General features: G+C 39.6%; 2 protein-coding genes across 4 annotated transcripts; one reads left to right on the top strand and one right to left on the bottom strand.

Annotated features, from left to right (window-relative positions):
* The first annotated feature begins 14441 nt into the window (after positions 1-14441).
* On the top strand, positions 14442-50086 carry ZC2HC1A (zinc finger C2HC-type containing 1A). Of its 2 annotated transcripts, XM_037379960.1 has the most exons (10): positions 14442-14563; positions 26255-26328; positions 27070-27186; positions 27397-27532; positions 30779-30927; positions 31941-32043; positions 32886-32994; positions 38904-39026; positions 43857-43964; positions 44629-50086. In XM_037379960.1, the coding sequence occupies exons 1-10, from the start codon at positions 14548-14550 to the stop codon at positions 44813-44815; spliced, it is 1122 nt and encodes a 373-aa protein (XP_037235857.1). In that variant the 5' UTR covers positions 14442-14547; the 3' UTR covers positions 44816-50086. The 2 variants fall into 2 exon arrangements, with proteins under 2 accessions (XP_037235857.1, XP_037235858.1); XM_037379961.1 differs by lacking the exon at positions 38904-39026.
* A 2728-nt stretch (positions 50087-52814) lies between these two features.
* On the bottom strand, positions 52815-63687 carry IL7 (interleukin 7). 2 transcript variants are annotated; one of them, XM_037381894.1, is made up of 5 exons: positions 63254-63687; positions 60054-60193; positions 56353-56439; positions 55422-55574; positions 52815-53962 (listed from the first exon to the last, which is right to left on the bottom strand). In XM_037381894.1, exons 1-5 carry the CDS (start codon positions 63261-63263, stop codon positions 53810-53812), a joined length of 543 nt encoding a protein of 180 aa, XP_037237791.1. In that variant the 5' UTR covers positions 63264-63687; the 3' UTR covers positions 52815-53809. The 2 variants fall into 2 exon arrangements, with proteins under 2 accessions (XP_037237791.1, XP_037237792.1); XM_037381895.1 differs by lacking the exon at positions 56353-56439.
* Positions 63688-72089: the final 8402 nt, after the last annotated feature.

Below are 72089 nucleotides of genomic sequence, written 5' to 3'. Positions count from 1 at the left end.
TACTGTATTCTAGGAGGATTCGTCCTATGCTTGCTAGACCCTACAGACCAGAGCCCTTCTGGTGTCTGGTACATTGTGGAACATCTTTTCTTCACTCAAAGTATGCAAGGAGGAAGGTAACTTTGTCAACACCATACACTGCCCAATTAAACATAGTTATAGTAATACATATGAGATCTGTTGGAGGAATTCTTCATGGATTGAAGACTTTCAGAGACATAGCAAAGGATGTTTGGAATTTAAAACATTTACAAGGCCAGAGAACACAGCAGACAGCCAGACAGTGCCCAGAGATTGCAAAAACCCGATGCAATCACACTTCTGGTTCAATTTCTGGTTTCTAGTAGTATTTTTAAGAATAGGGTAGGGCAGTTCGATTTCATCTGCAGGGGTGTGTCTTATTCAGCACTTCTGTGAATACTTTTCCTAGCCTTTCCCAGCCTGGTTCTTCTTTTTGAAGTGTATCATTAGCAACTCCAATTCCAGAAATGCTGAGCTTTATCTCCAGTCCTGATGGTCACAGAATGTGTTAGCTTTCTGCTCCAGCTGGGGCTGGACCTCCACAACAGCAACAGGCTTTAGGCTTTCTGTTGCAGCCTCTTGGTAAGCACAAAGCAGCCAGACATCCCAGACTGAAGCATCTTCCAAGAATTGTACAGTCAAGTCAGAATTTTGTTTCCATGAATAGTTGTAGATGGATTTTCCCTGTTTTACATTTCACCTCATCCCATGTTTTCATTTGCGTTCCACCCTCATTTCATGTTTTAAGTCCTGCAAAGCTGAGTTATGGAGTGAGGTACTTGTCTTTAAGAGTTTCAGAATGCCATTTGTAGTCATCTTTTATGTAGTCACACGGCAGATGGATGCAGCACAGCAAGCTATGAAGTCACATAGCAGATGGATGCCTATTAAGAAAGCCACAAATCATGACAGTCTCTTCCTCTTTTTGACAGAAAACATTTATTTTCAAGGTTTTCAAGCATTTTTCTGGACTGTATTTCACTAAGGAAAGAACACCTACAAAGCTTCTCCTGTAAGCCAGTGCTCTGGACCTAAAACAATCACAGCTTACACTTCTGGGGACCCGAGTAAGAAAGGAGAGGTAGCACTGCCAGTCAGGGCAAGCGTCCTCTCTGGGCAGAGGCTGTCAGACACCAGAGGACTCCACAGTCACTGTGGTGACACAGGCTTTAGTGTTATCCCTTCTGTAAACTCATTCGGAAAAGAGGCTACTGCAGAGAGATCTGTTCTTATGCTTCCTGACCCAGTCACAGGCTAACAAATTTGGAAGGAGTGACTAATGAGAAAGCTATAACAAATTATTACAGTTATGATGACTGTAATTGATATATGCTTTTCAGTGCCTTTTAGTGCTATTTTGCTAATGATAAATCTTAGTAAGTAATTACATCTTATTGGTTAATTAAACAACGTAGAAACAGGAGAGGACTAGCCATCCCTTCATGCATTAACTAAAAAGCTCTGGGAGTGAATGCAATGCCTTTGTTGTTTATTATGATACAGGGGTCCTCAAACTACAGCCTGCAGGCCAGATATGGCCCCCCAGGGTCCTCAATCCAGCCCCCACTATTTACAGAACCCCCCCCTGCCGGGGGTTGTGGGGGGGAAACCAAGCAGCCGCATATGACTGCCTGCCACTTCATCCACACTCCGGCCCCCCCTGGTTAAAAAGTTTGAGGACCCCTGTTATAATAGCTTGCATAAGAAGGAAAAGTACTGTATTCATGGCCTGCCTAGAATTTTAGGAGGATTGTTAGGTAAACATCATTACTATTTTTGAAATGGCATTTGATCACATCACTCTCTCACTCTATTCCTACTTAGAAGTTTCCTAACTGAAATTCCCAAAGCTGTGAAGGTTCAGTTATCTTTGAATAAAGGATAGGGCCATTTTTGCACAACTACTTCAGGCAAAATCCTCTTTGAAATGAAGGAGAGTTTTGTGCAGTAACTATAAGAAGAAAGAGTAACATAAGAAACTAAGAATGTGAGGTCAAATCTCAGGCTGATTATTTTGGAAGCACATACTGAACACATGAAGGGATAAAAAGAGAGGTTTAGCATCTACTCATAACAAATGTTCACATTTTTTCTACACCAATTATGTGGGCGTAAACTCCTTTAGTCAGCAAGTCAAGCACTGAGGTCAACACCTTTTAAAAACCAATACCATTCTTTCAGTTAAGGGAAAAAAAAAATCACATATTGCAAAACAAAAGGCAGAGCCAAATAGATCAATATTATCATTCACCTCTTTAGAAAGTGAAGTAAAAAAACCAAAACCTGTAAGAAACATTTACCAAACTCCACAGCATTTCTATATTAGTCATAGTGTGTATATAAACATATTTGGTTCTTTTGTACAGAACATAATGCCACTAAAAAATAGCTAACAGAAAAAAAAAGAAAAAAAGACTTCTCAGTCTGTTTTTCTGCCCTGTAGCAGATAGTTTTATGTTTTGATCATTCTGTTTATAACTATTCATCTGGTATTTCTTACCTACTCTCAAGCATGCAGAAAAATCTACACTCTCTTATTATTAATATTCCTGGAACTATGGAATTGCTGTGAGAAAAAGGCAATAAGCTTGTTTTATTGTTTTGGTATTTCATGACCATGCATACTCATATTGAGTCACCTAGTTTTGCTTCCTGGCTGAGCGGTACTTTTCAGTCTTTATTATTTAGCATCCAGCTGTACCAGGAAGTTTCTTACCCTTAAGGATGTCTTTCCATTCACAAAAAGGCTTTCTACTGGTCATTTAAAGGAGTTACAGCTAAAAATGAGAACTAGAAAAGAAAGAATCTGAAAATGAAGCCAAAATAGTTTCCTTGTAGAAAGCCTTGTTTCTACCAGTATCACTCCTCAAAGAATTACAGATAGCAGGATAAGCACATCAGTTAACTGTACCAGAGCAGCATGCAAATTCAGCCTCCCTGCTATTTTTGTCATGTTGTTTTCAACATGTTGACAAACACGTCAACAGATCCATAGGAGTAACAGGGATGTTTTATAACTAAATGTTTATTAAAATGGTGTTTCCACAATCTGGGAACAGCTGGAGTTTCAGAGCTGCAAACACAAACCTTGTGAAGGGACCTGGAAAGAAATTCTTTCTCTTAAGCAAATAAAAAAGGCAAGAATTTGCCTTGCAGGGTATGCATATGCTATTTTGCTAGCAAGTAGAGATGCCCGAATTGACAGTGCAAATAGGAACAACACAGGGCTCCTGTAAATTACTGTATCAAGCAAAATACTGCATGCTGGTCCTAATTTCCATAGATATGAAAAGGGACTTCAGCCTTTCTACTAGGACTGGGAAATCTGTTGTATACAAATAGCTACACAGGAATTGTGTATCATTGGCAAGAGAAAAAGTTACCTTAATTTCAGTGGCAGCATTTGCTTCTAATTTTTGTTTCTGTTTGTGGTAAAAATAATAACCATTTTGTTAGCAATTACCAGATGTTTACGCATCAAGCATATTAACTGAGCTGGCATACACACAACTATAGGATAAAACACAAAAGATGACTGATTAAGATAATGAAAGATTAACCACATCAGCTGATGGAAATTACATTTGAGATTTCTACAGAAGTCTTGTAGGGAAGCACAGAGCTGGGAAGAACTAAAATAGTAGTTCAAATCCAAGATCCAAAACATCTGGGGTCTGGATGTAGGAAAACTGAATAACCTAAAATAAATCTTCTCATCCATACTACATTGTAGTTTTAACACAGAAATAGTAGTGCTAGGGGATGCTCAGACTCTGCCAGGAACTCTGCTGAATTTGGTATGTTTGGAATTACAGTCACAGAGCAGCTGAAGTTAGAAGGGACCTCTGGAGGCCTCCTGGTCCAACCCCCCTGCTCAAGCAGCACCACCTGGAGCTGGCTGCCCAGGACTGTGTCCAGACAGTTTTCAAATATTTCCACAGAGAGACACTTAACCTCCCTGAGCAACCTGTGCCATTGCTCAGTCACCCTCACAGCAAGAAACTGTTTCTGGATATTCAGAGGGAACCTCCTGTGTTTCAGCATGTGCCCTCTGCCTCTGGTCCTGTCACTGGGCACCACTGAGAAGAGCCTGGTTCTGTCCTCTTTGCACTCTCCCTTCAGTTATTTACAGACATTGATAAGATCCCCCTGAACGTTCTCTTCTCCAGGCTGAATTGTTCCAGCTCTCAGCCTCTCCTCATAGGAGAGATGCTCCAATCCCTTCATCATATCTTCATGGCCCTTTGCTGGAAGGGCAGCAAGTCCACAGCTCTCCTGTACTTAGGATCCAAGAACTGGACCCAGCAGCAGGACTGTCACAGCACTCTCAAAAAAAGCTGCAACAAGGCTTTTACCCTCATATACCAGGTTAACATCAATAAGTAGTTAGCCCACCTCACCCCAGCACAGCCACCAATCCCCCACAAGGTTTCAAAAGTTAATCTACCATTTGTGCTGTTTCTTCATGCCCTACAGGCCAGTCCCTCTGCTTCTTGCATTTGCCACATCCTTCTTGTCTCTCCTCCATCCAGGGTGCACACACCCTTCCTCCAAATCTCTTTTCATCTACTCCTCTTATATATCCCTTAGAGCTATTTAAGTACTTAGCAGGAACCAGCCACACCTGCACCTTATCCACATCAGCCAACCCACCGCCCCTGAAGCCAGCCCACAGCTGTATATTATCAATGTTAATTAACCTGCCTTCATTCCTCTACAACTCCCCTACACAGGATCACCCCTCTTGACCTGCTGGCAATTCCTTGTGTAATGCAACCCAGGAAACCATTCACCACCTTTGCCACAAAGACCAATGCATCACACCTTGAGGTAACCTGGTGTTGTAGGATCAGTCAGTAGGGAGGGTATGTCTATGCTTGCGCATGGGCTAAAGGCTAAATTCAGCAGGTATGCAGAGTGCTGACTTGTCACACACCAGTGGGGCTGGCCTTACAGGGACTCTGCAGCAATACTCTCAGCAAAACTCTGCATTTGTCTGCATGTACTACATGCACTTTATAGACCATTTAGTTACACATTTATCTGAAGTGCAAATAGCCCGAGTTCCCAAAGCCTGGCTGAACAGTCTCTAGCTATCCCAGCTGCATGTGGTGATTTTGTATCTGACACTGGATGGACATGAGAACTTGGGGTACTTTGAGGTGCCCAAGGATCTCCCTTTACAAGGCTGAATCACATCCCTATGCAAATTTATCTTAAGTTAATTTGCAGGAAAAAGGAGGTACCAGTAGTCAAGTCTCTCCCGACTGCTCTCCCAAATCCTGTTTATGGTGTATAAACTGCATACAAGGCATAATGCAGACATAGTCATCTAAGCCAGATCAGAGATGCAAACGAGGAGCTGGCCTCATTTTATTCTGTTTACAATACAGAAATCAGTGAGGGGAATAATAACCAGAGGGAAGCGATAACCAGGAACAGAAACTGAGGTAGCAGAAGGAATTCTTGTGAGCAAAGCTTTGGAAAGAATAGCTTGAAAATTTGGACAGAGGACACAGGCAATAACACAACCTGAAAGATCCAGAGAAAATCAAGCCAAGAAAGAAACACAAGAGACTGATTTTGAGGTACTCAAAGGAGTAATAGAATTCATTGGGGTTTCTATCTGAACTGCCAATTGCAAGACATTGCTAAACAGTGTCTTTCTGTTCTATTGGTAATGGATTTTTGTCCACAAAAAGCAAGAATTTCACGCTGGTGGAAAATGAATGAAATGGTCCCTGGAACCAGAGGGAGGCAACTGGAGTTGTGGGAAAGAATTTATTGCAAATTTTTCAGGAGCTGTAACAAGTCAGTATCCTACAGCTGTAAAGGATTTGTGCTGACTTAGTGGCAGTTAGATGCATGCAAAAATCATAATAAAAAATGCAAACTTGGCCTTGAAAATCAGTTTGATTTCCTTGTTTCTCCCTTTCAGTTTTAACTAGACCTTCAAAAGATCAGTTCTCTAAAAATATTTAAAGAAAAATCAAAGGAAGGGATCAATAAGGAGTGGGAAAACCATCAGTGCCTGCCATCAAAACACCCCTTTTTTTCTCACATTATTGCCTATGGTTGATCTCTAAATAACTCCTTTGCATGTTAATCGATAATTCTTGCCACCATCTGATACCTTTTAGATCTAAATGGTCCTCCCAAATGGACATAAATATCTACTGAACAGAGCACTTAAAACATGTTCATGGGTTAAAGACTAAGAAAAGGCACATAAGAGATGTGGATGTACACACATACAAAATCAAAAAATATTTGAGGAATTCTGCTCTGCCCATTTTATCTTAACCTTATTTTATATATTATCTGTCGAGAAAAGAAAATTGAATCCTGTTTAAAATCAACAAACTCCTCAAGAATAACATGAAAATAGTATAATAAAAACAAAACAAAAAAAACCCACCATACTGCAATCAAAAAGAATGTTGTAATCAATGTGGCATACTGTCTTCTCAAAATCTCCTTTCAAAATCTCTATTAAATGAAAGCCAGACTCACAAATTTAAATTTTTACTTTGCAAGTATTTAGCTTTCTTCATGCAAAAGGAAGATGATTGTGAGTAAGAGTCAGGGGACACAATTTCAACTCTTAATTCTGATTATGATCTTTTGTGATTCTTCTTCCCTTTTCCATGTCTTACACTGCCAGTGTTTGAAAGCAAAAGATTTCTTTAGTTGCTGGCCATTATTTTCATAAGTAATATCTCTATATCCAAATAGGGTTTTTTAGACTGAGTATCTTAGAGCAAAGACCAGCTTAATTCAGGCTCTGAGTTCAAGTGTGCCTCATACTACCGGATAAGAACAGAAACCTTCATTCAGTTTTGAGACCAATATATGTAAATCTTTTAAATTAATATGAAATTTCACAGTTAACCAGAGATTGAAACATTAAGATATGTCTAATCAAATACTCTTTAGTGAATCAAATAATCAAAGAGCTTTGCACTTCTAAATTTTGAAGTTTGATCAAATAACACAAAGTATTTAAGAATTTATTGTGAAAATTATTCTGAGCTGGCATGTGTCCCCTCTTTTTTCTGATTTCTATGATTAAAAATGGAAGTATGCTACAGCCCAGTTGTTGAATTAGTTCAGTATGATGCCATCAGTATGAGGCCCATTCCTCAAAGTGAAAGCATTAATATTTCTGTGTTTCTTGTTGGAGCCCATGTATTGGTGACTTTTTATAAAGGTGATAAGGGATTACACGCATTGCATAATCTTTCCAGGTCTTTGTCCAAGAATAGAAGGATCACATTCTGGGACAGAAAATGGCAAGAAGCTGAGTATCTTGAGTAGAACAAAAAAGGAAACCAATATATCAGAACATTTTATTCTGAAACAAAATCTAAGTTCAGTTAATAAACTCTACTCCTACTATGATTTAATCTAACCTTTTCCTCTGCATAGTGAAGAAAAGCACTATAAATTACAATATAGATATAGATTAAATTCTAATGCCATTTTAATTTCTCAATTAAAAAACAAAAGAATCTCCTAAAAGAGTGAAACCATCTCATCGCACCCACAGGACCATGGTACATATGTATAATTTCAATTTTAATTGCCACACAACACATTTGGAGAGTTCCAGAAGAGTAGAATATTTCACCAGCTATGTGGTCAATTTGTTTGTACAATACATAGAAGCAACCAATTTTTATATGCCTACCCAGCAAAATCTGTCTTCTAAGCAAGCACTTAAGGGAAAGAAACACATAAAATGCTCTGTGAAATTCTCTCATATTAAAAAGGCTTTGCAAAATCAGCTTTGCAGCGTTGCTTTGTTTCTCAGTAATCTCTCAGCTCTGGCTTGTGCCATGCCTTAGAAAACAAGATTGTGTCCTAAACCAACAAGCTGAGAGGAGTGGAAGTGTGTTGGAAATAAAACACAAACAGTGCAAGGGATTTACTAAAAGTCAATCTGTTTCGTTTACATATTCTGTACTCTGATTTTCCCACTCATTTTTTAAGAACGAACCTGCTAGTAGAACTGTGAAAACCAACACCCCAACATCTGAAGACTGTTATATAGGTTGCAGATGCCAATATATGGAAATAAGTAAACAGCAGAGGTACTACATCCAGTGAAACTTTAACTATGTCTCTAATTAGGACTTGAAAGCAAATTATATAGAAAAACTGTGTGCATTGTGTAAATTGAAAGTTCAACATAAAAATGCAAAGTCATAAAAGACAAGAATTTTATTTATAATGCACAAATTTGGATTTACTGAAGTTTTGAGCCCTAGATCTTGCAACGCAAATAAATCTTCTTCAGACAGAAAAGTGCAGCTGGGGCAGTGAGGTGGTGGTACAAAAGCAAGCCTATTTTAAATGAGAAAATGTAAGCAAATATGTAAAATGTAAGGAATACATACGCAAAAAATTTAATAAACATCTTGTTTCTTCAGTCCTGAAATTTCAGTTTCTCAGTACCAGCTTTACAGATACCATACCTTAGTTTGCAGAAGAAAGCTGTTACTCTAACTAGAGGAGACTAACACCATACCCTGAACAAAAAGGATCTGATGTTGCGGTCTTCTGGAGTTCTGGTTTCTCCCCTCTGCTCTGGGTAGTATGAGGTGCTTTGAGGGGTGGAAAAGGGTGATGGGAGAACATGTCTGGCAGAAGCACAGTTTGGGATACCGACTTCTCCACAAGTGTCTGCTGTTCTAACAGTTTAGTATTTTGCATAGCTGCTGTTTTGGTCCAGTCTCTATAAACATTCAGCTGTCTGGGGGAGCAAAATTTTGGGATTTCTTGAAAATACAAGGGAGCAGAAAGGGTAACATGCAACAGTTCATATTTCAGCCCGACAGAAAAGCAACAAACAGGAATTCCTGCTTTCCTCATTTTGTCCTTTCTATTTTTGAAATGTCTGCTACAAAACCATGAAAGGATTGGAGCTCATTTAAATAATGAAAAAATTCACTCCTGTGAGACTTGTATAATGGACCCATTAGGGTTTTATATAGCACCTTAGAGACAGCACAACCCTACACATTGGGCTATATTTTAAGTGCTGAGGTTTTTGTGCTTCTGGAACAGAAAAAGAGGCATTTTAATGGGCAGGGGATATTTTAAAAAAAATCTAAACAAAAAAATCCTCATAACAAAATCAGAGATCAGGAAAGGTATTTGGGAAATTAGAAACTCACAGTCTTTTTGCAAATCATCAGGCTTATTGCTGCACAAAACCTCCATATTCTGTCACTGTGTCCAACAGGCTGAGCTGAAGTGACTTTCAATGTTATCTGCTCTTTAAATCAACATCATCTACCAATGGAAGTGTCAGTTCTGCCTTGTCCAAAGACTGGCCATCCATTCTGATTTTGGTGCAGACACCCTTCCCTGTCCTGACACAGCTGTTCATGTACCCAGAAAGATGCACAGATCGGATTGGGGGTGTCGGAGCTGGGTAAGTCCCCAGACCACCTGAGCAGATGAACATCTGGCCCAGCACAAGGAGGAAGAGAAGGATATCAGAGTGTAGAGCTGAGAAACCATGGTCATTGGACAAGGACAACTGGTTTCGGTGGTAATGATGGTTTACCGTTCATGGAGGAATGGCATTACTCCAGCAGTAGAGTGTTCGATGGAAAGAAACCCCTTTCTTTTATTGTTTGCTATCCAGCTGAAGAATTACAGCCTTGGATAAAGTCTCCTGTGAGACTCCTCCTATTATGGGCTAGTTGGCTTGAGAAAATATACCTAACAGCATGGCATCCTAGAATTTAAACTTTTATTGTGTTTTGAGCATTATTACACCTCATTTGCTCTAGTACTTCGGCTTAGATCCAGCTTTATAAATTGAGCAATTCATGTTTGGAGAGAGCAAAAACTGTTCACTCCAGCACTGCTTACCCATTTTCATTGTGGCCTCTGGCCTTCTATTGTCTAATTCAGGAGTTCCCCAGCAAACAAAACTATAAAAGCGTGCTGAAAAAACCCTGGGTTGCTAAACAGATTGATAGTAAAATCACAATACTCCAATCCTGAATATAAATTTGGATTATAACCCACAAAAGAACAAAAGGCATTCTTGTAGTAATTCAATTGAGGAATTATTTTAGTAGGAGAGTAGTCTGTAGTCCTCAATTAGTGTTAATTGTTAAAAAAAAGATTAGGACTATTTAAATTTTAAAGTCCTCCTGTGCAGGCATATCTGAATTCCCAGAAGCTAGTTATAGTGCAAAATGTATTAATTAAAATGCCACATTGGGAAATCCTTCTTTATCCAATGTTCATTATTAACATGAAAGATAGTGAACAGGTTTTGATTTTCTATAAAGATTTTAGTCATTATGACAAGTATTCAAATGGTGAAGAAGAACATTTGAAATGTTAATGAAATTCTGATCATTTTACAGGACTTAGTCCTTCTATGACACTTCTGCTCCAAACGAAGGATTTGCACAGCTTTGCAAAGATCCAGGGCAATGTATTGTCAAACTCTGTATGCCAGAGTCAGTTTCTAAACTGACTAAAGATTTGGAGTGCTTCAGTTTAGGGATTTTTCTACACTAATATATACAGTAAACCGTATTTATTCCACAGCTCCTAATGACCTATCTAAACTGTTTAGAAGACTCAGCCTGTTTCCCGCAGCAGCCCTCCCTACCTGGGGTGACGGTTGGCCATATGAATATTTCTAAATGCCAGAATCCTCTCCTCATTGCATTTTATTAAATATATGCTGTGATCACTCTGTGCCTTTCAGATGATCAAAAACCAGGTATCTCTACCACATGAGAAGCTTCATGACAAACAGCGCTTACACAGACAAGATGGTTCAAATTCATTGTAGGACCAGTTAGGCTCTGCCAGTCATAAGCATCACTTCCAGGGAAAGAGACAACCTTACATATCAGTAATACACCTGGGATCTGTGAGAACAGTCCTCCAGCTCTTCTGCAAGAGGCCTTGGCAGATTAAGTCAGAACGATGTGGTATCACTGCTTTCCTGCATTTTGAAATTCAGGACCTTTTCAAATCTTGGACCACAATTCCACATCTCTAGGCACTTTTGAAAATGCTGAGTTATGAAACAGAAGATCCAGAGTAAGCTGTAACTTTTATTTATGCCCACAAACCATAGGGAAAATTTGGTCTTCATAGTTTATCACAAACTCATAATTTATCACTCACACTTATCCCTGGGGGCAGACTCTGTTTTTTTACCAACTAAACAGAAACACACACACACATATCCCCTCTTTTCTGGCCAGCAGAAAGAGACCCCAGTCTTTTTGGAAACCATCTGAATCTTCAGTGGCATCTCTATGCTCCTGTTTAATGTCTGAGCTTACTGCAGATTACCTTTTACCGCTCTTCTTTGGAACTCCTCATGGAAATTTGTCACAGGTAGTCATGTCTATTTTAGTGTTTGTATTTCAATTCTTTTAAACAAGCGTGAGCAAGGAAGATGTGACTTCTACATTTAGGGCCATATTTTCTTGGTCCTTCTTAGAGATACTACTGAAGATTCTGAATAGAAGGTGTTCAGACTGTATTACTCTTTAGAGGCAAAAATTCCTACCATCATTGCTGCCTCTACAAAACAATTGATATGGAAAAGGAGCTAAATATATACTGGTGCCTACAAGCTTACCATAACAGAAAATGTAACCTAAGATGCATTAGTAGCAATATTCCCAGCAGAGGCAAAGAACTGTAAGTGATGCAGTAAGATCACCTCAGGGACAGATTCTGATCATGTATGAAATATGAACTGACATGGAATAGGTGCAAATAAAGGGTACCATGATGATTATGGAAATGGAAAGCATAGTTTCTGAGGACAATTCAGAAGAGCTCTATTTTGTTTAGGCTAACAAGCTAAATACTGAAACAGAAGGCATGCTAATTGCCTGTTAATACATCAAAGAGGTAAACAATAAGGAAAATGTTTAAGCCAGAAATCAATGTTGGCATAAGCATACATGGTACATACTAGCAATTAATAAAGTTAGCATAGAATTATTTGGGAAAAAATGTAATTGCAGAATAGATTTGCATTTGGAGTAGTAGGTCTACAGCAGAATAACAGTCTTGGGTTGGGTGGTTTTTTTCAGTGTGGAAGTAAATTTATGAAGGTATTCATGTAGCACAGTGGCTATAACAGAGGACTAGTCTCGTATTCCCCTCATGAACGCAATTAAAATACGGCTACTTTTCAGCATCAGGAGTCTTTTAAGGCATGCTGTCCATATACATAGTTACACAACGCATGTTCACACACCAGCCACAAAAGCCAGGAGAACCTTTTAGCTGTGCAGCAGAATGGCCACTTGCCCATTCGTTTTATAAGAAAGCTCTTATTTCTTTTATTTCTTAGATGAGTAACGGGATGACAATGTCAATCAATGGCACCTTTGCAGAGCAAAACTAAGCATTAAGTCTGTTTTCAGTACAGGTTTCAGCCTGATCTAGAGTAGGATTTGACTACTCTAATGCGAGTGTCGACTATTTGCTTGTCTCTCATCCTGAAACAGGCGCCAAGTTTGGCGAGGTGGATTGCACCTTCAGTCCCGTAGACTGTATCACCTACAGAGACAAATATCTACAGACTATACTGGGGAACCTGACAGGTAGCTCAAATGTGAACACCACATTGTAGACACTTAAAGATGGGTGAGCTGAAGTTACGTCCTGCCCCTGTTTGTAACAAAAATGACCACAGATTTCAAAGAGAAACAACGAACCAAACCAAACGCTCCTCTAACATGAAACCCTGTACTAAATTAAGAACACAAGATAAAAATTTTGTTATGTTCATGTTGTCGTTATAAAGGATTTGCCTGCTGAGAGATGAAATTACGTTAGGCCTCTGTTTTTGAGTCTGCAGTCCAAGTACAGAAATACCATGCAAGGAAGTGCACTTCTGATATGCTAGCCTAATGGCTAGTTAAACAGCAAATGCTTGTAGTTGCCAGCTTATGTCAAAGATTTAATGGATAATTTGCAAAGTTTAGGACTCTGCAACACAGTGGCAAACTAGTTCCACCTGGCATGGCTTGTAATTTTATAAGCACAAGATCTATAGATCAAAGGCAAATCTGAAATATATTTTCAGTATGATTCTAAACTACCTAGAAAAATTGCAGCTAGAATTACCAAATATAATCAAGTTTTTGGTCTCAAAGGATTATTTTAATCATATATTAAGTATGATGCGCATGCTAGCTGTTGGTGTGCAACATCTGGATCTATTTGTCCCATGCTAAAGGGATGCTAAGAAGACAACACGATCATAATCTCCAATTCAATTTAGGTTTGATGTGTTTGGTTTGCTTTCTTTGAGTTGCATTCCCAGAGTACCATGGTTGGGACAGTAACTGTGATTCTATGGACAAGCAAATATATATCAACCAACTTGTCTAGAGTAAGAAAAGAAATTATTTGCGTGTGCCTGCAAAGACAGTGGTAATTTCTGTAAAATTGATTGTTGTTTATAGAGAAAAAAACTTGTATTAGTTGCTCATGGCACATTGCCACAAGAAAGACAAATAAAAGATCTTAAGAATCAGTGCTGAAATCATGTCTTGAATAAAAAAATCTTGAAATGCTTCTGTTGCTAAAAACGTGGACAGCTTTTGTAAGAGGAACAGAAAAATTTCAATATGTATCAAGCATTGTTCATATTCATTAGTCAACAGCAATTTAGTGGCACTGTTTTCCAAAAAGATCCATTACCCAAATGTCACCCTGTAGCAGCAGGATGTCTGAGATACCCTCAGACTTGTATCAGCATCTTTCAGTTAAGAAAATAACTGGAGGAAAAAAGGGGGAGAAATCCACTGCCTGCAATTATTTTCAGGATGTGAACCTGAAAACCGTTTTTTCTTTTTCCTGTGGCAGCCCACGGTTTTCCCTCGGGGAAGGGGGCACCCGCCACAGCCACGTGCTGCGCTGCACCCCAGCACCCTCTGTTAGGCTCAGGGTGCAGCCGGTCACTGTCTGTGTAAAGGCTCGGTTATGTCCCCTCACTTGCTTTACTTTGGTCTTCATATACACGTGCTGCCCTTGGAATAAGGTCCTGAACCAAGGCATAACCTCAAAGTACGGCCTGTACGACACTCAGGCTGTACCAGAGCTAGGACAAGGCTGGGCTTTGCAGGAGCGCGGTGTCCCGCTCCCGCGGTGAGCCCGACCCCGGGGGCGCAGCCGAAGGGCGGGTGGCCCCGCCTGGGCGCGGCGGGCTCCCCGCAGGGGGCCTGGGACCGCCCGCGACGGGCGGCTGCCGGGGGGCACCGGCGCTCCAGGCCGGCAACGCGCGGTGCGGCGGGCCCAGCGCCGGAGCGCAGAGGCACGGCGGGGAGGGGCGGGGCGGCAGGGCGGGCAGGGGGGGCAGGGCAGGCCGGCCCGCCCGCCTCGGGGCTGTGGCCGTGAGGGGCCGCCCGGGCCCGCCCGCCCGGCCAATGGGAGCGGCGGTTGTTAGCGGGCCGGGAGGTGGCGGCGTTGCCACAGCAGCCGCGGGACCGCAGCCGGTGGTCGGGGCGCGCCATGGAGGGGCTGGAAGGTGAGAGGCAGCGGTGTGGGCGGCCCCTGCCTTCCCCGGGGGTAACCGGCGGGGCCCGGGGGCGAGCCGGACCGCGCCGCGCCTTTGTGCTGCGGCGGGGGCGTGCTTGGGCGGTGGCGGCGGTGGGAGCCGGGGCCCGGGCGCCGCCTTCCCCGTTCTCGGAGCCCCCTGAGGCGGCGCGGCGGCCTCGCCTCGCTCGGCGGCCGGGAGTGCGGGGAGGCGCCGGGGATGAGTCTGGGGCGCCGCGGGAGGCGGCAGCGTGCTTTTGGGGCGGCGAACAAAGGCGGGCGGCGGCGGGCCCGGGCGCGGCGCCCGGCGGGCTGGGGGTGCGGGGCGGGCGGGGGCGCAGGGCCGGGCCGGCTGCGCTTTGTCTGGGGCGCTGCCGCCGAGCCACGGGGCTGTCGCCGTTCGCCGGCCCCTTCCTGCCGCGGCCGGGCGGGGAGCCCGCTCGGTGATCCGCCGCTGGCCGGGAGTGCCGTGCGCGGGGGACGGCGTGGAGTGGTGCGGGCATCTTTGCCAGGCGCCCTTCTTTGGCAAGCAGACGGCTAAGGTGGGTGTTAGCGTACGCTTATGATGCTAGGGAAGCGTTCAGTGCAGCGAAGGCCAGGCAGCGTTTGGCGACAGAGTACTTGCAACTTCCTGCGATGCCGGTTGTTTGAACGAAGACATCGTTGCTCTCCATAGTATCCGTCGTAGCATAGATACTAGCTTGGAGTCTATGAAGTTACAGCTTGCTATCTGAACATTTCTATAGGCCTGTCATTACTGTGTTTTGCAAGCTGCTTTAACCATATTACTTCAGAAAAAATACAGGCCTTTGTGTCACAAAACAGTCATTGTCTTCCGTGCGCTGCTTCGCTAGAGGTAACTCAGTGCTTAAATAGGAGCGAGCACAAACCAGCCTTTGTTCGTTCTCCCTTCTAGCACCGTTGGAGAACAGAAATAATTCTCACTGATTACCTTCTGTCTATTAGTAATTTTACGGTCATCAGACACTGTGCTTATGCCTAGTGACTTCATCGAGACTATCAATTTGGACGTGACTTTGCATTAAAATCCTGAGAGGTTCTCTTTTTGATTTACTTGTTAAGCTTTGCAGACTATTAATGGCCTTTAAATTTTGAAAGGTAGTGTCCGCAGGTTATGAAATAATTTTTTAACAGGCAGTCCAACTGTCATGACAGTCCTGTGAAAATCATACATTGCCTGTCCAGAAGGGGAAAACTTGCTTTAATTTTGACTAAGCTATGTATTTGATTGCAGTTGGGACTGCATATCATCTGCAACCGATCTATCAATTGATTTGGCTGTGAGCTAGTTCACCAAGGCCAGCTATATCAAATGTGTGTAGCTAACCTTCATAGTAGAGGGTGGGAAGAAAGTAGATCTTCAGATAACAGCAAAAGCCTGAAAAAACATGTAATTTTTGCAGTAGAATTCATCCAGCTTCTGACTTTGCAGGAAATGGTTTACATTTTGTTTGTAATTTAGTATGTGCTGGAAGTGGTGGGAGGAAGAACTGCTAAATCATAGGTGAAATCTCATGTTTACTCTGTGAACCATTTCTTGAAAGTACTTCAAAAGCTAGAGCTTATCAAAGCATTTTTCCATTACGTGAAATGTTCTTTCTGAAAACCTGAGACTAGTTTGAGAATAGCAGCGTTCATAAGCCATTTCTAAAACTTAAGATGTCTTTGCATTGTGAACACCCATTTCCCACACTGTTGTCTTGCATTCTTGAATACTAAAGTTTAGGAAACTGAAGAATATAGCATTTTGTGTCTTTGTGGATCACTTTGTGGGTTTTTTTTTTTTTTTTCTTTCTCTAAACAAGTTGCCACAACATAAAATACGTCCTTTTTTTTTGCTTCAAATATTTTGAAGCAAGTGATTTTGCTTTTATTTGCAGTTTTTCAGTTTAAGCTGTCTCTCTTGATGCCCATTAGGTTAGGCTCAGGTGAAGTTTCTGTAGAAAGGTGGCCCAAAGGCGGGAACAATGTAGGCCTAATCAGTAACAGTAGTGAATTATTTTGTTGAGTATGAGGCTTTTTTCCAGTCATTGCTCCACCAGCAACTTGGAAGAACGTTACTGGTTGCCATTTTAGATTAAGTTCAGAAGCACAGTTGCACAGTCATATCCATCTCATCCCACGTGGAATTATGGGCTGCTTCTGAAATCTGGTTCAGCCTGCTCCCTCTCTGTATTAGTGCTTAGCAAAATAATGTCCCAGAAATGATTTGTACAGCTGGTCCTGGCAGTTTTGTGCGTGAGTGACATGATTATGGTGCAGGGCAGGACTTTGTCTTTTGGCAGTGGTCTGCTGATGTGTTTTTATAACTGTGAAAGATCCCCTCAGGCTTAAGATGCTTGGCCTGGACTTTCAACCCTCAGAAGCTGGTGCTTTACTTTTCTGAAGCTCGGCTTGTAGATGCAAGGTCAGTTTTATTTCTGTTTATTTAAGCATGCTATTAATAAGAAAGAACTCTACCCAGTTTATAATGATTCTTTCCATAATGTGGAGAGCTAACTGTGTGTGAGTTGGCTTGTGGAGCTGCACTAGTGATGTTTAAAAAGTTAAATAATATTTGCAGCATTGCAGTTATATTTTCTCACTATGCATGGGTTTAAATATTCAGTGAAATGGCAAGGTAGGTTTCTGTGTGATTTAAAAGTTTTTTCTAAAATTCACTTTTGTTGTTTTTTTTAAAGTCTGTTCCTTTATTATTTTATTAGTGTTTCAGTATTGTTATATTACCAGATTGATACTGAAAGTCAAATTTGTAACTTTAATTCCTTTTATAAAACTTCAGTGCACATTACAAGTGACAAATTTGATGTTAAATCTAAGGTCACTAGCTCAGTTTTTGTTACTTTGCACCCTGTGTGCTGTTCGGCTGTTTTTCAAATTTCATTTAATTTACTGGTGAAAATACTTAAAGCAATAGACTGCCTGAAAACGTAGTGGTCTCTAAGGTGAGTTTAGAAACCTGTTCCTGAGTAGCCCACCATGTGTTGAATCTCAAGGACCATTTTTGATGGGTTAACATGTGCTTGTTGCTTTCAGTGCTGGATGGCAAGTGAAAAGCCGTCACATGGGCAGGCAGGCATGTTTGTGGCTCTCTGTTTTGCTTGAAGGAGATGGAGGAGGAGATCTAAGCACTGGATTCCTGACTACATTTAAGCTGGAGCCGTCCAGTGGTGGTATTTGATCTGTTTCTGTCCAGACTGTTGTTTTTTCTGGGAGGATACCGGCAACAGCTGCTTGAGCTGACTAAATACTGCTTCCCACGCTTGTTCACAACCCATCCCAGCAGGCTTGGACTGCTGTGCTGCCTAAGGAGTAAAGGGCAGAGGGGCAGCTGTGTATGAGGGCAGAAGTCCAGTGCTCTGCAGTAGGTAATGGCAGTGCTTACCAAGCCCCAGTGTTCTCCTTCAGCCTGAGCTTTAGCAGCCAGGAAAGGCTGGTTGTGGTTGGAAGGGGATGGGTGGCTGCTTGCTCGGGAAATAGCCTGCAGTCTCAAACCCAGAGCTTTTCCTTGCAGATGCCAAGTAGGGACTACTGTGATTAAGCATTTAGACTGTGAGCAGCCTGGGTGTGCCCTCGAGGTTTCATAAGAATAAGGCTTGCTGTATAGCATTTTCTGCCCAGAGCTGTGCTGTAATAGCATTTGTCCCCGGATCCTTCACTGTCACTAATAATTTCTGAGACACCCCACTCCACCCCAAACAGTGCAGGCATTGTAGTTTGGGGTTTTATGTTAGTAATGTGAGTGTTGAAAGTGAGTGCTTATGCTCATTTTGACAGAATTTCTGCATAAGATAATCCCTAGTCTTATTTTTTTCCCCTAATAATGTAGCAAATTATTTCTGTTTTGAAAACAAAAAATATTAATGTGTGTCTTCCTTTCCCTTTAGTGTTCATCTTTGTCTTGCCTCACTGGATGCATGCAGCAGCCTCCTTACTTTGGCAGCCATTTTCTTAAGCTCCTTTTGAGGGAGCCTCCTACCTTTTAGGAACATGTCAGCTTTTTATTTTTAATGTATCTTGTCTGTCCAGCAGAAGGAAGAATTAATTTTATGGTACTTTTCTTAAACCAGCAAGTTGGAAACTATTAAAGATTGAAATGAACAACTACTATTAATGTATTTTCTTTTTAAGGAGTTGTTTGTCTCTGGTAGCCTTTAAAACATAATGATAAATACGACTTTGCATTGAACTGCTGTGTTTCACTAGGCATATTTGCACCTCTGTTAAGTGGTCCAATTTTGACATTTATTACACTGCATAATTGTGGTCAATGTATTTTCTGTTTCTAAGGCAATTATGTTTTTACTTTCTGATTAATGTTTTTGCTTCAGCGAAGAATTTGAAATTAAATGTTTTACTTAAGGAAAAATTTTGAAAGCTAAGTTTTGCCTGATATAATAGAAGTGTGCTATCAGAATGTATTTCACCTTTAAAAGAGTGGAAGTAATACATATCAACAGGGATTTGTAGAACTAATAGATTTTACACCGTTTTCTATATCTTTTTGTAGAATTCTTGCATTTTTAACTTTAATTGTAGTCACTAGATTGATCTAGTAATTTAATCCAATTGTTTGAATATAGTGGGAAGATGAATCTACTGTATCTGCGCACACATACATGATGTGGTTATCAAAAGCACTTGTTGCATTTTTGGTAAAATCTAGTTCCAGGAGCATGCTCAACAGTTAACTGGAGCGGGTGAGGAGTGGGGTTACTTTTTAAAGAAATCCTAGGGCAGGCAGGCAAACTAGGAAGCAATATATTATACATGAAGTTTATTATAAAAGTTGTTGTTAACACATTATTTTATTGTTAACCAAGTAATGTTCTGATAAACAAGCAGACTTAGATTGGGATTGCTCTGTGCAATTACATTTGAGTATTAAAGTATGTAACTCCAGAACTGCTTTGGGGGTCATGGGTGCAAAGCTCTTGGTTCAGAGCTAGTCTTTGCTTGACAGCCTGCCTGCAGTCATCATGGTGCTTGTAGCCTAGTGCAGGAGAACAGTGAGTTTATGATGATAAAGCAGGATTGTGTAACATGTACATAGATTTTGCAGGTCACATGCTTTCTAGTGGCTTCAGTTGATCTTAAAGGTCATTAATAGAAGACCAGATAATGTATCTGGAAGTCAGATCGATCAAATAGTGCTGCTTATTTGCCTTTGGTTTTGTTGTGTTTCCGTACACATTACAGGGGAAGCTCTCATAGATCTTTCTGGATAATTGTCGTGATTGAGTGCCTCTCTAAAATGCCTGTACATTAACATGCACAGTATGGGAACAAATGGGAGAAATTGGAGGTCTGAATGCAGTTGCAGGGCTAGGACCTTACTGGGATTGTGCGTAGGTGGTAGGGCAGCTCGCAGGACTGCAGTCTTGTGGTTGAATACAGGCTCTTCAGGAAGAGCCAGCTGGATGGCAAGGGGAAGGTTGCCCTTTGTGTGGGAGAGCAGTGAGAATGCATGGGGCTTTTCTGTGGAGCCACCTGCAAGCTTATGGATCAGGGTTATCAGGCAGACCAGCGTGGGAAACATCGTGGGTGTCTGCTACAAGCCACCTGATCAAGAAAAAGATGTGGCCTCCTTCACATAATTGGAAGGAGCCTCATATTCACAGGCCCTGGTCTTCATGAGAGACAGCTTTGTGATGCCTGCTGGAGAGACAAATCAGCAAGGTACAAGTAATCTAGGAGCTTCTGGTATGCACTGATGACAGATTCCTGACCCAGCTGATTGAGGAGCTGACTGGGGAGGCACCCCAGCTGCACTTCATAATGTGAAGGTACGGGGCAGCCTTACCTGCAGTGACCTGCAGATGATTGAATTCAGGATCCTGAGAGGAGGGAGCTGAGCAAATAGCAGAATCTCAACCCTGGACTTCAGGAGAGTAGGCTTGGACTTGTTCAGGGATCTGCTTGGAAGAATCCCATGAGATATGGCCCCAGAGAGGAGTCTAGGAGAGCTGGTTATTTTTAGGGATATATAATGTGACATTGGCATGTTTTCACATTAAAAGTTACACTTAATATGAGGAAGGGAGGAAAGGACAGTTACAGAAAAGGTGAGCACACCATCATGCATGCGAGTTGTGTGTATGCTGCTATATGCAACCATTTTGGACTGCAATGCAATTAATTTCTCAGTCACAAAAAACCCCTTCTCAGAATCCTTGTCCAGTTTGTCACTTTGAGGCAATGGGGTGCTCCTTGATATGTTATTTTCAAGTAAGTAATGCCATACTCACCATCATCAGACTCATGTTTAGTGCAATAACAGTAATTTTGACAAATACAATGCACTTGCTGAAGAGCTGATATAAAAGCATGCAGAGTTACTACAAAAATCTTAAGCTTTTTAGCTTGAAGGAATGGAAGTTATGCTGCTTTCTGTTATGTTTTGGAAGCAGAAGTGACAGATTTATGCAAGATTAGACTGCATTGTCAATACAGAAGAGAATTCTTGAGGCTTTCCTCTAAAATCAGGGATGGATAGATTGATAAAAGTAGGTTGGTTTGCTGTTTGTTACATAATTGTGAATAACTTCACTGCATAAAAATATCAAAGTATATGAATGGTTGAATACTAGGAGACAGAGCTTACTATAATTTCATCTTCCTTTCTCTTAATTCTTCCTGTAAACTGCTGAATATCATAGGTGAGAAGGGATTTGCTTGGTGGGATAAATCATGCATGTCATCAATTATTAAGCAGAATTTATGAAAGTATGGCAAGTACTGCCTGTTGTTAAGCAGTATAGTGTGTTTGTGTGACTTTCATTTGCATTTCAGAATTCCTTTCAGCAAAATAATGAAAACTTGCAAAAGTTGCACTCTTATTGGTATATGCTTTTCTACTTTTGTACATTCATATTTTTATTCTATTATTTAGTGCTCTTTAAAATTGCACTTTAAAAATTGATTCTCTAAATGGTATTTGGCTGTCCAAAGTAGTGTTCCCTTACCTATGTCACCACATCAGTATCATTTTTAGGTGGCTCTTGTTTGTAGTATTTGTTATTAGTCTTTTCAGACTATTGTTAATGTGTTGATTAAAAAATATAACCCAGTCATTACCAATTAGTGGATGTATGTTGGAGACTGACAGTCCTCAAAGAGCTAGATGCTGTGCCTTGATGGTACAGATTCCAATTAATATGGGGAATGCAGTGCATTTTTTTTAATGAAGTATATGGAACTCTTAAGTGGAAAATGTCTTGCTTCTAGAGATGGGAGGGGAGTTATACTAAAAGAAGTAAATACAATTTTGCAGAAGAATTTGGCAAGCACTCTTCAAGTATTAACGTTCAGCAGCTGCAGATTACTTGCTGGTTTCAAATAGATGCCCAGACTCAAGACTGGAAATCGTACCAGAGTGTTTCTGCAAGTTTGAATTCAGTGAAGCTTGATGGTTTTGATTATCACAGTTTTCTGGCCCAAGTCATTTAGTACTGCCACTGCTGCAGATAATTAAAAGGTTTAGAAGGGCAGGGTTTACAACATGACAAAATACTGTTACTGGAGACTTCAGTGCAGTCTTCTTTGAAGCATTCTGTACTTGATATCAAGTGAAGACACATACTAGAGCATACAAAGCTCTCCAAAAGAGAAAACTGTAATAAACCTTTAGTTAATAGATCTTCAGTAATACTAAAGACCTGCTCCTTCTAGGTGTGGAGTCTTTACACAGCTGCTTAATTTGTAAACGTGACAGCAAGAGGTAGCATTATGCCTGTAACTGTCGGGTTGAACTTGTATGTATTGATGGGTCCACATGTTGTACTGAGAAAGGTAATCTGAACTGACAGCTTGCGCTTTCCTCTGTAAATCAGTTGCTGTTTTTGAACATGAGAATAGAGAAAGGTTGTTCCCTGGACATTTAGGTTTCAAGGAAGTCTATAAGAGTATTGAAAATACCGTGCTAGATCTGAGGGACTGACTGTACAGCTATGTTGTCAGCTAAACTCCAAGGTCAGAAAGTGTGGGTAACTGGACAGTGACAGTATTGAAAAGGAATGTGTTCAGTAACTTAGGTATAGGTAGAAAAAAATATTTGTAAGGTGGTTGTACTCTGGAAGTAGCTGGAGGAGGAAGAGCTGTGACATGGTTTAGAAACACAAGGGATGAGATTATTGTAGTGCTGCTAATAAAACTTCCAATCTAGTTATTTAATGCAGATACCCAGCATTGTACTAAGCTGAACCCTGTGTGTTCATTTGAGACTTTGTTTTGGGCAGAAAGTAGGAGAATAGGGTGTGACACTGTATATCATAGTTTTGGCATCACTTCAACTGAAATACTACCTTTTCCTTTGGTATTCACATAGCCATTTTCAACATAGTTCTCTTTTCCCGAAGTGTGTTTAGATTAGATAAACTAATAATTATGTCTGTCCTTTTCCAAGTTAATTATATTCATTTATGTTTAATACAAGCATGTAAACTGCTGGTGATTAGTGGTATTAAAGATAGAAAAAGGAAGAAGTGTAGCTGCTGGATCTTGGGTTGTCTGTGGTTGTATAACCAAAATTATGGTAATCCCTGCATTGTTGCTAGATTTAAAGAAGACTGAAGAAAATTACAGTGACACCATTTTACTACCAATTTGTATTCTCAGACTAATTTGCCAAGAAAATCCTTCTGTTTCTTGATTTAAGTGCTCCCTTTTTTTAACCTCCCCCCCAGCCCCCCGCCAATACATCCCAATTTAACAACCATTTCTGGTAACTTTTTTTGTTCAGGAAAAAATATTCAGTCAGTCCATGACTGACTGCTTTAGATATCATGTATGAATGCCTTTAAAACAAACAAACAAAACCCCAACCCAAACAAAAAAAAAATCAAACTAAAACTAGCTCTTTTGCAACTTTCACAATTTTATTCCCATGTTTTATTTTTAAATTAATAGATTTCATGTTGATGATACTACTAACCCTTCTGTAAGAGAAGGCTCATGGGCTCCTAGAGAGGAATGTTAAGGTTTTGTGGTTTGGTTTTGTTTTGGTGTTGGTTTTGGTTTTGGGTTTGTTTGTTTGTTTGTTACTTTAAAAGTGAGGGAAGTTGGAGGAATGCTTAAGAAACTGAAGGAATAAGTGTGCAACTCTAAAGGACTGTAGGCTTCTCATTTTCAACAAAACTTAAGGAACTTTCGTTTTTTAAAATAACTTCCTTTTGTGTTTTGGGTCACTGATTTGTGTTATGGGGGGAGGAGGTGCTGGCAGTAGAAATAGCTCTTGGCAAATGTGATTAAGTACCTGCCAGCAGCAAAGGAGGGTAGGAATGCTGTAAGAAAATCCAGCTCTGTAACTGTAGCTGCAATGAGTGCTAATGGGCGTCGGTATGTTATGCGTAAATACTGCTTGACCAGGTGAGCATCTATCAAGTCTACTTAATGGTGAATTTAAACACAAGCCCGAATTCCAGAGTTCAATGGACAGAAGGAAATGGTGGGAAATGTAGCTTTTCTTTTACTAAGGCGGGTATTTGAAAGAATTCTTCTCTCAGCTAAATCCTAAATCTGATACTATACACCTGATTTCAAGATCACTAGTTCAGATTCATTTCAGCTAATTTCTTGAAGATGCAAACAGTGCCATTTTGTATTTCCATGAAATACCTCTCTTGCTTGTTTCTGTGAAGCTGTGGGTTATATTAGAATTATGTGATAAAAGGAAGTTAAACTCTTTAGCAGAAGTTGAGTTTGCAGTGATGTCTGCTAGCATATTAAGAGTGCTGAGAGCACTAAAGAATGAAGTAATGAAACAAACAAAATACATCTGTGTATACCTTGTATTTTTTAGTGGGAGAATTGAGAAAATCTTTCAACCGTTGCTGCAAACCCTAGAGGAAAATGTTGAGGGCAGGTTCTAGTCATCTAAGCGATGTATGAACAGTATGGGTGTTACTACTTGTGATGAATATTATATTCAGATTTGTGGGTTTAAGAAAACAGATCTATGGAAAAATTTTGAGACATGGTTGTTTAAAATAGAGATTGAAAAAATACAGTTAACAATAAAAATAAGTTCCTAGTCAATGTTGATAATATGCAAGTATAATTCAGGTGCAAGGATAGAAGAAAAACAAGATTTATCTGCACATTTTCTATTTTTCCTACTTCCCCCTACTTGTGTACATCTAAACTCACATATGTTTAGATGACACCAAAGGAAGATGATTACAGCTTCAGCTGTAAAACTCAGTTACTGTCAGTATGGTCCTGCTAGGCTGTGACAAGGGCCTGTTCATGTCTATGTGGAAAAGGTATATAAACTGAAGATTTGAACATAAATATTTTAAACTGCAAAACATTTTTCATACTATTTGTGATTTTTAAAATGGATTGTGCTCTGTAGTATATTCATACAATTAATACCTTATATGTAGTTACATACTGATGATGAATTTCATTCAAGTAATTGAAAAGGCAGAAATAGACCTAATGGTTACATATTGGTGCTAGAAATCTCACCTGACTTTAATCTTTATATTTGGGAAAGAAGGTTTTCAATGCGAAACATGGCTGCCTGAATCTACATTTGTTTGCCATGAAACATTTTGTTAAATTGCCCATTTTTTTCAGGACTGGTCCTACAGTTAGTTGACAAGTTGTATGTTTAGATGGAAAATTGTTTTCCACTGGGGAACTGGGAACAAAAACTGATCAAATCATTGAACATCACTGTGTTCATAAACTTGTTAAAGCCATTAGTTTGCCTAAAATAGAAGTCAACTCAAAGTCTGTTTGGTTTACCTTCATATAAATAGAGGGCGATGTATTCTCTGCAATAGTCTGAGTATAGAGAAAGCAACTAGTAAGTCTCAAAACTTAACCCAAACTTAATGCCTCTTTATTATGTATGTGATAATAAAAATATCCCTCTGGGACATTACTAAATATGCTAGATGCCTGTTATTGGGAAACCTGGAGTGGAGTTTTTAATCTCTGCTATGACTGCATTGCATAATGTGTACTATATGAATCTATTTGCTTGCATAGGCTTGGATACTTTGATTTGTTGGTCTTTTATCTCGTTCTGTGAATCTTGGTAACACAACTGTAAATGTTATATACAAATGCTTGAATATCAGCAACATCATAAATGCTTCTGTAAACTGTCAGTAATAATCCAAATAAAATATATAGCAAAAATAGCATTAAAGAGTTTTTCTTTACAAGAGAAAGTAGAATAGTTTAACTTAGTAGAGAAAAATAAGTGATGGCACATGACATATGTTTGATACTGTAACAGGTGATTCTCTTCTAAAGACACAGAAATACCCACTAAATATTCTTGGTCTGTGTTTGGGCTGTCATGGTGACTTGCAGTGAAACTGCCATTTGCATGTTGATTTACAGGCATCCTTTCAAAGGTGCAGTTTCACGTTGTCAGTTATCAGAGCTGATGGTGACATGTTGCTGGGCCTGACTGCTTCCAAAAGTACATAAGGACTTGTGCATCTTCTCCTTTCTCATCTGCATAGTCTCTGCACAGTTCAAAGAATGTATACTTTTACAGTAAAAACTTATTGAAAAATATATGAGGTTAGCAATCTAGGAATAAATTTTTATCATGAATTTCAGTAAATTTTCATAATGAAGTATGGGTTTGTGGTATGTGTTTTGATTTTTTTTTTTTATTTTTTTTTTTTTTTTTTTTAAGGTGAGCTTACAGTGCAAACTGGAGTTCTGTTGCCATGTAGGATTTGTGGAAGGACTTTCTTTCCAGCAGCACTGGTAAGTGGTATGAGCACCATTGGCTTTTGGATCAGATAAGTTGATATGAGAGTTAAGCAATGGTCACTACAGCTAAAAAAAAGTAGATATAGATGCTTAGGTGTTAGTGGGACTTTTTGTGTGGGTTTTTTTTCCCCCAGGTAATTATTGATTCCAGTTGTCTCAGTTTTAAGCTCCTTCGAAGGAGGTTAATTTTATTGCATCATCCCATCACTTTCTGAAAATACATCCTTCTAAAAGCATCTTCTCTATGGTCACAAAATCATTCCTTGCCTCTGCAGATGTAATTTCTGGTATTATGCAGACTCAGCTAGTAAATGAAGTGTTTTGTTAGCCATCTTCAAAATACTGTCTTCTCTGATCTTAATAGAAATTGCTCCCTCCTTAAACATGTGTATGGATTTCAGACACCTCTTGATTTGTCTTGCCACTCAATGCAAATGCAGCCTACCTAGCATGAGGGGTTTTATTTGTAAGAAGCAAATACAGATGCCTTCTATTTTTCTTCTTCATTGCCCAAGATTTTGTGACCATGTGTATGCATTTGTAAATTCCTGTAGTTCCGTTTAAAAAGTAATGGCTGGCATGAACATTTGAGTGAAAGCAGTCTGATCTTGCTCATCCAGGGTTGGGCCTTGTTTGCTGACTGGCATATTGAGAGAGAAGGAAATAACATGTTAATAACTTGCATTTCTAAAAGTAAGTTCTACATTCTCCTTTTTGTTTTTTTTCTGCTTGTAGAAAAAGCATGGGCCCATTTGCCAAAAAACTTCTGCCAAGAAAAGGAAGACATTTGATTCCAGCCGACAGAGAGCAGAAGGAACTGATATCCCCACAGTAAAACCTCTTAAGCCACGGGTATGTTATAATTTACTCTGCATATGAACATTTTAGGCAGGATATGTATGCATTATAATAAGGCTTATTTCTCCTGACAATTTGTGATAATTAAATCAACTAGAATACGGAAGATATCTAACTATAATGTTGTATACTAAAATAAGGCACCTACTTAGCTTAAATTAAGAGTTTCTAACATATAAAGCTCTTTCTGTTTTGGCTTCCTAGCCAGAACCACCCAAAAAACCTTCCAACTGGAGACGGAAGCATGAGGAATTTATAGCAACTATACGAGCAGCCAAAGGACTTAATCTTAAAGATGGTGGAAAACTCCCTCCACCGCCTCCGCCATCATATGACCCTGGTATGTAAAACAATAGAGTTCTTCAGAGATAATTTTTTTTTTATTTTAAACTTGATTTGTAGAAAATTTGAATTGGAAAGGAATTTGTTGGAATACAATCTTCACAAGTCCTTGAGGATGACTGTCTGATTATCCCTATACAGATGCTGGTTTGTGACTGTGGGTCTGGCTGGCTAGCATACTGTGTAGCTTTCAAAGCCCATGACTTTGTTTTTAATGCATTGAAAGGTAGTTGTGGCTGATTTGCAGCTTGCTACTGTCTTTTAAACCATAGGCTGGGCAAACAGTTTCCACACCTTGTTTCTGTCTGCAACAGTGAACTGCTCAGAAAGACCAGACTACCTTTTTAATTAGCTACCAATGCTGAACAACCACAACCTGTTTACATTGTAGGAATGCATGTCAACTGTGTTCTTCAAATATAGTCTCCCCCATTTCTTGCTGAATTCACATTTAGTTTCATGTGTGCTGTAGTGTGCATGTGGCCCTTCCTCATGTAGTAGGGCTACGTGCATTATGGGTATGTGAGATGTGTGGGATCTGTGTTAACAAGAGAGTGCCAGTCCTTGAGTGCCTTCAGAACTGAGGCTGGGTAAAGTGTTGAAGCAGTCTGATTGTGAGTGAGGAGGTGATACCCTTTCCAGTTGACTTCTGTGATATGACAATAGGCTGGAGAATATTTCTCTTTTCTTGCCTCAAGAGCTAAATCATTTGGTTAGCTCAATGGCTGTTTTCATGAAGATTGGAAAAAACTGAAGCATCTGTGTGCTTCTGCTTGTCTGTGGTCAAGTGAGGATGTGAGTGTTCCCTACCTTGTTTCTCTACAGGAAATGTTAGTCCAGTATTAGGATTGTAATTGTGCATTCATAGTAAAAGGTGAAGTAGTATGAGTCGGCATTCAGAACACACTATCTTGAAATGCTATATGCATTTTAAAGTAAAGTAAAACCAGTAGCTAATGCTGTGGATAAGAAACAAAGCTCGATCATGGAAAGGATCATTAATAATCTAGTTGTATAGGTTCTGAATTACAAGCAGGAGAGCCCAGAACTAGCTTGGAAAAGCTACGAAAATGGTGCTCCCTTGGTTCCAGAGACTGCAAATGGGTTTGAAATGAAGAAAGTAACTTTATTCAGCCCACTTGAGAGCAGATAGAAGGTAAAGGGGAAAAAAAGACACTTGTGCTTCTGTTTCTTTTTTTCTGTGTTTTTTACTTTTTCCAGGCTGAGTCTTACTGGTTTTAGTTTCCTGGCTTCATCCTGCTGCACGGGGTAAGACTTAGGAGGACGGAGCTAGGAATGAGGTGAAGCTGCACAGATTCTCTTCTCACAAACAGAAGAAAAATAGAGCAGGGACAGCTCCTGTTGTTCCTTTTCCACTTATAGGAAAGAGGGAGAAATATGCATATCATAGAGAGTGTTCATCCTCTCCTCAGCTCTCTGTGGCATACCCATTCCTAACTAGCTGCTAGTCTTCTTCCTTTTAAAAGGAAGGAGTTCTGTGTTAATGTTTCCTATTTAATTTTGTGCTTTGAGTTTTCAAGCAAGTAGTATTGCTAGTTCTTTGATCTCCTCTTCCAGCACTTCTTTAGAAGGAGTATGGAATAGTCTCATGATAGTAAGAAGGACCTTGAGTCACCCTATTTGCATTGAAATTGAGTGTGTATGTGTACTGCCGCCTTATTTTGTTTAATTTGTATTTTATAAAGTTTACAATGAATACTAACAGTTCTTCTGGATGGTATGAACAGTACTTCCAGATAGCCAGGTGTCTGACTAGTGCTAAATGTTTTAGAAGCATGAAAATACAGTCCCTGATTCTTAAAAGAGTATGCGTTAATCCTCTGCTTTGAAAGTCTTCTGTAGGAACTGATTTGTATGCCAGTTAGAAGTATCTTTTCTTACTATCTAGGGACTTCCATAGCTTTGCTTTTTTGCTTTTATGTTTTTAACTTTGGGTCTGTCTTGGTTTGGCCTAAGATATTATAGTTCGTCTGCTTCTCTTTTTTTTGAGTATTCCGACAGTAGCAGAGTTTATGTAAAACAAATAAATAAAAATATAATTTTTGTTAATCACATGAGATTCCCATACTGTGACTTCTCTGAAGGATTTCTGTGTTCTTTGCTCATGCTTCTTGGGTCACAGTTGATTGTTTGGTGGCCACTGCATCATCTGATTGACTTAAAATTGTTAATTTAGAGGGATAACTACTTCAGCCAGATCTGCTGCATTTGGAGGAGTAACACGTAATACAAATCATATTTTGGACTGTATAATATCTAATCTTGGAGGCAGTCAGTGTTGAATCTCTCATCATTTTCTTTGATACCCTTCTGAAATCACCAAGGAGCAAACTAACCTGCTTTGTCAGTGTCCAGCTTTTCTGAAGTTCATGTTTACATGGTTTTCAGTACTGTGTTCTGGGGGATTTAACATCCATATCTCTAGACACTAAAATGTCTGTCTGAAAGTGCAGTCCAAACATTTTACTTTCCAAGGTCAGCGTATCTTAAAGGGTATATTTCCAGCATAAAGATGAGGGATCTTATAATATTTTAAACATTAATATGGCCTTTTCTGTTTTTTTTCTCAATGTTAGTAATGTTTCCTGCAAGTAGTACTATTTGTAATGTGAGTAAATTAATTTTGAAAAATAAACCAGCTGCCAATTACCCTGGTTTGGCTCTATAGATATCTCTTAATTTTGGCTGGATTTCCTCTGATTCTTGGTTAAATTTCCAATTATTTTTTTAAATTATTATTTCTAGTATTGCAGTTAGCATTTCTCAGTCCTTTCAGAAGGGCTGGAGGAAACAGATCTTGTTATCTTTTGCTATTTGTATGGGAAAGGTTTTAATGCATTTTCATGTCTGGAACAAACTGAACTGATTATTATTATTGTTATTATTTTAGCCTCTTCTTTTCTGTAGTTCCTTACAGCAGATATCCCTGCCATGTCCATATATGTCTTTGGCCACCACCTTTGTTGAATAGCATCTCTAAATGTTTCTGATTTTGCTTAGGTTATTTCTAATCTTTAACCACTCTTCTCATTCTTATAAGTTAATCAAAAAACATTTTTTGTGTTACATGTGGACAGTATTGTTTTCCCCAGCAATCTATATGCCATTTTCAAGAGGCTTTAATTTTCTCTGGGGGTGGGGCTGGGGCTGGTCTCTGAAAGACTTTAAAACACTTTACTTTTTTTAAAACACATTATTAATGTTAGTTTTTTATGTTTTTAAGATTACATTCAGTGTCCATATTGTCAGAGGAGATTTAATGAAAATGCAGCTGACAGACACATCAATTTCTGTAAGGAACAAGCAGCACGTATTACTAATAAGGGGAAATTGGCAGCTGATACCAAAGGGAAACTTCCTGCTCGAACACAGGTGAACTACAACATTTTTCTTAACTTGTAGCTTGCATTTAACATCAAATCAAGCTTATTAAATAGTGTGTGGCTCTTAAATGGAATTAACTATTTTATTCTGTAATTTTATTGTTTGCACTAGACTGAAATTAGGCTTTTAAGCATGGAAGACTTTTTTTCTTTCTTACAAGAGTTGCAGAGATCCATAAATCGGATGGCAGCAGTTGCAAAGCCAAAATCAGTCATAAATGTAATTCAGATATTTGTGACAGTGACAGGTAAGGGTAGCAGCAGGAAGTAGAGATGCAGTATTTGTGAAGAATTTTCTGTTGTGCAAGTCTTCAGAGTCCAAGATTGTTCCTTAAGTGGCCAAACAAAGGTACATGAAAACAGGAGAACTGTCAGCAATATTTTGATTAATTAGAGGCTTAGAGGAATTCAGGTATATTATGGTGAGAGTCGCAGTAGTTAACTTATGATGGAAACAAGGATTGAAGTGTATGTGTGTTTTCATTTGGTGGTAAGGCTTTTTTTTCCTGGAAGCTGTGAAGAGTTAAACAGACACAAGCAGTTATCTAGTCATTCTTGCACTGTATTCTGAATCAGTGCTGGGAGTGGTCCAGAGTACACAGGTTAAAGTAAGATTTGAAAGACCAAAATGATCCTGCGCTTGAATACTTTTTTCAAAATTAACTGGTAATGAGGTGATAATGTTAATCTCATGAAACAGCTATGGAAAAAAAAGAGAAAAGCTGTCGAAAAGTGGAAAATACAAAGACATGCAATTAAATGAAAAAAAAAAAAAACCAAACCACCCCAAGCCACCAAGTTAGAGAATCTTTTCTACTAGTATCATCTGTATGTATAAGAAAGCAGACTACTGGAAACCATTTGCATGTTCCCATACCAGAAACAGTTTACCTCATAGGTAATGATTGTCTGTTTTCCCACAGTTCCTGAGACAACTACCTATCATGTTATATAGATAGTTTGATTTAATTGCTTAAATTTCTAGGTTGTATTTTGTTACAGTACAAACCTGCTGCAGTTAAGAAGATGCCTTCTGGAGGATCAGCACCAGCAGCAGCATCATCACGCTTGCCACAGCCAAGCAGCGTTAGCAAAACTGTTGTAGGTATGAAATGAATGTTAGGAATTTTCCACTTTCTTTCTAAACTCAATCTATGCAGTAAAAGTAGTGTGATTTTAATAGCTGGAAGGATTTCTACTGCATTGCCCAGTGTTCTAAACTGACAAAGTAAAAAAATTCATAGGAGGAGTTCAGTGTTATATGAATGGATAAGGTGGTGTCCATTTTTCATAATACAATTTTTTACTCAATGTTTTTGTGGCCTGATGTTTTTTGACTTTCATATGTGATGGTTACATACTTTGATTGGCATCTATTCAACAACTCTTGAGCACATAGGATTATCTTCTGTTTTATATATCAGGTCAAATTGCTTTGCTTTTCTGAATTGAACCTGCAGAATCATTGTGTAGTAATGCATAATTGTATTGATTACTGATCTCTCACCTGAGGTTTTTCTGTTGCTTAATTCTGTACCTAATTTGTATGTTGAATATGATCATGAATTGGTGAAAATACATAGTCAAGCCATGTATGTTATAATTATGCAAACACTGGTCTTACTCTGATTTCAGATATCATCAGATATCAAACATGTTCTGTATGTATGTACTTCAACATTCGAGACTTCTTTCCTTTTCCTTTTTGAAGAAAGTAATTGATAGCGAGTGTTTTTTCTTAGGATAGAATGTTAAGTCTCAATTGCATACTTTCTGTAAATTTCTGAAAACATACTTAATTTTTCCTAGTATCTTGACACTTCATATCTTAATATTTCTAAAACATTTGTTTTGAATTTTACTCTTTAAATATATTATGAATTGTATCATTCCACCAGTAGAATCTTACATTTTTCTTATATTTCCATGCTTGCTTTCAACTGCAAGGTGCCTCTTCAAGTAAAGCACTATCTTCACCTGGATCCAGTGGGAGCAGAATTCAGACATTATCACCAGCTCATAAAAACTCATTAGGAACCGTGAGCCCACAAGCAGGGTAAGTTTCCATTTAATGTTGTCATTTATGCTTTATTTCATATTTATGTTGTGCTAGTTCTAGAAGTCTCTGTGGTCTGTTTCACTTGCGTTTGCTTTCCCCCCGTGAGCTTCAGAATTAGTGTTTTGAATTTATCATTTATTTATAAACACAATTAATGTTTAAGGAACATTTGAGTTGGAAAAGGTGCATTTTCTAACGTTAAAACAACAGCAAAGGAGGTCAAGTGATATAAAGTAGAATAAAAAGTTACAGAATATGCAGAAGTGATTGGAGCTATAATTTTTTTCTAACTTTGTGAAAGTGAAGAGACTTAAAGAAGGAGAAAAATTAGGCATAATTTTCAGCAATTCGTGGATATGAAAGAAGGGTCCTCTGCCACAGACCACAAGCCAGTTGCGACAGGATCCTGATGTGACAGGACCACAAGAGGATGGTTACTTTCCCTCTTCCCTTTCCTGTCTTAAAATACTCAAGAGACAGCAAATGAATGAGGGCAAATAAGACAATGGAAACCAGTGCTCCACAACAGCAACAAGATGTGGTAGATGTAGTACTGGAGTTCAGCCAAAGTGTTGGTGTGATCAAGGCTATTGGTGAGATTTTGCTGGAGGAGTAGTCAGTGCATGCTGTCTCAAAGAAGAAAAGTATGGAAGGGATTGAAGAAAAGTAGTGCAATTTTTACAGAAGATTTATTCCTATAAAAATTAATATCAGATTGATGAAGGCTGTATAAAGTGGAGAAAAACAATGCCTTAAGTTTTTGTGAGGAAGAAAAAGGACATTCTGAAAGAACTCATGGGGATGGCCAGCATTATTAATTACACAAAACTAGTGATTTTTAGTTTGTCACTCTTAAGGCTTACAAGTATGTATTACAGCTCTGGCATACCTCCCTCTGAACACCAGCTAGTATGAGGATGCAGTTCTGTCCCTCCTTGCTCTACCCACGCATACTAAGTCGAAAGACTAAGTTGAAAGACGCAGACTGGAGGCAGTGTCTCTGAGGTTGTCAGAAATTCCACCTGCCTGCCCCACTCCAGTGTCCTAGTAGTCTTTGGTTTACAGATCAGCTTCATTACTGTTTGTAGGCATCTGTGCTTTGACTGTCAGAAGATCTCATCCTCTGTTATTCACTGACTGATTTTTATATTGCATTTCTCCATTTTCCGAAGTTGAATTTACACCTACTGATGGGTGGCAAACAAGTAGGTCTGCAAACCACTGTAAAATAGTCTGCTGAGATAATTAGAAGATGTGTTTGTGACCCCAGTGGTGAATCCCAGCTGCCTGGGAAAGGCTTTTTCCTGTTGATAAGAGTTTCTAATTGCAGCCTGTATTGGTTTGTGAGGGGGCAGAAGTTTTGGTTTTCACTTCTTAACAAGGAAATTCTGTTTAATTTTACCAGTCAGTTGCTTGCTGGACTTACTAGTTAGTATTCTGTAGTCTTCAATTTTTCTCTTCTGAAGCTTGGAGGAAGAATTGTGACTGAGCCAAATAGCAGTTAATATACGGAGAGATGTTTGCACACGTTCTCTCTGTTCACGCATGCTGTTAACCGCAAACAGATGGCTTCTGGTTGGTGTAGCTCTCAAATAATGATCTCCGCTGAGAGACATTGGAGAAAAAAAACAACCACTTGTGTCCTCTTCTTGTCTTTGCCAACCAGTCCCAGTGACTTCCTGCTGGTCATACCAACCAGTCTTCTCACAGATGGCTGTTAAATGTGTCTCTTTCCTAAGTGTTACACCTGAGACCTAGCAAGACTTTCTTTTAGCTCCTTTGTATTAACTTCTGAGAACAAGACTGTCAAGAGTTACATTGAAGCAACGAGATGTAGGAGCAGTTATAACATGGAAGAGTTAGGTGCCTCACATTGGTCGCTGGTGACAATTTTGGTCTTAATCTTAGCCTTAATATTGGAGTGTGAGGAGGAAATATGTAGAAGTAACGTGGAAATACCTACAAAATTGTATCAGAACAGAGACTGAGATGCTAACAGTCAACATTGCAAGTGAGAGATGAGCTGTAGTGACACAGATTTTAAACATTAATACATCTTATATTTAGGCTATAGGCAATTGCAGCTAGAATTATATATATAAAATTAATGTGCTTTTAAAATTTTACAAAAGTAACAACCTTCGTTAGGATGAAGTGAGATTTATTTCTTTTACTGGGAATCTGTTGTACCTGTCAGGGCAGAGCTGCTGTAAGATGTCAGGTTCTTCCTTCAGAGTTGTTACTGAACTGATCTGCTGAGCAGTGTTGCACATGCATTGTTTGCAGTGTGGTCTTTCAAATAGAATATTAAGTGATAGTGTGATTTATTTATTTTTTCCTTTGGCAAATATTCAAAAGCCTACACACTTTTTTGACCAGGTTATATTCCAGGTTTTGCTGTAAGAGACAATCACCTGCATTTTTCCCTAAGGGAAGTTAGTAATTACGTGCAACCTTCCATTTTTGCCTAGATTGTTGTAATTCCAGGTTTGGCAGAGAGGTGGTATAGTTTAACAGTAGAATTTCAATTATATTGTGCAGTATCAAGAATGAATTATATGTATGTTGGAGGGGGCAATTTAATCAGACACTGCTTCTTTCTGTAGAACCATGGTACCTGTACCCTGTGGTGGATATGCAAAGCAAGAAATGACTATCTAATGGCAGTCATAATGGATTAAAATGCACAGGCTTGCAGATTCCCTCTTGCTCTCTAGGTGGCACTCTTGAACTGCTGCCTGAAACTATTGTGACCGACACATGAAGATGTCGGTACATTTGTGTTAAAGGCTAAAGCAAACTGGCTCTTTTAAGGTGTTTAGTTCTGTAAAGGAAAGATTAATGAACTTTGTTTTATATAAAGGTCAACTTCAGTATCGCTGTATAAATTTTTATTTTGTATGAGCAGAAATGCAGCCAAATTTTATTAAGTCCCTTATTTTAAGTCATTTTTGCTATGCTGTTTCTTTTTTTAATTTGAATTCTCCTCTTCTGCTCCCCAAGTAAAGGACTACTGAAAGAGCGTACCGCAGCATCGTCAACATAAGCTAGGTTAGCATTAGTGAGGCTTACTTTGTACACGTAGATCAGGATGTGTCAGCTGAGCTCTGCTGCGAGAATTTTATTTTTCTATCTGGACAGAGTAAGAGCACAACCAGTTATAAGTATTAATGGAAGCGCAGCTAAAGGGCATAATTTCTGAGTCCTAGAGAAACAAGTGAGAAGCGCAAGAGTAGCATGTGACACTGTATTGTAGTCAGTAGGAAAATATAAATTCATTGTATGAAAATAAGTTCAATCTTTTTGATGCTGAAGAACTGGGAAAAGGAAAATCAATTCTACATATGTTGTAGTTAGGCTTACATTTTTGATAACGAGCCATGGTAAGATTCTAGGTTTGATACATATTTTATAAAAGTACATTTAGCACTGTCTTACGTTTCTTCTGGGGTGGGGCAGTTCTGGTAAGCTGCCAAAGCAATCAGATCTTCAGGAGAAAAAATTGCCTAGGGTTGTTCTTCCTATCCTAAGGCTAAGCAAACAGACAAACTCCATCCCCACATGCAAACTGTTTTGCCTAGCAGAACTTGACACCACTCTTTGTGACCAGCCGGGGAACTTTTGTGTGTACAGGTTAATTGTCTATGCATTTTCATTTATGAACAGTTGCTTTTGTTTGGTTTTTACTGGGACTTTGGAAAATTACATTATGTTTTTCAATATGGCAAATGAACCCTTAGAAATTACTTTGTCATTTTTATTTTATTTTGAGATCAAAGATATTTTTTTATCTTAAGCTGATCAAAAGTCATACCTCCTGGGAATCATGTCTCTTAGTAGTACATCCAGTACTGTCTTACAGCTGAAATGCAATATGGATGGCACACCTAAGAAATATCAGTAAATTTAAAATTCCACTTGTATGTTTGCCATACAGCATGTGTAGCCTTTAAAAGCATTGCATTTTTAAAATAGCTTATTCCTTTCATTAAGACTATAACTTACATAGCTCTGTTCAATGTAATCAAGATAAATAAGTTGTTTTGGTGGTCTTTGCATTTTAGAAGATTATTACGATTGCTCTTTTTTTCATTAGTACATGAAAGGGCTGTCAGCTTTGGCATTTTTGGTTTTAAGTGTGGAAGAGTACTCTAGCTCTTCATTTTGGGAGTATCATGACTGCTTCTAGGTTTATGTCATCAGTATTCTACACTGTACGTTTCTGGAGTTCAGATTATGTTGATAAATTGTTAAAGGTTCAAAAAAGAGCTAAGAAAATCAGAATAGGTTGGAATATGTGTCTTGCAGTGTCAAAGACCTCAGTGTTGCTTCTTAGTCCTTGGGGAAGTATGTGAAGAATGTATATTTGCTAGGAATTAAGTACTTCCCGAGTTAATTAGTTTGAACTAGAAAATGTTTGGGAGGAAGAGTGGCTTCCCACTCTTCAACTCTTGGGGAACTTACCTTACAACCTGCATTATTTGGGGCTAAATTGTCAAGACTAAAATCTCAGTGTTCCCTGCTGACTTTATAACAAATGAATATCATTTAGTATTGTTTAATTTATGTTCCTTATGGGAAGATTTCCATTGATGCTCTAGAGTCACATGGTTTGCACAAGAAACTTCCCCAAAAAACAAATTATGTTGCAGAGTCTATAGGTTCTGTGCCTTTTAATATTGATGTCATAGTAGAAAGAGTATGAAAACTAGTATGATACAGGTGTTGGAGATACACAAGAGCCGTTATATATATATATATATAAAAAGCTGTGTTGAAAGTAATACACTTCCTTGACAGCAATTTGCTGTTTAGTGATCTTCCTGGCATTGTAGTTTATTAAAGTTGTATGACTAGAATCGGAAAACTGCACGGTAATTTAAAGAAATTATTTCTCCCAGTATGAGTGTTGTTGGGTTTGCTTATTTGTTTTTTCCTTATGACCACCCTTTAGGGGTGGGAGGCTTACAGAAGAATTAAGCTTCAGTCACCTGGACATTTCCATCAGTCTTGTTTGGCTTGTTTCTAGTTCTTTAATTTCAGAAGGATACTGTTTAAGTGTCATAATTTTCCAGCTAAGGCTTAAGTCACTAGGGGTTTTACTGTATGGTTTAACATGATAAAAATCCAGGACCTTACTTGAAGACCTACATTTTCTAATATAAGTTGTAATTTCTCAAAACCTACAATTCTCCCTATGACAATGTGTGGGGAGGGATGGTGGTATTTTAATTTCTATTTATTTATTTTTAATTATTTTTTAATTTAATGTTTGGTTTTCTTTTTGGTTTGGAAATGTTATCAATAATAGAAAAAGAGGGAAAAAAAAGCATTGCCTGTTTGTATATCTATTGTGAGTGGGGTTTTTGATATTAAAACAAAGGTTTCTTTCTTTCAGGCTCTCCTCCATTCTTTACTCATCTCAATAAAAGAAAAGAGAATGGAAGGCATGTTATTCTCTCTGGGCGCAATGTTCAGCCATTGCAAAAAAAAAAGTGAAAAAGGAAAAATTGTCTTTCTGGCTAATTCTAAAGTTGAGGAGGCTTGTACTTACATCTCCTTTACTTTCTAACATCTTAATAAAGTTACTATAACTTGTAATTATGAGCCTTCTTTCTAGATGTGATGTTTAACATTATGAAAGCTGTTCTTAAAAGAAGAATGTCCAGATGTGAGTGCGTTGTGCAGATTATGAGGATAACTGGCTTTATTTTTTTCTTTGAAAAAGAAATTAAAAAATACGCATTGGAAACCTAATCCAAATACAGTCTATGAAATCCTCTTCTCTTTAGTTGGTGGGAATTATTTGGGAATATAAGTATTTTGTGAGTACTTTAATTTTTTTCTGCGATAACTTCAATAGTAATCTAGCAATCTCCTTATGAGTACTCCTTTATATATTTTAGTAGTAAGATGGACAAGTTAGGCCCACCACTGCGAACTGGAAGAGATGTGCAAAGGTTTTATGACACTGATACAAAAACAGACAGTACCATCAAAAGACCAAATGAATTGGTGCCTATAAAGAAGTAAGTATTACAAATCAGCGTGGTTTATCTGTTTTGCAGAAATGTTCCTCCAAAGTATTGGAACAGTTAAAGTGACCTTAACAGATATCTGCTGCCCAGTGTGCCTTCAACATAAATGCTGCGGAGAAGAGTATATAATATAATTAGTATAAGTATCTGTTTCATGCTAGGTACATAGCTTCATAGTAGGATGGAAAGATGAAGACACTTTCTCAGGTTTGATTTCTTCTATTACTGATTGGTCATGAACTAGAGTAATGAACTTCGGTCTTTGTAAAACAGATAAAACTGAATTTGAATGATGTAAAGCTGAAGTATTTAAGTTGTTCAGTATTTAAGCCTGATAACTGCACAAATACCTGCCTTACAGGCAAACGTTTTATAACATTTTATGACAATAAGTAATTTTATTGTCTTAAAGTCAAATATTTATCTGTCTCCTTCTTCTGTAAGGTAGCTGTGGTGGCCCAAGAGTAAAAGCAAGGGAGACTTTGTAGTGAGAAGTCAAGTCTTGTATTAAATCCAACTTATCTTCTTTAAAGACTTCTGAATATTGAGCAAGTTCAAGATCTAAGTTTGGAAGAAAGGGTATTCCAATCTTCTAAAAAGGAAATAGATACTATCTGGTAGTTAACCTTTTGATTATAATTCGGAAGACACCAAATTCAAATGGACTGATTCTTCATAAACTACCATAAAGCATATTGCAAATGAGAAATTGGTAATGAATGTGTGGCACATACGTGGAATGTGATGCTTTATATAGTAGAAATGTGTCTAAATCTCCTAATGCTGTTTTGGTGTTGTAACCAAAGCTGAAATATCTTTGAGACAGGGCCTGAATATTTGAACATGGGTTTCTATTTGAAGAAGCAAAAGGAATGAAAGGGGGGAGCTCTTCTTAGGCAAACAGATTCTGTTGTTGTTGGTTTTTTGCATGTTTGGTTAGAGCTATAAATCCTGTGAACCATCAAAAATTAGGCCAGTCTTTCATTTTATAATACATTAGTAAGATATTAAACATTTGGCTTAGTGAGTTACTGAAAGTGCTTACTGTAGCCCCTATCCACAGAGCAGTGGTTTGATTTTTCTGTTTGAGAGAACGTCTTCCAAGAGTATAGGCACTTAACTCTGTTCTTCGTAACATCTCGTTCTTACTCAAATGTCCATGAGTTTGGTTTGTGAATTAAATCTTTCTTCTTTGCAGGAGTTTATTTAGTGTTATGTTTCAACAGCATCTGACGAATGTGAATAGCTGCTAGCCATTGTTAAATTCAGCGTAGCAGTGTGGATGGTTACAGTTTATGGCAAAGGTTTCTGGACTTTGGGATGCATGCCATTAGTCATAAGGAGCGTAATTATGATTTTGCACAGAACCGTGAGCTGTTGTGGATGACAGTGATAGCTGTCAAGAATATCTGAAAATGCCCTGTCTAGGAAGCAAGCTTGATAGTTCAGTATTCTATGGCAAAATCCAACCAAACTGTAAATGCATAAATAGAAAAAGAGAAGCTTCTTCTACAAATTTCTTTCAATTTTTCATTTTGGAGACAGTGGTAATGCCACTAGATGTACAATATGAGCTGCTTTAGGACAGGAAGTCACCTTCAATCTTACTTATTTTGAAGTTGAGAATGGATAATAAATGTCTTTAAAGTTCTGTCCAGGTCTTAAGAGTTCAAGGTGGCATTGTTACACAGCCTAATCTGCTGTCAGGGTCCATTAATACTTCACGTGATACAACTTAAAACAGGGATTTATATAGCTTTGCACAACCAGAACAAATTAAAAAATCTAATCAAACAAACAACAGACCTGAACAAGTAAATAGAAGTGGCAGAGGTTCAACAGATCAAAGACCAAGCTGTGGTGGCAAAAGTTGACATAATCAAGAATGCATGACTCTGTTGGAAGACTGCTGTCTCCTGGAGATCAGATTGCAATTTAAGGATGCAATTCAAGATTTGTCATCAAATATACGTGAAACCTGATGCTAATTATGTGTTGAGATCTGGGATGAATAAAGTTGTAGATGGTGGCAGCCTGCTAGTTCTGTTGATTTACCCATCAAAAATGGCAGGAATTATTGCGGTTAATTATAAGACTCAATTGAAAGTTTCTAGTCTGAAAATAGATGTGGGGTTTTTTTCTGTGTTTTTAGAAATCTGATCGGGGAAAAAAATCTGCAGAAATTAAACAGAAAGCTATATTGAAACATTTCAGAATTAAGACGTCCTGTTAAACCTTTAATGAATGATATTTTATCTGTTTATGGGACTCTGCCTTGCTCAGTAGACAAGGTAGACAGTGTGCTTTCAATGCAGCTTTTCAACGTTTTGATTTTTTCCCCTGGTTCCATCAGTGGCTTGTATGCTGTACTAGACACCATAAAAATAATGTTTCTATTTCTGGAAAATTTCTCTAGTATACTGTTAGTATTAAAGCATCAGGTGAATTTTCAGAGTACCTGGTGGGATTAGGGCATATTATATATATTTTTAGAGAACTGAATAGTTGAAATACAGGAAAGAATAGCGGACAATTTTTCATGTTAATTTCTTTCAAATACCTAGGACTCCTAGCATTATGTTCAAAACTGATTGATTAAAAGTGCACCCTGCAGAGACTTCAATTTAAGAAATTAATGCTGCTGGTTTCGAAAAAGTGGTGTGTTGGTCCCAAGTTGAAAATCCAGAGAAAACAGAGTCAGCAATATATGAAAAATTTGTTTGAAATTACTTGCAGTTGTCTAAACAGTAATTGAGACACAACTCAGTTCTTTGCATCACTGTCCAATCATCCGTGATCCATGATGATGCGTACTGTTTGTGTCTACAGCTGAATTTTCCTTTATATGCTTTTTTAGCTTCTATAACAAGTGAAGTAACAGTCCAGTATGTTCTTTCCACTATTGAGCTCTACTGAATTTTACCCAATTAAAACCGAAGGTCTCTCTTCAGTGTAAAATGAGTTTGGGGAAATAATGCAAGATTTAACAGCCAACAAATAAAGTAATAGCTAATCTTCAACCAGTTGACTGGATCAAATTTATGAATAAACATGTTGATAATACTGTTCTTAGAAATAAGTTCTCAACCTACAAATGAGTTGGTTTGAAGCCAGGGATTTCACAGGCAGCCAGCCCTTACTTAACATCTGTGCTGTTGTGCATACTTGTAACGGTGTAATTAAGGTTACATTTAGAAATTTTATCCTGGAGTTCTCTAACTTTTGAAAGACTGGCATAACTTTTAGTAGATTTTAATTCTGATATAAATTATGAAGTATTTTTCAGTCTGCACAGTTGGTTGTTTTTGTTATGATGGTGGTGGGTTTTTTTTTTCAAAAAAAAAAAAAAACAAAACCCAAAACATCTTCAGAATCTCCTTGCTATGAGGGCAGACAGGAAAGCTAACAGAGAAGGTTCTGGTTCTTCCCAGTGAGCCAGAATCTTTCATGGTTCCACTCTACCTGTTGAAAGTGAAGTCATTTTTGTTAAACATGAATACTTCAGTTAGATTAAACCAAGTTAAATTATATCTTAAGTTTAGTTTCTGATATCCACCTTGGTTATTAATCATTTGGTTGCCTGTACACTTAAGTGTTCAAGTGATGTAAGGAGCTGAAAAGCCATCTTTTAGCCTATGTTTATAACATGAAGGAAGAAAGGTTTTATGCAGTATGTCTACAATTCAGGAGTTGCTACATTGTTCCTCGGTAGTGTCAAGGTTGCATTTGAAGTTACTGGAGTTGAATGCATTTCCTTATGTATACTTTGAAAACCAAACCAAGACTAAATTGTTTGTAATTCTGAAAGGAGCAGTAATTTGGTTTTGGGGTGGTTTTTTTGCTGGTTGGGCTCTTAACGACTAATTATTTTAAAAAATAGAATCTTGTTTTATTTTTTTTAATGTCTGAGTGAGTCCCAACTTAAATACCACTTACACATCAGTGTTCAAGAATGAGAACAGAAAAACTTTGTGGGTCATGCACAAGATGTCATAGTCACTGGCATCTTGCCAAAGAAGAAATCCTAGTGAACAGTAATTCTTTTGAGCAATTCTGCCCTTGGTCACTGATGATAAAAGAATGCACCTTCCTATCTTTTTTTTATTAGTGCTCCTCAAATTTTTCAGGGGATTCTGATGTTTCTGTACTCATCAAAGCAAGCAGTGAGATGTTTTGTATGTTTAGGATGTGCTATTCAAACCTACTGACCCTTGAGTCAAGGCCCTAATGCCCAGCTGGGTAGACTCTTTCCTCTTGTACTTCTATTTATAAATATAATATTTATATTTTGAAGAAAATGGATCTACACCATCATCTGAGGAGTACGCATCCTAAATATATTCTGTGGCTACAAAGAAAAGAAGTCTTGACTCACTTCATATTGGTCACAAAGTATAGAGAATATGGTATCCTTTCTACAGTTTTAAAAATGATTAAGACCTGCAGTCAGCTGCTCTCTATTTCACTGAAAGCCCTGCTAGTCCTAAAAAAGTGCAGTCTGTCAAGGTAGACATTAAGACATACTAAACCAGTAGAGCAAGATCTACCCATGTTTTTGTGTAATAGCAAGTGAAATACATGAATGGGAAGGGACTTGCTGTTCCATTTTAGCTTGTCATTGTAAGACTCAAGTCATATTTAGTCCAAACTATGCAAATTCATGCCAAAGCTCTTCTGTCTGCTTTTGGTAGGAAATAAGTTACAGTTTTTATACAATTAATTGATTGATATGTGGATCAATGAACCCGTGGTTTTTATATTGCTTGTAAATGTGTATTCATGTATATATTTCTGTGTGCATATAAATTTATTCTGTTTTAGAGGCACAGCAAAAACACGGACATCGACCGTTCCTAGTGTGGCAAGAACCATGAGCACGGGTGCTCTAACCAACAAAAGAAAAGCTAGCAATTCAGACAGTTATTCAAGGTACTGTCAGCAGTGGAACCTTCATTAAAGAGGAGTACTTACTACAAAAGGAGTTGGGGGAAAATATGTTCTCTACTATTAATAGATAACTCATGGTCAATATTTGGCATGTTTAAGGTACCCTTTGCATATGTATCATGTAACAGAATAACTTTGTCATCAGCTGTCTCAGATGTGCATGGAAGACAGTGTTAGAAATGTCAAAAACCTCTTAGGAGCTGTTAAAAGAATACGTGAACGGACTTTCAAATGGGAAGTGTGTGATTCAGTTGAAATTGAATGAAGTGTGCATGCTAAACGCAAATTGTCTGTCTGCTCTTCTGAAAAGTAGGATAAAAATTTTGTTGCTATTTTAACCTGTCTTGTTTTGACAAGCTAAGTTTTAAATCTTCAAACACTCAAACCCGGTAATCTAACTAGTGAGTCAAATATTCTATCCTGCTGCTAAAGTTTTGGTATTTGTTTCCTTTCAGGGAAGGTGGGTATCTGGAGATAAGTAGGGGAGTTTGGGTAGAGTTACAGGGTATACCGCTGTAAATAAGTAAGAAGCGTAAGCACGAAAATGACAGTAACAGTAGTAATTTACTGCAAGGATTACAATAATTTTGCATAAGGTTACACTGAACTGAGTTACAGAGAATGTTCTTTATCTGGGGATTTTCAGGTCTGATGGTAGAATTGGGTCTGACAGCGGAGACTACCCATCCTCAGTCAATGGAGGAAGTTCAAAAAGCAGCGAAGGAAATTCACCTGTACAGTTGTCAAAGTTCTGCCATGAATGTGGAACAAGGTATCCAGTGGAATGGGCAAAGTTTTGCTGTGAGTGTGGAATTCGAAGAATGGTTGTCTGAACACATTCTTAAAAGCAAAAAGAAAACAAAAAATCAGAAGCACCTGCTATGTACTGCTGCATGGAAAGCTAGAGCACTCCTTCCAGCTAAACTTCATGCTGCAAATGTGTTGAAACATCATATTGTAATTTTCTGAGTGCAATCTTCTGGTTACACAGTTATTTATAAACAAATATATATACTGTATATAAAAATAGCAGGTACCTAAAAGTATGCTATTCAAGGAAATACTCTTTAATCTCTGTTGGAAATATTTAAAATTACGGTAAAAATGTGTTAAATAACTTAGGTAGCAGAAGTGGTTCAATGTTATTTTTCTTGTAAATCCTAATAGATAAAGGATTATTTAAATCACTTCTGTAGGGTAATACTTATCCATAGGGAACTAGCCGTGAAGAACTTGGGCTTCAGAAGTTTCTCTGTGGAGGCATTTTCTTCATATGTGACCATAACTTAGATGCTCTATTCTAAGTGAAAACAACATGAGCACTCCTTATAAATTCCTACTTAAAAGTATAAAAAATCTGGATCCCTTTAAACTCTTTAACAGTAATAACCGAATTGGACTTTCCAGTGATTTCCTAGCATTTTTTAAAGGATTGAAGTGGAAAAACTACCTGAGAATTCTGTTCACCTGTAAGGAGAAAAGCAACATGTTTGTTTGTAGCTTTCAATGTTCTGTTTTCTAATAAGAACATGTTAATATTTTTATGTATTTATAAGGACAAATATGGTATCATCATTTTATTAAGTTTCTGTTGTTCACAAAGACTTGTCTTCCTCCTCCTGTGCTCCACCATGACTAGCATATCTAAAAGTTTTGTGCTTTTTGTCTTTCAAGGTTTCCAAAGGTCCTGCTCCTTTTGTCTCTTCCCTCATTTCCTCAAGGAGAGACAAAGTATGCTTATGCTACCTAAATGTTAAACTCTTTGAAAACACCCTTCTTGGTGTATCCAATACAAACCAAGCCAAGAGTTCCATAAAAATGTATGTTACTAGGGCAGTAGAGCTTGGTGTAAGTAGTGACTTTTTTATTCTTACACCTGTGCAAATAGGACAGCTTATGTATGAGTGCATAATGGAGTAACTGTGCTCCATAGGTTTATGTGTTAATACCTTAACATGGTTTTTTTTCGTGAATTTGTGTATTCTTGGGCTCTGAACTGAAGCCTCTTGAAGTTAGTAACAAACATTGCATTAATATGTTGGGGACAATGTTCAGGCCCTGGAAGCTGTTGTTTGTTTTATAAATTACACAGGATACTAAAACCATTCACAAGCCAAATCACTTACCTTGTATCTGAATGTAGTATTTTTTGTGAAGTTTTGTTTTGAAGTACAGGCACCATCTTAGTTATGCGTGAAAGAACAATCTGAAAGAACTTAATTGTGCCTTTCCCACAATAAATGCACTCTTTTTGTCATAAATGCTTACCTTCTGCTCACAAACACCATTAGTATCAAACCATGTAATGTCTTTGTAGCTTATGAAAAATGTAACGTAGCATTCCGTCATAGTATTATGATTGTTTGCATTCTCAAAGCTTCGATTACTGTCAATGAGGCCAATTTTGAAAAAGCATGCTTGAAAAAATGAATAAGTTCAGTGGTATGGAATTGTCTTATGCTTCTTATACAAAATTATTTTTAGAAATTATCCTTCATTCATTTTAGGTTTCTTTGGTTGTAATTGGCGTAGCAGGCTTCTGAGCATAGTAGGATGGATGACTGGTAGTGATAGCTAGAACTGACAAATCTTAGCCAAATTGTGTTCTTAGTAGTTTAGATTCTAGGTTCCATATTTTGGCACTCATATCTGTATGTGGAAAAACTGGAATCCTGCATCCTTTGCATAGGTAAGACTGCTTTAGAAAATATGCCCTGGACTTGGGCCAGTATGCCTGCAGACTGAATTATTGCAAACTGTCTAAAGATACGAGTCCAGAATAGGTTTGATCAGTTAGCTCATCTACCAAGGAATCAATTCCTTTCTTTGGCTTAATGGATTTAAAGTTCTTGTTAATGCTGGGAAAAAGCATTTTACCATTTATTGAAAATGCCTTCTACAAAACGAAGGTTTAGTAAGGAAATAAATACCTTCCAAATTTTCCAGGATTGCTGTAACTATAAAAATGTATTGACTGTTTCTTTGAATTGTAGGTGGCAGGTTTTCTAGTTTCAAATCAATCTGCATACAGTTACCATAACTTCTGCTTTTTGAGCTGTTGTGTAACTCTGCTTCCAGTGCAGCCTTTAGTAAATTACTGAAGTGACACATTGTTTGGTTTATTGACACTTGTATGAGTTACAGCAAGGGGTAGACAGGGTATTAACCTGAACCAAAAGAATTAATTTTTAAAAGGTTTCCTGTACTTTTAGTTTGGCTTTACAGGCAGATCTAGCGAAACATAAATGACTGTTGGTAGTAACATTGGATAACGTGTGTGTGTTTGAATCCACAGAACATATAAGCAGACAATGAGTAATTGACTATGCAGTTTACTACTGTATAGTCAGACTATCAGAAGCCTGATATGTTTCCACTGTATTGATTGGTTTTGTTACTGAATAACGTAGGTTTCTAAAGTCTCTGATGTTACAGACTGTAGACTGTATTATATAAGTTATCACCACAGATCACTGTAATTCCATTGCAATGGAATGTTTGTTAGGAAATAGTAGACTTGTTTTCATAATGCCTCTTCAGAACTGAATATGGGAAACAATTTTTTTATATTTAAAGAAAAACCTTTAAGGGAGGTGGACCCTGAATTTTGAATCTTTAGGCACATTACATGTGTCAGGAAGTTCCCAAATTTAATTTATTAATGACCTAGGTCCAAACCCTCTTGCCCTAGCCCTCCCCCCTGCCTTTACGCCTTGATTTTCATGACAGGAAAAAATGATGGATACATACAGTAAAAGGGGAGTGTTCCAAAATGATTCAAGAATCAAAATACCTGTAATTGTGAAGATAAAACCCCTAGGTGAACTGTGCACCGCTGATGCACGTCACTGATCAGTTTAAACTCAGCTACTGTCATTATCTGGGTGCCTTGTTGACAGATACTTAACTTGGAAGCCTAAATTCCTTAGAGTTCATGCATATAATTAGAGTGATACTCCATTTAGAATCATTAGAACGATTACTCCATTTAGCATCTGTCTTTACAGTTTTCTGTGTGCTTAGTAAGTTTCTTCCATTCAATTGAAGAGGAAGAAATAAAAAAAGTCAAAGGTAAAATTCCATATAAAGAAACAAGGGGAAGGCTGGTTTTGAGGTCTGGCCCAAGGGTGTTTGCATTCTGCGTGTTCTGCTTTTGTGAATATCTGTGGTACAAGGGGCAGCTCTGTGCCAGAAAAGAGTGCAGGATCATTGGAACTGTACTGATAAAAGTACAGTGGAGTTATGAAAAACAGCAGCTTCAGTAGTAAAAACTACATCATATATATATATATATGTTAAGCCCTATGCTATGTTTCTTACACAGGTTTATATTTGTGCATGATACTCACACCCTAGGTCATTTCAGAGCAGGAATCTAAATATACAGCTGAAGTGTATGGCTATATGGATAGTTACACCCTCAGTCTTACACACCGTTCTAGGGAAGTGGGCACCATTTCAGCCTGTGCCTATGAAATGAACGTTTAGGCAGAATGTTTCAGATTTGCCAAAGAGACTCAGAGCCCCCAAACTCCCCGCAGTGGGCTGGCACAGCGGCACCCGAAGGGTTGTGGGGGAGCTCTCCATGGTGCTCCGGCTGCTCGGCCTCGGCTGGCAGCGCTGGGGGCAGCGGCTGCGGGAGCTCTTCCACCCACGCGTGCTGCAGGTAGCGAGTTCCACAGGCTAGTAGCTCTGGAATGTATTTTAAGACCTGACCCAGTCTTCAAGTTTTGTGGAAGCGCTTTGTCGTCTGAGAGAGCCTAGCACCTAATTCACCGTTGCAACTGAGGGTTAGTGTCTGAAACACAGTGTGCAAAGGGAACAGTTTCATGGTGCACCCTTATCAAATCAGTGGAAGGAGGTATGACAGCAGTAGTTGAAACGCAAATAAACAAGGCATGTTGCAGTGCACACTGATGTAGGCTATGTAATTAGTCTGAGTATAAAATGAAATGGTATTGTCTGTATTGCAAAGTTCTTGAGAAGTGCTTGTTTTCATCCCATAGACTTTGTATATGTGCAAAGAACAAACTTATTAGTAGGTTTTTTATCTTGGTTAACAAATTTGTGTTGTGTAAGAGCACTTTTTGCAACTTCAGTTCTTTTCAGGTTGACTAAGCTACAAATAATTACATGGGTTGTATGACAGTAGAATTTTCATCTTTGGTGAAATTGGCTTTGGTGACTGGTGAAAATAGTTTTATTGCCTTTCAAGTACAGCTCATTCCAACTTCTGATGGTTTTGTTGCTGGGTTGTGGGGGGTATTTTTCAACTCCTTGAGTAAGGTTTGAGTTACCGAATTGTGGTGTTGGAAGAAAAGTTAGGTAACAGATTCTCTAGCTGAATTCAGCAGTTACTTGGATGATGTTTTCTTTCCAATATTCACAATATGAGAGATTAGTCTTGCATATTACTTTGGTGTTTGTGTGTGTGTGTTAGGTCTTCCCAGAATACACATTTCTGAAGGATCCTACTTAGCCCCATTCCATTTCATGTTGCCAGAAAAGAGCTTATTCAGATTTAATTAGTGTTTCTTCTTTACAAAATATAATAGGGGATTCTTATTTCTCCAATGTGAACATTAGCTTTTGAGTCGGCAAATCAAATGTTCAGTTTAATATAGCTGAATATTGAACTTAAGTTCTAAAGAGTAGTGCGTGGCTCACCATAGTTCTATATTTTTGTTTGGATTTCTGGCAGAAGCATGAATGGATTTGGGTCTGATCTGTAAAGTGCTGAGTATTCTATGACTGTTACAATACCTACTTTATATGATTGCTTTAACTGTTGGTGTTCATCCTTCATATGATACTTAGTATGTATCATCAGAAGTTTATTTATTGACGTTCCATGTTTTTAAATGAAGTGTTCATTTATGTGTTTGAGGTGATGAATTTTGTCAGCGTTGCATTTATTATGTTTGCCTTGTCCCTCAGTTCATTGAATATTTGTGTTTGTAATCTTCTTTTTTTTAATTCCTGGGTTTGCATCTTCTGGTATATTATGTTTATTTTTAAAGTGTCAATTCTGTTTTAATAAGTGTAATTCACCACCTAATGCTAATTTGCCACTTGTTAACAATAAAGCGAATACATTGATAACACTTCTTGTGATGCATGCATTTTTGTAGCCAAATGTGAAACTGTCTTAAATAAAATGGCATATAGGTAACATCACTTCAACCTTATGAATATTGTGGTGTCTTTGGTCTCAAGTACACCAGACCTGATGTGAAGACCATCCACTGTCGTCTTCTAGTGACTGGGAGAGAACCACGTAGCTATTCTTTTCAAAAGATAGGGTTTTTTAATTGACTTGCAAGATCAGATTTGGATTCCTCAGTGACCTTGAAAAATACTGCATAACAGATTTTTAGTGTGATCTGCTTATATAAATTAACAGTCTATGTTGTCTTTTTCCCAACTATATGAAGAGTTTAGTTTATATAGACCCCTATCACTGTGATATCTGTAGTAAATTATCTTTTTTTTTTTTTTTTCTTCTTAAAGCTGTCAGGTATGATATATAGCCTAAGCTTGATCTGGATTTTCTTTCCTTCATGATATTAGAGCATGAATTTTTTTGGTGAAATGATTAAGCAGATTAAAAAAAAAAAGCAGAAGTTACATGAAGTTACTGTAAAGTTCACTTACGTGAGCAGAAGTTGTAATACAAGGGTTTGGGTTCCTGATTTTTTTGGGCTAAATACAAATGAGTAAACACCAATTCCTCTTTTTTATTTTGTCTTTTTAGAGGAAAGTTCCTCCTGCTGGGCTCTTGTTTACTTCACCACACCCTATTCAGGGGAAGGCAGATAAAGTTTTCCCTTCATTCTGAATGACATTCATTTATGTGCCAAGAGTCTGCAAAATCTCTTGTCAGGCTGAGATTCAATGATATTTTTCATGCTGGCTTCCTCTTTATTCTAGTTTACTATGAACTGTGCCAATCAGATAGTGGGAGGAAAAAAAAAAAGCACCGAAACTCAACAGAAACCTGAGTAGCTGCTGAATGAAATCTATCATAAAGCCTACATCTCTTCTGCTCTGCACAAAGCTGAAGAGATGGAACTGGCAGAAAACGTGTAACCAGCCAGGAGAGGTTTACTCCTGCAACTTTAGCTATAAAGAACTACAGCTATAAACACGTGTATGATGGTGTAAAGTGAGATTTGAACATTCCTTTCCAGCAGCCTTCCTTGATCTGGCTTCTAAACACCAGAAATTCTTCCTTCTCATTATAGACAGAGCACTAACTCATCTTTACTGTTAGAAATGTGCAACATTATCTTGCTCACAGGGTTTAGTCACCACTTTCTGCTTTCTCACAATCTCTTGCAACAACAGTGCTAAAATTCTTTCTCCTAATTTAAATGGGCAAATTGTTTTCCCTTGACACGTTCCCATGAATTCCATGTATTTCTGCATCGTGGATTTGACCTAGTATGTTTCTTCTTTGCTGTGGCCAAATAAATAAATATTTAAATGAAAGTGGCAGGCAAGTAAGCATTGTGGTGATACCTTGCAAGGTTTTCATCCCTTCACTCGTCCCTGCAGAGCAGTTTATTGTTGTCACATTTGTAATTTCAGGAGAGATCAGAGGAGGTTCTCAAATCGAAGGAATGAATCAAAAAGCACAAGTCGCTGTGTTTAGCAGTTAGTCTTTGCATGTTAAGCGGTGACTCAGGAAATTTGGCAACAAGAATCAGGCAGGCAGGATACTTGTTAAGAGAAGAAATCAGAAAAAAACAAAACAACCCACAATACTGTAATCACTCAGTTTTTCTGTCCTGGCTCTAACCTTAGTCTTTTCCCCAGGATGGGCCTGAAACTACTTGAATTGCATCAAGATTGAAGTTGTGGGCTGTTGATCAAGTCATTTGAGCTGACTGAACTTCCAGTTTTGTAGTAGCTAATACTGCATCTACGTGTTTTTCTTTTCATTCACACTGACTGTTACTTGCTGAGTGGTTACTAGGAAGTAAAACTTGGCTTTAAACTGTTCCTGAATTTCAAAAAAAAAAAAAAAACCAAACAAAACAGTTGTTCCTCAGTCTCCTGGGACTTCTTTTAGTAGAAGGGATTTCTGGAGAAGTCCTTACAATAGCGGCTACATTCTCTTACCTGCAGTATGATACAGAGAAATCTGCTTCTTTTTCCTATTACATAAAAGAGTTATGGGTTGGGGTTAGGTTTGGCGGGTTTTTTCAGTGTTTGGAGTTAAAGTTGCAATCCCTTACATCAAAAGCTAGAGAATATGTGAAAGTCTCAATCACAGTTTTCCAAAGATGATACTCCTACCACAAGTCTCTTCACCATAAATAGGTGAGGGGGTTGGAGTGGGTGTATTTCAGGAAAAGATAATGTGTTTGCATTGCTCTTAACCTCTTCCCTCACATTAGCAGTAAGGCACACTGAATTTCATGAATTCCATACAGCAATCTTATTCCATTCAAAGGGGATCTGTACAGTTCTTTAAAGCACACTCCACCATTTTTTCCAAGTCTTTGTTCTGAATACCAAAAACTTTTCAGAGTAGTTCCACAGAAAATTTCTTTTTAACACAGATAAAACAACATATGTTACTTTACTCTGAACCAGGAAACAAAAGGCTGACTTTAACTAAAGATTTCCCAAAGCATTTTGTCCAAGGCAGAGACCTGGTATGGAAATGCTTACCTGAACTGGCCAGGTTGCAAGCAACTAAGAAATGGGTGTTTTATAATGGAAGTCCTAAGCAGCTGGACGTTATCTTACCACCTGTCCTTTTAATGACTAGCTGTGGGAAAAGGCTAAAAAAGGAGCAATGACACCCAAAAGTCAACAGCCGAATTCCACAGAAGACAAATATTTTATTACCAAAGGAGTTATAATATCAAAGTAAGAAACTGCAAAAGTTACAAACTATAAAAATACTTCCATTTATCCAAAACTAAATATGAACACTTCATTAGTTAAATGCCAATATATTATTCTCTGAAAATATTCACACATTTTAAATCATGTTTGTCTAACATGTTAAACACGTTACATAAAATAACTGCATGTAAGGAATCACAATCTGAAGGTAAGGAATTCTAGCTCCTCCTGCACCTAACTGCAGGATAACCACATACAGAAGGCTAGTGCTGTTTCCAGTCAGCTGAACAGTCGGGCATCTCCTTTTTCACCTTCCATAGGTCTCACTGTCTTGCCTCTACTTCAGCCAGTAGAAGTGTGCTACATCTCTCAAAAATCAGTACCCTTCCTAGTTTTTTTTAAAAAAGTTAACCTCTCTGTTTTTCCAAACCGAAACTGGCTTGCAGACCCATTAGATAACCACGCTGAGAACCTCACTGCATCAGCAGAATGGACCCAAGATCAGTGGCTTGTTCAGTAGATTGTTCCCTTTGGTCCTTGATGTCTTTTATGTAGATATAAAGAAACCAGCTACTTTTCCATACTATTTTCTTCACATGCAGCTTCAAAGATGGGTTTATAAATTGCAGTAGATATGTAAGTGTATGTTTTCATATGACAGTATTACAAAGTTACTCGTAAGATCAGAAAATTCAGAGTAGTTTCCAGAGCACAAAGGTGGGACACGGCTTGCTGTGGACCATTTTGTTTCAAATTCTGGTCTTTCATTTCCACTTCTTGGACTCCAGCAGCTTGGTTTAGCCATTTCTGTTTATTCCGTCACCAGGAACAAGGTACAGTAGCTTTCCATCAGAATTCTGGCATAAAGTTTTCATATAAGTGAGCAGAGTTACTCTAAGAATGCATATAAAATGCAAATATACTAAGTAACACCACTTTGAAGGAAAAAAAGCAGGATTCACCTGGAATCACCTGGAAAATATTTTTTCAAATTTATTCCAGCAGGATCGAAGGCTAGATATATTTTCTTTCAGTTCACAAAGTTCTTGGTTACATTTCTTTTTGGGCTGTTCACTTGTTCCTGTATCTTCTTTATTTTGTGTATTTACCTGCGTGCAAACCTGAAAAAGAACAGTTTGTGTTGCTAATTTTCAAGTGCTTATTCTTTTCATATAGACATCTTTTAAAACAAACATTACGTCTCAATAAATAATGAAGGTACCTTACATGGTAATTAAGCCAGAAAGCTGGGTTGCTCACAGAACGTGCTGCAGTGGTACACAGCCTGCATCATGCTCAAGCTCTCGCTCCGAGCACAGCCTTGCTGCCACCCCTGCCCCCTGGGCTGAGAGAAGGTGGCTTTAACACACAGCAAATATGGGCAGCTGAAACCAGTGTGCACCAGCAGTAAAAACATGTATGGCCTCTGCCAGTGGTTTAAAATTTATCCTCCATTATTTGAAGGACTGGAAAAATAAAGCCATTGAAATAGCGAGCCAAACTTCAAAAGATGGGACTACAAGTGTGGTACCTTGAGCCTGGTGGAACGAGACAGACCCATTCCCAGGAGCTGGTAGCTGTAGCCTAGTGTTCAGCATCTTGCCCGCAGACAAGAAGACTTGTCCATATTCAGTGGCTGTTCTTGACTTTACCTAAATGACTTTAATTGGTCTTTAAATAAAACCAGCCATCCATGAGGTTAGGCAGGAGGTTCAAGGGTGACACTTTGACTTCTATGACTTCAGAGGGATAGCTTTTACGGTAAGGCAAACCTTGGAGTCACCACAGGTAGCTAAGCAAAATACAGACACAAACGTTACTTTGAAGATCTGGTTCTGGATTCTAAGATTTTCTCAATTTCAAGGAGGAAAAGAATGAATTAAAGGCAACCTTCAATCCAACTATTTAAGGCAATCATGAAGAATTATATCCTCTGGTGCCTATGGGGAGACTTTCTGATGTTGGTCAGTATTTTTGTGTTCAATAGGTAACTGTGAGCTACACTTAAAAGAACACTCTTCCTTTGCTATGGTAGTCTGCAGATCATTGCGCTGGATTTCAGTGACAATCAAAGAGCAGATTCTGCCAATGACTTATAAATCCAAATATTTTCATATCTAACTGTTCCTGTTGAGTTTGAGATATTGTGGTGAAAATGAAGGGATTATGGAATGGGGAGAAACTCCCGCTAATTGTTCACTGAAACAAATCAAAATAAACATTAATCTCAGGGTAGAACCCAAATGAGAAGTAACAACTATGACTTTACACACTAGAGAAGTTAAAGGCCTTCTTCACAGAAGTGTGGCCTTTGTCTTTTACTGGAGAATTAACTCAGGTATTTCAGTACCAAACCAGAGTATATGTCTTCGCTACAGACTTCCAGATCATCATCTGACTTAGTTTTTGCACTGGCCTTAATGCCCATTACAAGACACACTCTACAGAGCAAAATCTGTCTTGCATGTAACACATGCATGATAGTTGTGACTTCGAGAAGTAGCTATGACAGTGTGTTGAAGAGCTCTAAGGAAGAAGTCACAGACTTCCAACAACCTGTAGGCCATCACTGCCACTCACCTTTTCTTTTTTAAGTCTTTCACATTTGCACTGTAGAAGCTGTAATGTCCCACATGAGACTAATGCTGCTTTCCATCTAAAGTCTTTGCTGATTTTTTGTTTATGAAAGAATCTGAGCATGTTGCATGCCATACTCTGTAGTGATTCTATTTCCTGGAAAGAGAGCAATAAAAATGTGTCCTGAAAAATCTGTGCCACATTCATTATGTTGGTTTGTCTTTAAAAAAAATCTACATCAGTTACCATTAGTTTCTTTTGCTTTCATAGTGCCATTCTTTTTCAGTAAAACACACGACTAATCTGACCTACCTGCCATCTCTTCAAAATATTTAAAATATCAGTTTGTAGTAGTAACAACAATAGTGTAAACATGTTAGGGAGAAATCATAGCAGTAATGAAGTCAGCTGATGCAGTTAGGGAAATGGTGAATGATTTGTGGAGTCAGTCCTTTTATCAAGTCGTAATAAAATATGCAGCAAAAGCTGACAGTTGTGCTTTCTGTCATTTGAGATCTGCCCAAATTATTACTTTTAAAGCTTTCAGATCTGAAGTGACAAGCATAGCAAATATGGTTTCTGTAGAAAAATGAAAACAGATGTTGGGAAATTTTTATGTTCACTTCCATTGGCAAAATAAAATTAGTTTTCTGTTACTGTTTTGGATTAAAAATATAAAAGAAACTTTCTAGCAGAAACCCCCACACACATTTCTTGGACATGGAATTGCTTAATATTTTAATTTTAAAAATATCAATTTGCTTGACAAATCATGTGATTCCAAATTCAAAAAAGGAACAACCCTGAAAATCATGATTTGACTATTAAAAGGTATTAGTACTTTACCACAATATGTTATTCATGGACTGGATTGTTCAAAGAACCCATCTGAGTTTGTATTCTCTAAAGTAAATTCTGAGACGTTAAATTTTACCTGAGTATCATTGCAGAAAAACACTTTGCTATTTTCATGGTTTTTATTCTTGCAGCACCTGTCACGATACTCTGCAGACATATTTACCTGTAAAATAGCATCTATGTTTAAACATGGAAGTACTTTTAATTAAGTGAGCCAAGTTTCTTACTAACAGCTGGTGATGCGCACACTAAACTGTTCTGCAGAATCTCCTCAGTGTAGCAGGGTTAGTGTACAATTCTGAGCTTTTCCTTGGCAAGCAGGCAAAGAAAACCCCAATCCAGCTACAAATTCTAAAGGTATTCACAGAATCACAGAATGGCTGAGGTGGGAGAGGACCTCTGGAGGTCATCTGGTCCAACCCCCCTGCTCAAGCAGGGCCACCTGGAGCTGGCTGCTCAGGACCATGTCCAAGTGGCTTTTGAGTATCTCCAAGGATGGAGACTCCACCTCCTCCCTGGACAACCTGTGCCAGTGCTTGGTCACCCTCACAGTGCACTAGTGCCTCTAGATGTTCAGAAGGGACCTTCTGTGTTTCAAGTGTGTGCCTGCTGCCTCTGGTCCTGTCACTGGGTGCCACTGGGAAGAGCCTGGCTCCATCCTCTTTGCTCCCTCCCTTCAGGTATTTATACACATCGATAGGATCCCCCCTGAGCCTTCTCTTCTCCAGGCTGAACAGTTCCAGCTCTCTCAGCCTTTCCGTACTGGGCAAATGCTCCAGTATCTTAATCGTCTTCATGGCCCTTTGCTGGACTCTGTCCAGTAGCTCCATATTTCTCTTGTACTGGGGAGCCCAGAAATGGACACAAATCTATTCATTTTAAACTTTTAAACATTTAAAATTCGTAGTCTATTGAATTACTTAGTTCTTTGGCATTTTAAAAGATACAGGAATATTTAAATCTTACACAGTCATCAAATACAATGTTTGTCTCAATAAATACATGCCCCAGGCTTCCAGGCAGGTTATAGCACTCACTTTGCGTATGCACTAACAGAAGATGTCCTAAGCAATATCAGTTGCTCCCTTTGCGTAACCACAATCTTTTATCAATGGGTATTTTTTTCCTTCTGCTTTCACGCTTGTCATCGAGATGACAACTGAACCCAACTCAACAACATTCCTTGACTTTCTTCTTCAGCCTGTATCCAGACAACCTAATATAACCAGAAGGGCTTTTAAAAAGGCAGCTCCAGACAATATTGTATTAGATGTCCTCACTTAGGCATGCATATGAATGTCGCGATGGAGGGAAGACACAGTCACTCAATATGAGTGATCAGCAGACTTCCCTCCGTCGTGACATATGAATACATTAGACAACTTAATTGTGTAACATGCCTGTATTTCAAATTTCGACAATATGAACAGAACCTCATCCAAGAAGTGTTTTCAAAACCAAGAGTTTAAGGGAGTCAAATATTCACTGACAAACACCCCCCACCCCCACCCGAATATTTGGAAGATAATGCACAACTCTGCTTGTACCACAACAGAAAGAAGTTCTGCTGCAGTCATACAGCACTAAGATTTATAAATAAATAAATGAATAAATAAATAAATACCCTAAAACCTATATCTCTGTGGCTTCATTTGCTACCTGCTAAGCATTCACCTGTTCTCACTGGCTTCCTCAAATCATCTTTAGTATAACATACAGTAAACTTTTCTGAAGGCAGTTTTATTTGCTGTGATGAAAGCAACATAAAGGAAATCCTGGCCCCAGAAAAGTCAGGGAAAATCAAATTACTTAAAGAGATCTAGTATATAACCCACTAGTCATCTTCATAACTGCTTTCAACCATCAGGCTGAGGGACTCAAAGTTATTTACTTTGGCTCTGCAAATGCAGGAAGGTGCCTAGTAGGCAGTTGCTATCACTTGAACGGCACTGTCTATAGTATTTGCTGTGAAGTTACAGTGTATATAAGACTATACACTTGATTTTACATAGAAAGCAAATGAGTCTCTCTTAAACTGGGAAAAATGAAGACAGGAAAATAAGAAACTTGCACAAGCAGTGGTTTGTGCATGCTTATTCTGGGAAGCAAAAGCTTCAGAGTCATTACATTCCTGTTACTTTTCACAGACAATAACTCACTAAGGTTTTGTTTATTTATTTATTTATTTCATTGGGTAGCAGTTTTAGTTCTCATACAGTCTCCTAAAAAAATCATATCTCCTAAAACCCCAATATTTATTACGATAAAAATGACAAAGACTTAGAAAATATGCCTGGAAGAATGGCTTTGCTCCATTCAAATCCTTTATGGCACCCTGGGGTGCAGCTGGGAAGTGGCAAGGCATCTCCGGCCCAGAACACCCCTCTAGCACCCCAACCCTGCAGCTCAAGGAGAGCTGGGATGCACCTCATGGCTCTCCAGAACCAGAAGACAGCAAGATCTGCCTCCCAGAGGCTGTTACTCCTGTCGTATTGTTTAGTCTTGTAGGTCAGCTGTCCTACAACTGCTCACTGAGAGGGTTTGTTTTTGTTCTCTGAGAAACACTTGTCTTTGTCAGAAATAACACGACAAACTAAAGGGGCTACTTATCTGTTTTAATGGCCATGGATATTCTCCCCAACTTTGGTGCCTTGTTTAGGATATAGTCATTTATCTGTGCAGATGTACCTTTCTCTCTTCATAATCTCGACAAACAAAGCATGATTGGAATGCTTTTCAAAATTAAATGATTGCTCCCTGACCCTAAAGGTATTTTGTTTCCAGTTGAGGGCTGATGTGTCTTGATAGGGAAAGGCTGGAAACCACTGGCCTAATGCTCTGAAGAATGGTGGTGGATTGTAGGTGTGAAGAAATACAATGTCTCCTGATTTCACCTTTGGAAAAGCACTATATATCATTTGTATTTCATGCACATAAATCTTGATTTAAGACTGCAACACAAGGGTGAATGCTCGTTTAGTGACAAACTATCAGAAAAATCCCATTTTCATAGAAATGCCTTGCTAATCCAACTACAGAGAGTGCTTTCTCCCATGAAAGTGTTCTTGAGAGATGAATTTGATTGTTAATAATTCATGATGAAGAGGTGGAAGGTAGGTTTTGAGCATGGATCGGTAAAATGTTATACTGTTTTGCAAAACTGTAATAAATCTGGCTGATAAAGCCATAATGGCAGAGATTTACGACTGAGAAAGTTCAGGTTTTCTCTGCTGCCATCTAGAAAAGTTGATTCTTTGTTGACTAAACAAGATATATTAACAAGTAGAAGACAAAGAAACTTTTTCTGTTGTATGAATTTTGTGGCCTCTGCATTTGTATTCAATGGACAACATAAAAACTTCAGTCAAGAAGTCTACAATTAGTAGAATAAATTACAGATTGTTTAATGCTTTCTTCTCTTAATAAGAAGATACAAACAGAAGTAGTCATGAAATTACTTCAAGAAAAGAGTACTTTTTAATGTAATATATTATACTATTTAGGGCCAAATGGTACATGTATCTAACTACATGGTGCACAGGTACAAATACCTGCATCACAGTATTTGTACATGCAAATAGGCAGCATCCACAGATTTCAGAGATTTTAAAGAGACTGAATTGTTGCACATACTCAAATAAATCCACCATTACAGGATAATGTGTGATTTTAAATTGGTCTTTTATCGTATGTTAACATTAGAGCTTTTTTTAATTATTATTTTCTATAATCTAAAAATAACCATTATTTTTTGAAAGCCCAAGAGCTATTACCTACCAGCTCATTGATGTCATGGCTTAGTATATTCTCATACTTCGCACGGATTCCATTTTTATTTCCCATTGCACAACTAGATGAATTCACTGGAGATAGAACAAGGAGCAGTGGCAGAACCCAGAAGATAGATCTAAAAACAGCTGGATTACAACAAAAGCAGTTAAGTACATATTAAATGCCATAGACTGTATGCTGTATTAACAAATATATTCTTTAATCTGTTAAAATAGTTTAAAAGGGACCTTTGTACAACCAAATGACTTGTACCTTGAGGGAAGGATTCAGCTCCAGGTTAAGACACTACTTGGGTGTCTAAACTCCCTCATATTCGAGGGTGGTTTAGCCAGCGTGTTAAGAGCCTACAGCTATTGAGCTGACCAGCTACTTGGTGTCTTCTTGGGCTGAATTAATCTCTAGGTTTCACCGCAAGCGTTGACAAGGTCTCTCCATTGACCATAACTGGACCGTAACCACCTAGTATGTATGTAGGCAAGCGTGCGTCTTAGTCAAATAGGTGTAGACATTCCTGTGTCTTAATCTGCAGCTGAATCTCACTGTAATTGTCCATTTTTCATATGATAAATTCTACAAATGCCTGTGAATGTGTCCTTACATCAAAAGTGTGTTTATACACATTTTGGGGCTGACCAAATGTACAAATACCTATTAGCAGCCATAACATGGGATAAGGCAGCAACACCACCTTCTCTGCATACTCTGGCCTACAGCTAGACTGGTGAGGATAATACTTAAATGTATTTAAGTATTTGGAAAATTATTTGGAAAAAAAACCTTAGAAATTTAGGTTGGAGAATTAGCAAAGATCACAGCAGGTTCCTGCACTAGTTATGAGCTGTTTCTACCCATCTCTGCTACTCAGTAAGAACAACAGACGCATACAGAGTAACTGTGGGGTCTCTGCCAGGAGAGGCAGAAGGGATGCCCTAACCCTAGCTCCTATTTTCCTTCCTCTGGTGAAGATGGGAGCATTGGGTACTGCCAGTCCAGCGCTCAGAGATGGGCATCTCTGACTTGGGCATCACTAGTTAATCCCAGCCTCAGAGAGAGCTATTGAGTAACTAAAAAGAAAGCAATGAAACTTGACCATAATCTATACTGAGCCACCTAAGCTCTGTGATACAAGAATCACAGTCACACCACACCATGTGCTCATCTGCCAGAGAAACACGGTCCCTCACAGCCCATCCCAGCCGACTCCCAGTGCACGCTGCTGCTTCAAAGCAGAACGCATACCACCTTCCCAGACAACCAAAGCCTTTCTTTCCTGATAGATTACTTGTGAACATGCTGTGATGTACACCTCTGTCCTAGAAGCAGGACTGGAAATTTTTTACCTGTACAAGCTGAATTCCAAAATTCGGATGGCAAGCTGCCTGCCAAATTTTAATGGGAAATTTGATGGCCTGAAAACCAGATTTTCTAACCTTTTCATATACTGATCAACCAAAGCCTATTAATATCTCAAAACATCTAGCCTGGAGAGCTAAATGGATGCTAAATGGATCCTACATGTAGTAAATATGAAAACCAGGTAAGGTCTATCTATTACAATCTTCAAGCTCCAAGTGTAAACCTGACTTCCACAGAAAAACCCTGTGAATATCTGTGCCAAGCACATTATCAGTCGTAGGGCTGAGATTTAATATTTTAAAAGAAGTTTACAAAAGAATGCAAGAACTCAACTACAGGACAACATTTTCCCAATATACCATTGCACCCCTTGATTCCAGTGCAAAAAACCCCACAACTGCAATGCTTGTTTCCAAACAACAGTGATACGAGCAGCTGGAATATGCTGCTTCAAAAACATGCTTCAAGAGATACAAATAACTGTCTTCTAAATTAAAATTAATGTAACAGACTCCATCACTTAAAATTTGGTTTGTCCAACAGCAAGTGGAGGATAATAGGCGAGAACCGCAAAGTCACTTCTATTTATTTTCACTTTCTCTGTATTGTACAGATTTTTAATCTTTTTTAAATTAGGAAATTGCAGAATCACAGCAGATAATTCTGAAAGAGATGCTGCACACTCGTGAAGTCTTTCATGAGTGGATTGCGTTGCAGCATCACAATGAAACATGTTCAGACGTTCTTAATGAGTTCTCTGGAACCCATCAGAGGAGTGTCATGAAACGTTCCAGGAACTTTAGGCTGAAAATTGGAAGGAATTTCCTTAAAGTTAGGCTGCTTCAAAAGAAGCAAAACAGATAACGCTCCACAGTGCTCCAGCAGTTCGAAAGAAAGAGAGCATCTATTACTGGTAATACCCCATCCCTCGGAAAACTCCCCAAACCTTGGAAGTCGTATCTGGAAAGCCCAAAAAAATTCTCCCAGGAAAGTCAGGAAGAGTTGGTATTCCAGTATTTCCAAATATATATTAAAAAAAACCTCTTCTTTTTTCAATTAAAAATCCCCTCCCAAGCATGCAGCCGGGAAGCGGCAGCTCCAGGCGCGCCCGTGCCGAGGCGCGGCCCCCGCCGGCCCCCGCCAACCGCCCGCACCGCCGCGAGCAGCACGCGCGCTCCGCTCCGCTCCGCAGCCCCGAGCGGAGCGCCGGTAACGGCCAGCCCGCCCGGCCCTGCCGCGCTGAGCCCCTGCGAGGGGGCGGGCGGGTGGAGGCGGCTCCGCGGGCCACCGCCGCCGCCCGCCGGGCGAGGGGACGCGGCTCGGCCGCGCCGGGGCCAGGCCCCCTGCGCTGCGCGGCACCTGCTCCGGCGGCGCCCGGGGGCGGCAGGTGCCCGCGGAGCAGCGCGCAGCGGCGCGGGGCGATGCCGGGCGCTGCGCCCCCGCCCCGCACCCTCCTGCTGCCTGCCCCGCTCCCGCGCCCCGCTTCCCGGCAGCGGGCGGGATGGGAACCGGCCGCTTTTACTTTCATTCTAGCTGGGAAAGGAAAGAAAAAACAAACCTGGGAATTTCCCCGGCCGTCACCGCGGGTTTAAAAGGGCGCCGGGCGGCACCGCGCTGCCACAGCCGGCGAGGCAGCGGGGCCGGCGGCGCGGAGACAGCGGAGCGGGTGAGGAGCCGGCGCGGCCGGGGCGCGGAGCGGCGCGGAGCCAGCACAGCTCGGCGCGGGCGGGCGCAGGTGGAGCGGGGCGCCCCGAGCGGCTCTGCCCGCCGGCGCCTGCAGAGCGGCGCGGCCCGGCGGGGTGCGGTGCGGTGCGGTGCGCGCTCCTTACCATGGAACATGGTCCGCGGGTTGGGCGGCAGGGCGCTGCGCCGGCGGCTCCGCGGTCATGGTGGCGGCGCCGCCTGGCCCATGGTGCCTGCAGCCCGCGGAGCGCCGCGCTGCGGGGCCGGAGGGGCCGCGGGGGCCAGCCGGGGCTCAGCACCCCCCCGCCGCCCGCCTGCCGCGGCGGGGCACGGCGCTGTCAGAGGCGGCTGCGGGACGGCCGGGCTGTGCTTTTCCCATGGGGCTTCCGCCGGCGGCAGGTACTTTCACTTTCTGCTCCGCCAGCGGCCGCGGTGCTCCCGACCGCGGCGGCGGGCTCAGCGCGGCGAGGCGGGCGCGGACGGCTGGCCGGCCGCCAGGGGAGGAGGCATCCCGCTCCGCCACGGGGGAGGTCGGCAGCCGTCCCGGACCGGGGGGGAACCGGCAGCGGGCAGGGGCCGGGGCCCGGGGCGCGCCCGGAGGAGGGCGGCAGCGGCGGCGGGCTCCGCCGGGATCCCCGCGGGCGGGCGGGCGGCGCGGCAGTGGCGGGGCAGTGGCGGGGCCGTGCCGTGCCGGCGGCGTTACATAGAGCCCCGGCTACACGCCCAGTGCCGTGTGCGCGGCCGGGGAGGAAGGATGGTCCTTGGCAGTGCGCGTGGAAAGAGCCGCTCATCCGCGGGAAGAAATCCTAAAACAAAACAAAACAAAAACCCCCAAACAAAACCAAAAAAAAGAAAAGAAAGAAAAGCGGGGGGGTGGATGAAAAAAGAAACCAACCGTGCTCTGGAGTCTTTTTCTTGGGAGGAGAAACTGGGCTTCTGAGCTGCTCTGCAGAAGCCTGCGCCCCGCTCCGCTGTCCCTGGGGGGAGGAGGGGGGGGGCGGGGGGACCTCCCGGAGGGCCCCGTCCCGGACCGGGGGTTACCCGGGCTGCTGGCACGCGGCGGACTTCGCCCCCCCCCTCCCCCCGCCATTAGCTCGTCTGCAGAAATCCCTGAGGATTAACAAAAGACAGTGAGTGAATGCACCAGGAGGTGTTTTTAAGTGTAGAAGAAGCTCAAGTTCTAAAAGACAGAGCTGTAGCCAGCTGTGGTTTCCTGGGTAAATTCAGAGTGACAAAACCCGGTGCTTTGGTGTAGGTGAAAAGGCTTGGAATAAAGTAGGGTATGAAAAGTATGTGTAGCATCCCCTTCACATCTCCTGCCCAGTGTACTTTCTTGAGTTTTGAGTTCTATGTCACTTTTTCTGCTCTGCTTGAGCTCGAGTCTGACCTGATTCCATAACCCCTCTCCCTTCTCAGGAGGGCGCTGACCTAAGGGGATAGATGTGAGTATCAAGGAGCAAGTACATGGAGTCAGTTGAAGTGTAGACTGCTCAGGATGGTTTTCTCCTGTTTTCTGGTATTGCAGTTATGTCACTTCATTCACATACGAGGAGGTATTCAGCCCTGTTTACTTGCCCGTGGACTACACTCTGCTTTTGACTTCTCATGAGTTTTTCTTTGGAAAAAAGTTTAAGCAATCCTTCAGAAGTGTTCTGACAAGATTCAAGAGTGAGGGTGTTTTCCACCCTCTCAAGATTGACTTTAGTAACCGTTTAATGTCACTACTGGACTATTTGGGCAAGGGACAGTGATTGATATCAACAGAGCTCCACACAAAGGCCAAGTGCCGGTGCTTGCTTTTTCCCCTAATGTGTGCCAGGCTGGATGTGACGGCTGGCTCGGACCTTGAATTTGGTCAAGGATTTTGCCTCACTAATAGCTACATGATCTAGTTCTTAGATGTGTCTTACACCGTCACTCTTTTTTTCTTTTATTGTCTTCTTTTCCCTTCTCTGCCAAATGCTGTCTGAAAACATCCCCCCGTGCACATTTGAATTTGCTGCTGTGTGCAGGTCAGAGAATGCCACAGCGCTCTTCTTTTTGGGGGGAACGGTACCTGATGAAATGCAAGCAAATTTATGACTAACTGTTTCTAGGGTCTGGCACTTACAGACTGGTCTCACAGGTCTTGAAAAAAACTGCACTATAAAGCTCCCGTCCTGCAAAACCATATCCACAAGATCAACTTCCCTTCTAGGCAAGTAGTTCTTCCGGTTTCTTATGATAGTACATGCGTACTCACAAAATGAGATATTCTATGTAGATGCTAGTAAATTGTCAAGGTGTAAAATATATATAAAAAAATCTTTAGCTCCTTTGGTTATGCTAGTTTTTTGGCTGAAACATCAGAAAGACTGATAATTGCCTCAATTTAGATTTTATAAAAATAGTGTGATTGATGGGAAGTCGGTGTAGTAGCTTTACGCGTTAATGGAAACATGACTCTGAAAGGTTATGCTAGAGTGTTAACAGCAGTTAATAGGAAAAGTACTCTTTTCTTGGGAAGCGGCAGGGTCTTGTCTGCTGGTTTTTAAGAAGATGAACTGTCTGTCCATTGAATGTATATGGAATTTTTTCTTTAGTCGAAGTGACAAATAGATGGTGTGACCTGATCCTGTATTTAGATCCCAATCGATCTCTGTTATGTGACCTAGCCCTGGACTGTGACACTTACAGTTCAGATATTATTTGACATATTTGTATTAAGCTTTGACTGTAACATGTATGTGCTTTATAAAATAACTTGAACTTTACATGCATTTTGTTGTCAAAGCACTCCTTTTAGTGATTTAGCAATGATTCTTTTCTGAAAAGATTACTTGCAGAAAGGTCAAACACAAGTCTTCAGAAGACTATGTTCAGCAGATGGAATTGTCTATTCTTTAAAGAAAGAACAGACACTGACCAGTTGAAATACTAAAAGAAAAAACTTGGGACTGTTTATATGAGTATTATCTTAACAGCCCATTTTAATCAAGAACTTGTGAAAGGAGTCTTGAAGGTGTAAAAGTTTATCCCATCTGAGACTTACCTAGTCTAAATGATTGATACCAGTTTGCCCGTTTTGTGAAATGCCGTTGGTGCCGTAGAGAGCTCTCCCTTGGGAGCTGAATTAAGCTGCAGCTTAAAACCTTTGGGGGAGAAAATAAAACTGAAGTATTTCTGTAGGAACTTCCCAGGCATTAGGTGTCCTGCAACTCTTTAGTAACTCAACAATTTATAGGGGTGTTTTAATAAGAGATATATTAACTTTGCTATGTAAATACTTTTACTAAGTAAAACTACAAATAAGCAGCTTCTGAAAAGGATGCAGTCTAATGCAGGGCATTAGTGAAAATATGTGCAGTTCTGTCTTTCACACTGCTTTCAGAAATGACTCTTAAAACCAGAAATGAATGTACAGCAAATTGCATAGATAACAACTGAAAGGCACTAGTAATTTTATCGGTTCATAGCTGAACATATTCCTTGATCCTGTTCAGTATAGTTTCTCTAATAAAGATTCAGTTGTCTCCTGACCTGGTCAAATTTACGCTTAGAAAAGCAGCTATTACGGCATTACATATTAACCACCACTGCAATACCAATATTCCTGGGTAGCTACATAATTGGAAAGCACATGATTTCTTGTTAAGAATCAGTTCTCGAAGCACTAAGTACTTCTGGGAAAGTTGTCTTTCTGCAGCTGTTGCTTGTCAGCTTGAAAAGATCTTTTGCTCATTACTTTAGATTTGACTTTAGGCTGCTTGCAGACTTACAGTATAGTTAGTGAATGATTGTATTACTGGATACAATTAGTTGCAAAGTTATACATTTTAAATTTTATTTTGGAGTAAAACATATGTGCTGCAGTCGTCACAAACAGGTGGAACTCTGGAAAGCGTGGCCGCTGTTACTGATATGCTTATTTTTAAGAAGAAATGTGCTTGGTACTTAAATTATTTGCATTTAACTATGGGAGATGGGGAGAAGAAGAGACAGATTCCCTCCTATCCCATCCTCCCTCCAAAAAAAATCCAAACCACAAGAGGATCCCTACTTAACTGGGATTCAGAGTTTACTGTGCACCCAAAACTCCCATAGATACTCCGGTCTGGGAAGTTCTAATCTTCTGTCATATTTAAGCAAGACCGCGGGACCTAATTTTGTCATTGCACCAGGACACCTATTGTGCTGAATTACCGTTGCTGCTTTTTCTGCCCAAATGGTTTGTCCTGTCATTGGGGTATGTGCTGAAATGTCAGTATGAACTGACACATGGTTTTTATCACAGAATTGTATCTCAGTTCACTCAGATGTAATGTACATATCTTTTTTTTTTGTTTGGGGGTTTTTTTGGGGTTTTTTTGGTGAGAATTCAAGGTAATTTTGCCAGTAGAGGTTAGGAAAGAAAAAAAAAAAGTATTTCTGGAAAACTATTAAGAATTGTGGCAGTGTGTGAAGCTCACAGGAAAATTTTGTTATCAAGCTGTGGAAAAGCTTATTCCTTCAATAGAAAGTGGTAATTATTCTATCTTCCTGTCCTGCAGTACAGGAAGATGCCAATAAAGATTTTATCAAGAGCAACATGCCAAATAAAGAGATTTTGATAAATCACCGCTGGGAAGGGGTAGTTTCCTAAGAGCAGCACTACCAGTGTTGAGGAGGTGGTGTGGTGTAAAGCAGTAGCGGTGGGAACCTGCCTCCTCGCTCCTGGCTGCCAGGGGCACTGCCCATGTCCCCAGACACGGGTCCCCCCCAGAGCCCGGTGCCTAGGTTGGTCTTTGCCTGTGCGGGTCAGGCAGCATGAGGAGGCTTCTGCCCTGCTGGGCTTCCAGCCTGCGAGCCAGCACACTCAGCCTGAGGAGCAATAAACAGCCCTTGCCACCACCATCGGGGTTCCCACTGCCCCTCCTGTTAAAGGTCTCTTGTATTGTAGTTGAAGTTTGATTTCAGGTGGGAAGAGGGCTGCTAGCTAAGTTCACTGAGGAGCAGGCTTGCTTTCAGAAGCATGCTCTCAAACATCTCTCTTTAAATGAAGCAGAGCAGCCTTTCTCCCGCAGCCCCACTCCCCACTCCCCAGGTGGTGGGACGGCTGCAGGTGGGCACTGGGCACGGAGTGCGGGACGCAGCCCCCTGCTCCTGGCGGTGCTGCGGGTGAGGTGTGGGGTTTCCGGTGGGCACAAGGACCGGGTCTGGTCTCCATTTGTTGGCACCCAGGCTGTGCCCACCAGCCAGCCTTTACCGTGCCCGTGGGTCACATCGGCTGCCGTACATCAGCTCCGTGGCAATGAGGCGCTGGCGTGGGGCTGTCCTCTTCACTGAGTGGAGGGTTTGAGCCCATTGTCGTCTGCTTTGGTGCCTTGGGTGAAGCTCTTGAGCGTTTCAGCCAGGACAAATACTGAAAATCCTGCTTCTGCTTTAGTGAGCCACAGAGGGAAGAAGGTTGTGTGTGTGTGTGTGTGTGGAGTTGTTCTGTCAGTGCATTTTGTCTTACTTTTCCTATTTTAAAAAGTGCAGCTTCAGGGCTGGGGGAGGTTTAGTAGCAGCAATGGTCTTTGAAGATACTCACCCATACTGAAATTATGAAAATTTCATTGCGTTTCAGGGTCTTGGATGTACATTTAGTTTTGGTGTTGTGCTGTTAAGAGTGTTTTTCCCAAAACCATAATCAATTATGTTTTATAATTTGTGTGAAATTCTGTGTCTTTTAGTGATGGCCTTTTTTTTTTTACAATGTCACTTATGCAAGTACGAAAAGGCATTCATTGAACTTTTCTTTTTAATTTTCTCCTCGCCTCTCCTTTATTGCACATTATTTGAGAAAATTTGATTGGTAACACCCATGGCAAACTGTCCCTGAAATACTACTCCATTTCTTTCTTTCTTTCCTCTTTGTTTTTGGTTTTTGTTTGGTTGGTTGTTTGGTTGTTGTTTTGTTTTTGTTAAAGAGAACTGGGAGGCTTCCTCCTGGTTGTAAAAGCAGGCAGATAGTCACTCTGGAAAGTGACAGCAACCTCGGTAGAACCACTGTGTCAGGGAGTAAAATTAAATATCTGCAATTGCGTAAAACCAGAGTCTACCCAAGGAATAAGTTTCAGGTCTTAAATCTTGGAAATATAATGCAAGGTGCTAATAGTTATTTTACTTTGCTTTGGATGTATATTAATAAATGTATATCTCCCATCACAATGATTCTGCTGAAGGGTTTAGGTGTGTTACTAAATTCATTGAAAGACATATTTTTTATCAGAAAGATTTTTTAAATTGTTATTTTTTATTTTATTTTTAAATTTATTTTACTTTTATTTATTTTAGAAAAGGATATTCTGTGTCTTTCATACATAACAAAAAGATGACTAATTTCTCAAAGTGTGAAGACAAACTTAATTGTGGTAACTTCTGTGAACTTCAAGGTTTTTTTCTTTTGCTAACCATGCCTTCCCAGTCTTGAAAACTTTTACTTGATTTGTTTAGTGCACCAATGTGTTTAAATCCGTGCACTTAAAAAATGTTACAAAGCGCACTCTTTAGTACCCAGGAGTTGCATTTATACCAAGGAGATGCATTCATTGCATTGTAGTTAACTATCTTGAAGATTAAGACTGTTCTTAAAAATTATTTTTTTAAAAAATCAATTGATACAAAGCAGTTGTTTAAAACAGAGATCACTTATTGTAAATGTGGAGTTTGTAGGTCTAATCCTGCAAGCACGTGCCTGCTTAGCGCTATGTCTAACTTACAGGCTTACTTTTAAGCAAAAGACTAGTTTGCAGATTTGAAGAAAATAGTTTCAGATTTGCTGAAAATAGAGTATCTCCACTTTGAAGCTTTGAGTAATTTCTAACATTTATTTTAGTCTGGAGTTAACCTAAAATAATTCCAAACACATCTCTGTCTTTGCAGATCCCCATCACATATGTGCCTTTCTCCCTTGTTTGCAGTGAGTGTAAGGTCCATGCATTAGAGAGGCAGGGGGCAGTTAAGAAGGAAGCAAAATTACAATTACAATATGCTGTGCTAATGCAATTTACCCAGTAAACATCATTTGGCAAATCAAAACAGCTGGTGCATGCTGAGACTTGAATTCGTTTTTTTACAGGGAAAGTACACTTCAATATTATACAAAGACCTAGCAAATGTGTTTCATAAGAACAGTGTGCAGGTACTGAGTCTTTTGTTTTATCATAACTGTTTTAAAGGGCTGACTTTGAAGCAGTGGATGGATACGTGTGTGCTTGTTCTGTGGTGTTTGAGCCTTTCAGTGTCTTTGATTTATGTTCTCTCCTTCGACAGAAGCTATCTAAGACAGCAAGTGACCTGAAATGAAAATGTGTGAAGAGCTAGAAGTTGTTCTAACCTACAAAAGTGGATCAAATAACAATGTAAACTTTAAAACTAAAAAGAATATATGAGTGGTCAGTAATAGCTTTTTCTATTGTTTTAAATTACATTCAGAAATTGTTCTCAAAATATTCAAGTCACATATTTCAAAATAGTGGTGAAGGACCAAAGCTAAACATCTTTGTCCTGACTCTTTGCCCTGCACCACAATTACTACTGTCTAATTAATCAGTCTTTAATAAGCTGTTGTGATTTCAGAAACATATACTAGATTGCTCTACTTTGCATTGAAAATGTAAGTCTCTTTCAAGGTAGATTCCTATAAAAAAAAAAGCATTTAATTTTGAAGGAACAATAGCAATAGCAGATGCAGCTAATGAAGGTTAGTAATTCAACAGTAAAGATTTCCTGACTCAGCAGTTTTTAGCCCCTTCCTCTCCAGAAGTATTGGAGAAATATGATGTACATCTCTTATTTTTTATCCTTGGATTATTTGTTTGATTTCTGGGCCATACCATTTTGAAAGGAAAAATATATTGCTAGTAATTCACAGGCTGTTTCACAGGCAGAGTTCCATTTTGCCACCTATTTGATGCGTTTTTATATGGGCACTGAGAAGCTGTGGCATTTTCAGTGGGTGTCACACCCAGCATTGTCTCTTATCTTGCCTAACCCAGATGATACAATTTAGTGGCTTTTTTCTGTGTATGGTTAAGATTAGGGCATGGCTGTGGGCAAGGCAGCTGGTTAGACTGTGACTGGGACATTTAAGGAGGTTAATGGAGGTTGTAGTGGAGGGACATGGGCCCCTTCGGGAGTGTTGGTCCATTACTGGGAACCTGGACCCCTAAGTATGGAGTGGTTTTATAAGGTGGTAGATTTGCCATATCTTCTTCCATGGAAGCCGAGTCTTGCAGATGTCATGGCATCATATATGTTGTCTTCAGTTGCTTCTGAGGAACACCCTGGAAAGAGATCCCTGTGCCATAATGTCTGCACATTTCTGTTATGATCCCTTAAGGCATTCCTGATACTGCTGGTACACCCACAGTTGGGGTACTCCTGGGTAAAACACCAGTCTCAAATCTGTGGCATCCTTCTTGCACTTCTCCTGCCCCAACTCAATATTCCCTGTCCCCTCCTCTGCTCCTAAGAGTCTTGTTTGAATGCAAACATTATCCAGTGGTGCTCCTAACACAGCTTGTGAACCTAGGGAAAAGGTCTTCCCCAGTGCTTGCCGGTGCATATACTAGTAGGTCAAAACCTGAACCATTGGCTTCCATGGGTCTGGAGTGAGACACTCAGGAGCTGTACGAACAGCTTCCTCTAGCCGCAGATTGTGGGGCACAAGCTAAAACTGCTGTCCTGTCCATTTCCCTGGCATGTAAACCTCTCGTCCTCGCTGGGAACAGCTTTTAGGCTATAATCAGAACTCCTCACTACTCTTAGTTTGGCAAGCAGAAGACATGGGAACTTTCTGGGATTGTGTGTTTCTAGGAAAAGAGGTTCTAGGGAAGTGAGTCTCTAGGGGACAAGATACAAAGCAGGTACCAAATGTTCTAATTCTGGTAAAAGGAAAAAAGCCACAACCTTTACTATTGTATAAACCAAGACACCTTGGCCCTTAGCACTTGGATAAGGTGAGCGGAGAACGTACCC

The sequence above is a fragment of the Falco rusticolus genome, chromosome 3, assembly GCF_015220075.1.
Source record: "Falco rusticolus isolate bFalRus1 chromosome 3, bFalRus1.pri, whole genome shotgun sequence".
Lineage (NCBI taxonomy): Eukaryota > Metazoa > Chordata > Aves > Falconiformes > Falconidae > Falco > Falco rusticolus.
The sequence above is the reverse complement of the archived record's forward strand: the minus strand, read 5'-3'. Positions and strand labels throughout refer to the sequence as shown.

Bases quoted from the DNA above. Each gene is read 5' to 3' on its own strand.
- ZC2HC1A (XM_037379960.1), top strand. The intron at 27,533-30,778 runs GTATGTAAAACA...TATGTTTTTAAG, and splicing joins TCCGCCATCATATGACCCTG to ATTACATTCAGTGTCCATAT. The intron at 39,027-43,856 runs GTAAGTATTACA...ATTCTGTTTTAG, and splicing joins GAATTGGTGCCTATAAAGAA to AGGCACAGCAAAAACACGGA.
- IL7 (XM_037381894.1), bottom strand. The intron at 56,440-60,053 runs GTAGGTAATAGC...GCTATTTTACAG, and splicing joins GCCATGACATCAATGAGCTG to GTAAATATGTCTGCAGAGTA. The intron at 55,575-56,352 runs GTAAAATTTAAC...CTCTCTTTCCAG, and splicing joins TTTTCTGCAATGATACTCAG to GAAATAGAATCACTACAGAG.